This window comes from Lolium perenne, chromosome 4 (genome assembly GCF_019359855.2).
Source record: "Lolium perenne isolate Kyuss_39 chromosome 4, Kyuss_2.0, whole genome shotgun sequence".
In the NCBI taxonomy this organism is placed as follows: domain Eukaryota; kingdom Viridiplantae; phylum Streptophyta; class Magnoliopsida; order Poales; family Poaceae; genus Lolium; species Lolium perenne.
This window is the reverse complement of record NC_067247.2, coordinates 93829702-93901790: the sequence shown is the minus strand read 5'-3', so window position 1 is coordinate 93901790 and position 72089 is coordinate 93829702. Positions and strand designations below refer to the sequence as shown.

The window sequence follows — 72089 nt, the reverse complement described above, 5'->3', positions numbered from 1 at the left end:
TGTATTCCTCTTTTCTACTTAAACCTCAAAGTGTTGTTGCTATTGACCAATGCTAAGTTTGCCAAAACCAAATAGATTTATTCAATGCTCCCAAAGTGATACCAATACTAATAACAAGGTCAATCATATAGTAGAGATTGCAAACTAGAATAAAATGTGCAATATGTAAATGATAAGACTTCTCATTAATATTCCATAACGATAACTCACACCAAGGGATACATAGAGAACCAACTAAAGGAGAGATACTTCCAAACCGCAACCTATCTTATATGATAACTTCCCTACTCATGATATGACACTACTTGACAGTAAAAAGTAAAAGGTAGTGATAATGTGATACCGCGGCACTCCCCCAAGCTTGGAACAAACCAAGGGGATGCCAATACCGATAATGAATTACTCCTTCGGCGATGGAGGTGATGAATTCCCGTCATCAGACTTCCAAGGGAGAGGCTCTCCATCAACAAACGACATCTTGGTCTCGGGAATCCTGAAACTAGCAGCATGGCTTATGTGTTTAAACCTGATTTCATACTCACAGTTCTGATTCTGAACGTCATAGAGTTGAGCTTGGAGTTTGTTGGTGGTGTCGTGAAGTGAGAGGATGTCGCCCCATAGCTTTGCAGTTTCCTTCTCGTGTTCAGCAATGAGTTCAAACACAATCTTGTGGAAGATATCCACCTCACGCTCAGCCATCTTCTTGTACTTGAAGACCTCTTGTTCTAGCTTCTCCATCATGTCTTCCAAGCTTCCTTCTCCTTTAGGACCCTGGACATCCTTGATCTGCAGTTCTCCCTCAATGAGCAGCAACTCCTTGGGGTGCATCCTCAGCTCCTCCATGTACAAGTTGTCAACGTCCTTGCAAGAGCTATCCTTCGGAGTTTCCGACGAAGACATGACGGCTCTAGATCCGAAGCAAATCCTGGCAGAAACAGCCCGAAACAAAACACGTCGAGAAAATGATATACGGACCTCCAGGGGTCCGGGGGATTATATAGCAAAAAATTTCACGACAAAAGGAAAGTACCAGGTCGAACCAGAGTCGGAAAGGGGCGACGAGGCGGCCAGCTCATAGGGCGGCGCGGCCTGGGGGCACGCCCTCGTGCGTCTCCTCCACTCCGTTTCGATCTCGTAATTTTTCATATTTTCCAAAAACAGCAAAAACATTGTTCGGAAAGTAAATTGCGAACTTTTCATTACCAGTACTGTTACCTATTCAAAGTCGAGTTCTCAAGTGATTTGTCAATTTGTCCTTTGATGAAAGCCTCCGGTGTTTCCACTCGAATAACATCAACATCTACATTGTAAGAATCACCTGAGATATAATGCTTGAGTCTTTGTCCATTCACCACTTGTGTGGCATTGCCTTGGAGAGAGCTAATTTTGATTGCTCCTGAACGATACACCTCCTCAACAACATATGGTCCTTCCCATTTCGAGAGTAATTTCCCTGCAAAGAATCTGAGACGAGACCGATACAATAGGACTTTATCCCCAATATTAAATTCTCTTTTGATAATCCTTCTATCATGCCATTTCTTAACTTTCTCTTTAAAGAGTTTAGCATTTTCATAAGCTTCACTTCTCCATTCATCTAGAGAACTCAATTGCAGCAACCTCTTATTACCGGCAAGTTTTGGATCTTTATTTAATTCTCTAACTGCCCAATAAGCTTTGTGCTCTAGTTCTAAAGGTAAATGACAAGATTTCCCATAAACCATTTTATAAGGTGACATTTCCATGGGGTTTTTATAAGCAGTTCTATAAGCCCATAGTGCATCCTTTAATTTACTAGCCCAATTCTTTCTAGTTTTATTAACAGTCTTTTGCAAGATAGATTTAATTTCTCTATTTGATAGTTCTACTTGCCCACTAGTTTGAGGATGATAAGCGGAAGCAATTCTATGATTAATACCATATTTAGCAAGAGTTTTTCTAAAACCACCATGAATAAAATGAGAACCTCCATCAGTCATAATATATCTAGGAACTCCAAATCTAGGAAAAATAATATCTAAAAGCATTCTTAAAGAGGTCTCACCATCAGCACTTTTTGTAGGTATGGCTTCCACCCATTTAGTAACATAATCAACAGCAACAAGTATATGAGTGTTACCTTCTGAAGAGGGAAAAGGTCCCATGAAATCAAATCCCCAACAATCGAACGGTTCAATAACAAGAGTATAATTCATAGGCATCTCATTGCGTCTAGAGATATTACCAACCCTTTGGCATTCATCACAAGATAAAATAAACTTCCTTGCATCTTTGAAGAGAGTTGGCCAATAAAAACCTGATTGTAGAACCTTTTGCGCGGTTCTATCTCCGGCGTGATGTCCTCCATAAGAACTACCATGACATTTACTCAATATCTCTTGTTGTTCATATTCGGGAACACATCTTCGCAGAATACCATCCACTCCTTCTTTATATAAGTGTGGGTCATCCCAGAAATAATGCCTCAAGTCATAAAAGAATTTCCTCCTTTGCTGAAATTTGAAAAGGTTGGAGGCAAGTACTTGGAAACAATAAAGTTAGCATAATCAGCATACCAAGGACTGTCTCGCGAGCTCACCTTTATTACAGCCAATTGTTCATTTGGAAAACTATCATTAACAGGAACAGGATCATAAGCAATATTTTCCAATCTAGACAAATTATCAGCAATAGGATTATCAGCACCTTTCCTATCTACAATATGCAAATCAAATTCTTGCAACAGAAGTACCCATCTAATAAGCCTTGGCTTAGCATCTTTCTTTTGCATAAGGTATCTGATTGCAGCATGATCAGTATGTATAGTAACTTTTGAATCAACAATATAAGATCTAAACTTATCACAAGCAAAGACTACAGCTAACAATTCTTTTTCAGTAGTAGCATAATTTCTCTGAGCAGCATCAAGAGTTTTACTAGCATAATGAATAACATTCAATTTCTTATTTACTCGCTGTCCAAGAACAGCGCCTACGGCAAAATCACTAGCATCACACATAATTTCGAATGGTAAGTTCCAATCAGGAGGTTCAACTATAGGAGCAGTTGTTAAGGCTTTCTTTAGAGTTTCAAAAGCTTCCTTACAATCATCATCAAAAACAAAAGGTACATCTTTTTGAAGAAGATTAGTAAGTGGTTTTGAAATCTTGGAGAAGTCTTTAATAAACCTCCTATAAAACCCAGCATGACCAAGAACACTACGAATACCTTTAACATCCCTAGGATAGGGCATCTTCTTAATTGCTTCAACTTTAGCTCTATCAACTTCAATACCCCTCTCGGAAATTTTATGTCCCAATACAATTCCTTCATTAACCATAAAGTGGCATTTCTCCCAATTAAGAACAAGGTTAGTTTCTTCACATCTCTGCAAAACTTTATCAAGGTTCCGCAAGCAATTATCAAAAGAATTCCTATAGACAGAAAAATCATCCATGAATACCTCTACAATACTCTCGCAAAGGCCATGAAAAATAGCAGACATGCATCTTTGAAAAGTAGCAGGAGCATTACATAAACCAAAAGGCATACGTCTATAAGCATAAGTTCCATAGGGACAAGTGAAAGTGGTTTTCTCTTGATCCTTAGTTTTAACAGCAATTTGTGAAAACCCAGAATAACCATCAAGAAAACAAAAGTGAGTATTTTTAGATAACCTTTCTAACATTTGATCAATAAAAGGCAAAGGGTAATGATCTTTTTTAGTAACCTTATTAACTTTTCGATAATCAATGCACATTCTATATCCTACAACTACTCTTTGAGGTATGAGGTCATCATTATCATTAGGCACAACAGTCATTCCTCCTTTCTTAGGAACACAATGCACAGGACTAACCCATCTACTATCAGCAATAGGATATATAATACCAGCTTCAAGAAGTCTTAATACCTCATTTCTTACCACATCCTTCATCTTAGGAATTAAACGATGCTGAGGTTCAACAACAGGCTTCGCATCATCTTCCATATTAATGGCGTGTTGGCAAATAGAGGGAGAAATCCCCTTCAAGTCATCAAGAGTGTAGCCAATAGCACCTCGGTGTTTCTTCAATATTTCCAATAGCCTTTCTTCTTCAATCTCTGAAAGCTTAGAAGTAATAATAACATGATATATTTTCTTATCATCAATATGAGCATATTTAAGATTATCAGGAAAAGGTTTTAAATCAAAGACAGGGTCTTCCTTTGGTGGCGGTGTTGTACCCAGATCTTCCACCGGTAGATCATGCTTAAGAATAGGTTGGCGAAGAAAAATTTCATCAAGCTCATCTCTTTCTTGCCTAAAAACTTCACTCTCGCTATTCTCCAAATGTTGCTGCAAAGGATTATTAGGAACAAGAACAATAGATGCACACTGTTCCATTTTAAAATCATCATTAGGCGGATCAATTTTATAAGGAGTTTTGGTAAATTTAGAGAAGTTAAACTCATAAGATTCACCAGCAAATTTAGTCAAAATTTTCTCTTTCTTGCAATCTATAATAGCTCCACAAGTATTTAGAAAAGGTCTACCAAAAATGATAGGACAATATTCACTAGCAGCAGAACCAAGTACCAAAAAGTCAGCATGCTATTTAATCTTACCACATAGAACTTCCACATCTCGAACAATACCAATTGGATAGATAGTTTCTCTATTAGCCAGCTGAATAACCACATCAATATCTTCAAGTTCACAAGAACCAATTTCATGCATAATCTCCGTGTAAAGCTCATAAGGAATAGCACTAATACTTGCACCAATATCACATAAACCATAATAACAATGATCACCAATTCTAACAGATAGCATAGGAACACTAGCTTTCTTGGCCTTATTAGGATGTGAAACAATATTAGAAGCATCTTCACAGAAAATAATATGACCATCCTCCACATTTTCAGTCACAAGATCTTTAACTATTGCAACAGCAGGTTCAACTTCAATTTGTTCTTCAGGTTCTATAGGTTTCTTTTCACTTTTATGAACCGCACTATTTATAACAGAGTACTCCTTCATTTTAGCAGGGAAAGGAGTTTTTTCAATATAAGCTTCAGGAATAACATGATCAACAGTTTCAACTACAACGCATTTATTAATAGATGAATCAATTTTATCTTTATACGGTTCATGATACTTATCAAAATTCTTCTTAGGCAATTCATAATGAGAGGCAAAAGCTTTATAAAGATTTGCAGCAACTTGAGAATCAAGACCATAAGTAGCACTCATATTACGAAATTTATCAGTATCCATAAAAGCTTCAATGCATTTATAATCATAATTTATACCTGATTCTCTATCTTTGTCGTTCTCCCATCCTTCGGTATTTTCCTGGATCCGATTGAGAAGGTCCCTTTTAAACTCTTCTTTGTTGCGCGTGAATGATCCAGAACAAGAAGTATCCAGCAAGGTCTTGTCTTCAAAAGAAAGTCTTGCATAGAAATTATCAATAATAACATTACCAGGAAGCTCATGAATGGGGCATTTGAGCATTAAAGACTTCAATCTCCCCCAAGCTTGGGCAATACTCTCTCCATCATGAGGCCAGAAATTATATATGCGGTTCCGATCCTTGTGAATCTCACTTGGAGGATAGAACTTAGAATAAAACCGGGTCACAATATCATTCCATTCAAGAGAATCCCCATTATCCAGTAATTTATACCAATGCGCCGCTTTACCAGACAGCGATATAGAGAATAGTTTCTTCCTCACTTCATCCATAGCAATACCTGCACACTTGAATAAACCGCATAATTCATGTAAGAACAGTAAATGATCTCCAGGGTGGACAGTTCCATCCCCTGTATAACGGTTACCCACTACGCGTTCAATAATTTTCATAGGTATTTTGTATGGTATCTCTTCCTTACCTGGCGCCTCATCCACTACCTTTGTAGTAGTAGTGGATTTCCCAAATAAACATTCAAAAGGAGATCTCTCCATAATGAATTATGGCAGCAGGCAGAAATAAAATCAGCACAAACAGTAGAAGTTTCCCTTACCAATTCCACTTACCAATAGCGCTTCACTCCCCGGCAACGGCGCCAGAAAATAGTCTTGATGACCCACAAGTATAGGGGGTGTATAAGTATCTTCGATAAGTAAGAGTGTCGAACCCAACGAGGAGCAGAAGGTGTTGACAAGCAGTTTCGATGAAGGATTCACTGTAAATGCTCACAGACAAGTATTCAGGGGGTTTTGATGTAGCAGTTGAATAAAGTACGAGTAAGTAAAGTGCGAGAGTAACAATTGCAGCGAGTGGCCCAATCCTTTTGAGCACAAAGGACAAGCCGGTTTGTTTACTTATAATGACCAAATGTTCTCGAGGACACACAGGATTTTAGTCTAGTGCTTTCGCTACATACGGCTAATTAATCTTCATTGTTTTGATAAGTGTTGTGTGGGTGAACCTGTGCTAATGTACCGCCCTTCCTAGGACTAATACATACTTGTGATTATACCCCTTGCAAGCATCCGCAACTACAAGAAAGTAATTAAGATAAATCTAACCACAGCCTTAAACTCTGAGATCCTGCTATCCCTCCTGCATCGATATACCAACGGGGGCTTAGGTTCCTGTCACTCCGGCAACCCCGCAATTGGCAAACGAGTACAAGATGCATTCCCCTAGGCCCATAAAGGTGAAGTGTCGTGTAGTCGACGTTCACACGACACCACTAGAAGAATAACACCACAACTTAAATATCATAACATTGAATATTACTCAACCATACTTCACTACTAACATTTAGACTTCACCCATGTCCTCAAGAACTAAACGAACCACTCACGAGACATCATATGGAACATGATCAGAGGTGATATGATGATGAATAACAATCTAAACATAAACCTTGGTTCAACGGTTTCACTCAATAGCATCAATAACAAGTAGAAATCAATACCGGGAGAGTTTCCCCTATCAAACAATCAAGATCAAACCCAAATTGCTACAGCGGTGACGATGTGCAGCGGTGGAGACGGCGGTGATGATGATGAAGATGATGATGATGGTGATGGAGATGATGTCCAACTTGATGGCGGTGACGATGGCATCGATTTCCCCCTCCCAGAGGGAATTTCCCCGGCGGATCTCAGCCCGCCGGAGAGCTCTTTTCTCTCTGGTGTTCTCCGCCCCGCAGAGGCGGCTGTAACTCTTCGTGAGGTACCCTCTAGAGCTTAGGTCTTCGAGACGAAGGATTTCGCGAAGAAAAGGAGGCGAGAGGGGCTATGGGCCCCCCTCCTCATAGGGCAGCGTGGCCAGGCCTTGGGCCGCGCCGGCCTATGGGGAGGGCCCACCTCGGGTCCCCTCAGCTCCCCCTTCTGGCTCACTTCGTCATCTGGAAAAATAGGATTTTTGGTATAATTTCCGTCAACTGTTGATCTTCCGAAATATTGCATTCTGACGGTGCTTTTTCCAGCAGAATCCTGGCTCCGGTGCTCGATCCTCCAATAATCATGAAACATGCAAAATAGATGAAATAACATAAGTATTATGTCCAAATATGAAATATATCAATGAATAGTAGCAAATTATGATATAAAACAGTGATGCAAATTGGACGTATCAGGGTCATCAAGGCCGAAGGTACTATTTTGTTATTTTTTCTAGTCAATGAGCTTCTCCTCCTATCTTGTCATGATTTTGACTGCTATCGACTATTTTGTCAGAAAACCTTGTGGAAGCCAACAAACGTGCTAACGCAATTGCTCGTAAACTAGAGCAAAGTGAAAAAGCTCGCAAGAAGGCTGAAGCAGACGCTAAGAAGGCCAAGGCAGATGCTGCTACTGTCGAAGATCTTCGCAAGAGGCTTCACGAAGCAGAAACTGCCCTGAGTGACAATTTGGCCGAGAAAGCTGCTCGTGAAAAGGAGATTCTCAGTCGCTTGCAGTCACAAAGTCGACGTTTTGTTAGTAAGTACTCAAATCCTTATTTATTTTCTTCGCCTTGCTTCATAGTCTCAAGCATTCTTATTGATGAGCTTCCTTCTGCTTGATTTCAGGGAGAACCCATCAAGAATATGAAGTGGAGGATCCTGAAGGCGATGAGCTTATCGACGTGCTTTCTCTTCTTGAAATCCATGGGGATGAAGCACGCGAGGGCCTTGCTGACGCTGAAGCAGGTCTGTCGAAGCTTTTCCCCTATTTCCTCCCAAAGAAAGAGGAGCCCGACACTTTTATTGCTCTCGCCAAAAGCTTCAACGTGCCGGAAGATCTTGGGCTCAAACTTCGCCAAGAAGGCCTGAAGATTGGTGTTGAAGGCACCATCACTCTGATCGCTGATAGCCAACAAACTGTCGACTGAGCTAAAGTTGGTGACATAGGGGAGATGGAGACGAAGAAATGGCAATCTCTAATTAGAGCTGCCAAGCCTTCCTCAAAACCGATCCTTGCTTTCCTTGGTGTCAAGCCAACTCCTGCTCCAAGCGCATCCAAGCCGGAGGTCAAGTAGACCACCTTGTCTTTATTTTTCTTTGTCCTTTTGATGCTGTCACCAAAGTAGCTTTGGCGACACTTACCTCACTAGTTTGTTAAGGTGACCTCCATTGTAATATCTTGTAAATATTCTGAAAATCAATGGAATTCTATTTTGCTTGATGATTGATGTCGAACTTTTTGTTTCAGTTGACATTTGATAATCGTGCTTCAAGTCCTCGTCCTTCCGATGTTTTTCCTGCTTCCTCTCACTCGAAGAAAACGCCTATCGATAATGAATTTGGTGGAGATTCCTCGAGTAAAGGTTTAGCACAGGACTTAGAAGAACTTCGTCAGCAGCTTCAGTATGCAAAGAAGCAAACACTTGTGATGATGGAGCAATCTCGAAAGGCAGCCAAAAAAGAGAAGGTTGCACTACAGCAAGCTCAAGAAGCCGTAGCTGCCAAGGAAGCCGCCGTGTCTGAAGCTAAGAAAGCGACCACTCAAGAAAATTTCATGCTCGAGTTGATGAATGAAGCCAGTTTGGACATGTTAGGTATGCTTTTGCAAACTAAAACTTATGTTTTTCCGCTGTTTCCTTTTTTGAAATTCTTGTGCTGTCGCCAAATAGGTTCCTTTCTCGACGTTGCTGCTGAAGACCAAAGGGTAGACGCAAGGACAAATCTCCTGGTTAACCTCTCCCTTGACCATGGTTCTTTGTTCTGGGCTACTCCGGAACGTACCCAACAGATTGTCAGGTTTCAAGACCGTGCCTGTCAGGTTCGTGAATTCCTTGATGTCTGCACCAGAACCTTGTCCCTGGTTTACAAGACAATGTTTCCTCGAAACGAGACACCCGACACTCTTCTTGGTCTGATTGAAAAATTTCGGGATGCCCCTCGTATCCATAACTTTGTGCGAGCTCAATTGTCTGCTGGAGCAAGATTCGCCATGATTATGATACAGATCTGCTACCGAAAATTAGACCTGACGAAGATTGTCTCCAAGTGCCTGGCCAAGCAGTCGAAACGAAAAAGGAACATCGACAAAATCAATGATATTGTAACTCCTGTAGTCAAAGAAATGATGGACGAACTTCTTCGTATGGACTCTGAATTCTTTGTCAAAGGGAGCTATGCTGAACATACGACAACTGCAGCAAATAACAAGGGTTTATCCATAGATAGTATATTAGGTATTAACTGATTTGTAATATATTGCGAGGAATCATGTCTATATTTTTTGTCGAACTCTTCGTGATAATGATGTTTTCTATATTGTGAAGTGTAATCTATATTGCGAAGCCCCCCGAGCCTTTGGACGGAACTCAAACTATTTTTTGCATCTCGATGAATTTACTATTTTGCGAGAGTATATATATTTTGCTGTCGCGGGTTATGAGCCCCCGAGCCTGTCGACGAAAAAAGATGTATATCACCAATATCTTTTACTATATTGCAGCATCGCGAGCCCACCTCATTAAAAACCTTTCCAGCCCCACTCGGTGCCCTGAAAAGGAAAAGAGTGCGTCTGAAAACTCGCGGGCATTTCAGTACATTGTATTTTTACAACGGAGGACTATATTTCGACTCTAAGCGTAGAACCGCCTGAGTTGCGCCACGTTCCAGGGGTTTTTCTCGGGAACCCCCGTCTTTTTATCCTTGATCCTGTACGCTCCTCCTTCGATTACTTCTGTGACGATGTAAGGGCCAAGCCATGGTGACTCGAGTTTTTCAGTACTATGTTGATTGAGCCATAGAACTAAATCTCCGACCTGAAAAGACCTTGGCCGCAATCATTGACTGTGGTAGTTTTTCAAGTCTTGCTAGTACTTGGTGACCCGTGATAGTACTTCATCTCGAGCTTCGTCAAGTGCATCGACATCGTCTTCTAATGCTCTTCTGGAAGTTTCTTCATCATACTCTGTGACTCTTGGGGAGTCATGCTCTATTTCTATCGGTAATACTGCCTCAGCTCCATGTACCAGGAAAAACGGAGTTTCCTGTGTCGATGTATTTGGCGTTGTTCAAATACTCCACAATACACTTGGCAACTCTTCTGGCCAAGTATGTCGAGCTTTTTCCAGCGGTCCCAACAAACGCTTCTTGATGCCGTTGCAGATGATACCATTGGCTTTCTCGACTTGACCGTTGGTTTGCGGGTGCCCAACTGACGCGAACTGCAATTTGATGCCCACTTCTGCGCAGTATGCCTTGAATTCCTTGGATGTGAAGTTACTGCCATTGTCCGTGACGATGCTATGAGGTACTCCAAATCGAAAAACAATGCTTTTCACGAACTTTATTGCTGACGCTGCATCTGGTGAATTTATCGGCTTTGCTTCTATCCACTTGGTGAATTTGTCAACAGTGACGAGCATATACTCGTACCCTCCTGGCGAGGCTTTGTGTAATTTTCCCACCATATCGAGACCCCATTGATCAAAGGGCCAAGACAGTGGTATTGGCATCAACTCTGCTGCCGGAGAGTGAGGTTTTGCGGCAAATCTCTGGCACGCGTCACAAGTTCGTACTATCTCCTTTGCGTCCTCGATTGCTGTCAACCAGTAAAATCCAGCCCGAAAAACCTTGGCCGCGATAGCTCGACTGCTCGCGTGATTACCACATATTCCCTCGTGTACATCCTTCAAGATTTTCCTTCCTTCTTCGGGTGTGACGCACCTTTGTAACACACCCGAAATACTGCGCTTGTACAATTCCCCTTTGACCACTGTAAAGGCTTTAGATCGTCGAATAACTCGCCTTGCTTCAACTGGGTCGTCGGGTATCTCTTTCCTTAAGATATATGATATGTAAGCTTGCATCCATGGTACCTGTACCATCATCACTAGCCCCTGGTCCTCTTCTTCTTCTGGTGCTTCCTTGGGAGTCGCCGAGGTTTTCTCCTCCTTTTGCTTTTTCTGCGCCTTCTTTGGCTTTGTGGATCTCTTGGTTATCTCTTCCCAAAACACGCCTGGTGGAATTGCGAGGCACTGTGACCCGATGTTTGCAAGAACATCGGCTTCATCATTGCTCAGCCTGCTGATGTGATTTACTTCGCATCCATCAAATAACTTCTCGAGCTCATTGTACACTTCCTTGTACGCCATCATGCTATCATTGACTGCATCACATTGGTTCATCATTTGCTGAGCCACCAATTGTGAGTCGCCAAAGATCTTTAATCGAGTTGCACCACAAGCTTTCGCCATCTTCATTCCGTGTATAAGAGCTTCATATTTTGCCTCATTGTTAGATGCGTTTGGGAACGTTATCCGTAGGACATACTTCAGTTTGTCACCTTCGGGTGATATAAGTATCACGCCTGCGCCACTCCTTCAACCCTCTTGGATCCGTCAAAGTTCATAGTCCAAGTTCTCGATAAATCCGGGGGTCCTGTATTTTGCAGCTCCATCCACTCTGCGATGAAATCTGGCAGAATTTGCGACTTTATTGCTTTTCTTTTCTCATACGTGATGTCCCGAGGGGAAAGTTCTATTCCCCAAAGGGAGACACGACCTGTAGCTTCTGGATTGTTTAGTATATTTAATAGAGGTGCCTCATTGACCACTATTATCGAGTGTGCCGAGAAATAGTGGCGCAATTTTCTTGCGGTTGTGATCACTCCATATTCGAGCTTCTGGTACTGCGGGTACCGCTGTTTTGAAGGCGATAGAACTTCACTGATGAAATATACCGGCCTTTGCACTCCATGGAGTTTTCCTTCTTCCTCTCTTTCGACAACCAGCGCTGTGCTGACCACCTGAGGTGTGGCTGCAATGTATAAGAGGAGGGGTTCCTTCTCTTTTGGCGCCACCAAAATTGGTGGTGTCGAAATTGTACGTTTAAGATCCTCGAAGGCTCTATCTGCTTCTTCGTTCCACTAGAACTTCTCTCCTTGCTTGATTAAAGCGTAGAACGGTAACACCTTTTCTCCCAGCCGGGCGACGAATCTGCTTAAAGCTGCGACTCGCCCAGTTAACTGCTGTATTCCTTTCAACTTTGTTGGCTTCCTCATTGTTACGATAGCTTGGATTTTTTCGGGATTAGCTTCAATCCCTCTTGCTGAGACTAGGAACCCGAGAAGTTCTCCTGCAGGGACGCCAAAAGAACACTTCGTTGGGTTCAGCTTTAGGCATAACTTGTCGAGGTTGTCAAAAGTTTCCTTCAGGTCCTCGATTAGCGTTGCCCCTTTTTTTGATGTTATGACGACATCGTCAATGTACACTTGTACGTTTTTCCCAATATGTGTTGCTAAGCACTTCTGCATCATCCTCTGATATGTTGCTCCCGCATTTTTCAGACCAAAAGGCATTGTTCTGTAGCAAAACACGCCGTAAGTTGTGATGAACGTTGTTTTGACCTCATCCTCTTCTTTCAATCTGATCTGGTTATAACCAGAGTATGCATCCAGGAAGGAAAGACGTTCACATCCTGCCGTGGAGTCGATAATTTGATCGATCCTCGGGAGGGGAAAGTGATCCTTTGGACAATGTTTGTTGAGACACGTAAAGTCGACACACATGCGAAGGACTTTAGTGTTTTTCTTTGGAACCAACACTGGGTTTGCTACCCACGTGGCCTCTGTATGCAGCTCCTTAATGAAACCAGCTTCTCTCAGTTGATCAATCTCTGATAGCATAGCTTTGCGGTTTGGCTCCGAAAAACGTCGCAAAGGTTGTTTGATTGGTCTCGCTAATGGATCCAAGTTTAGGTGGTGCTCGGCAAGTTCCTTGGGTACTCATGGCATGTCAGCTGGACACCATGCGAAGATTTTCCAGTGCTCACGGAGGAACTTGACGAGCGTGCTTTCCTATGCGAGGTCCATGTCTGTCGCGATGGACGTCGCCTTCTTCGGATCTGTCGGGTGAATCTGCACCTCCTTGGAATTTTTCGCAGTATTAAAGGTCGATTCTTTGTTAGGCCTTCCTACATCTGGCAGCACATCATAATCAGTCGTGAGCCTTGACGCCATGTACTCTGCTTGCATCCCGAAAGTTTCTGACAGTCGATGAAAATCCTTGTCACATTTATCGGCTAACGCGAAGCTTCCTTTAACTGTGATTGGTCCCTTAGGTCCAGGCATCCTCCATAACAAGTATGTGTAATGTGGTACCGCCATAAACATGGCATATGCTGGTCGTCCCAACAAGGCGTGATACTGCGACGGGAAATCCACGACTTCAAACTCCAGCCTCTCTATCATGTAGTTTTCTCGAGTCCCAAACTGAACATCTAGATTGATCTTCCCCAACGGATAACTTGGCTTCTCTGGCGTGATGCCATGGAAACGTGTGTCAGTTGGCTTCAGATTTGCTAGAGATATGTTCATCTTCCTTAGTGTATCTGCATACATAAGGTTTAAACTGCTGCCTCCATCTATGAATACTCGAGATACGTCGAATCCCGCGATTACTGCTGGTAAGATAAGTGCTGACTGCCCTGGTCGAGGAACTTACTGCGGGTGATCCGCTATTGTGAAGCCAATTTCTTGCCCTGACCAATTGAGGTACTCAACCGTTGGTGGAGGCATCTTCTCTGCCATGAACACCTGTCGCGAGATTACTTTCTGAGCTCTATTGGATGGCCTGCCCGTCTGGATCATCGAGACCACTCCGTTGGAATTGGGATCAACGTAAGGTGGTGGTGCTGGTGATGCCGCTATTCTGAGCTGATGTCGATTTTCGTCCGTAATTACGGGAGGAGGTGGTAAGTGTATCTCACTCCTGGGCCCTTGCGGGTTTCTATTCGTCGCCTGGGCATTTGCGTGCCCTGCCCACCTTAGCATTGCCTGAAAATTTCGACAATCCTTTTGCAGGTGTCCTGACTGTCTCTTCCCATTGCTGTCGAGATAGAAGTGCATCTGCCACGGCCCGTTCATCATCTCCTCAGGGGACACGAAAGGTCTCTAGAACCTTGACCCATTATTTTGCCTGTTGTTTCTGGAGTCGTCTCTATTGTCGCCTCGCTGCTCGTTACTCCTTTGATAGTCATCTCTATTGTTTCCTCCAGCGCTTGCTCGAAAACCAGCTGAGATTTGGCCGGGAGCATCGTAGTTTGAGTATTGCCGAGAAAACCGACGTCTATATTGATAATTTCGACCACGGTCCTCCTCTGGTGACCTATGCCATTTGTTGTGAACAACATCTTTTCCATCTGCCCATCTGTTTGCTATCTTCATCAATGCGGATACTGTCTTTGGGTTGGTTCTCCCCAAGTCCTCGACAAAATCTCCTCGTCGGATTCCTGCGACAAACGCATCTATCGCTCTCTCGTCAGATATATTCTCTGCCGAATTTTTAATGATATTCCACCTCTGGATATACTTTCTCATTGATTCATCCGGTTTTTGTCGACACGCTCTCAGCTCTTCTAACGACGCAGGTTTTTTGCAGGTGGATCGAAAGTTCTTGACAAACACATCCTCGAAGCTATCCCAACTGTCGATAGAACCTGTAGGAAGCTTCTTTATCCAAGATCGCGCAGCTCCACTCAGGTGTACTTGGATGCTCTGCATGGCTGTTGCTCTGGTTCCTCCTATCAGCTTCACCGTCTCGAGGTAATCAACTAGCCAATCCTCTGGATCTTGCAGGCCGTCGAATTTTTTGAAGTTATCGGGTAATTTGAACCCCGAGGGAACTCGAGTTTTTCGGACCCTCCTTGTAAAGCACGGCAGTCCGCACATATCCTCGTCATCTATCTCTGGGGAGTGTCGATGTTCCCTTCTATGTTGTCGTGCTCTGTCCACCCTTGCTTGTGCTGCTGTGTCGCTTGCTCCACCTACTCTCTCGGGAACTGGTGCTGCTGCTGCAGGTCGCGGACTATTTTGCCTTGCTGATCCTTCGGGAGGCGTTGTTACAAACGCGGTTCCCATGGCCCCAACTCCTACCATAGCCATATTGTACAATGCTTCTCTTGAATCTACGGGAGGTGGCTTGGATGCGAGGATAAAGGCTTGCGTCGCCATATACCCAGCTTTCGGTGTCTTAGGGATAATGTTCCCTCTCGTGTCTATCGACATAAAGGACATGTCGAGGTTTTGAACCAAGTTCTCCCTATCAGCTTTAGGTATGTTTTGCAGCCTGGATCTTGCTCTGTTCCAAGCTTCTCTGTGGCTATCTCCCGAAGTTCTTGAATGTCGACTTAATTCTGCCCTTCGCCTGCTTGATGCGGAGGCTGCCTCCCTTCTCCTGTTCAGAGCAGCTGTCTGTTTTTCCAATTCCCTCGCAGCTCGAGCGAGCCTATTTTGATATGCTTGCAATTCTTCTGGCGAAGCGGTTGTAGACATTGGCTCTAAACCATCCATAGCTCTGGCGGCTCTATCCCATGCTGCTTGTGGAAGTTGGACTCTAACACGTGGTGTAGGCCCGACATATTTATTGCCTAAACCTCGCCTTAGGTCGGAGGGATCGACGTATGGATTTCCCAACTCGTCGAAAGCCTCTGATGTCTCCTCCTGATCGCGACTTGTTTCTCCGATGGCATAAATCTGATGATATTTTGAATTTTGAGCCTTGCTGGGTTTGGTGACACCATCATAAAGATTGGTGAAGACCTTGCCAACGGTAGTGGATCTGTCGATGAAGTTGAAGCTGTCGATACTGCTCGAGTCATCGCTTATATAGGAGTCCGCAGATGACTCGAAGGACATGTCGCTGAAGATCTTGGCGAGCTTTTCGCTTGCCCTAGTGCTGACGAAGCATGGCGATGAAGTCTCCTCTTCGCCTGACTTGATTTTAATGATGTTGAGTTCGAAAAATCGGAATCGACCGCCGATAATCCCGACGAGATCGGAATTTCGAGACGATACGCTCCCTCTTTCCCGACGTGAAAGTGGAATCTTCCGAACGTCATCTCCATAGGCTCCTCCAGATACGCATATGCATCCAAACGGGAGGGCGGATGAGGAACAAAATCAACAGGACCAGTTTCGATATGTTTACCTCGATACATCGTGTTGCTTGTTGCTGATGAAGTCGACGATCTTGAACGTGCCATCGAGATCAGCCCCTTGACGCCTCTAATTCCCACAGACGGCGCCAATTGACAAGGGATTAACTTGTCAATGCCTACGGGTTGTAGACTATGGTTTTAGCTAGAAGTAGAGGGCAAGTAGATCTCGAAGGTTTCAGCCGAAAAGTACTCGACGATATGAAAACTAAGGTTTGTGAGACAATGAATCGATGCTTTCTTTGTCCCTCGGCTCCCCCTTATATAGGAGGTGGAGCCGAGGGATTCATGATACACAAGTTACAGAGTCCGGGAAGGTTTCCAACTCATCCCGCAATATTACAAGTGTTCTCTCCTAATACAACTCTAGCTTTCCTTAACTAGAAACTTGGGCTTCCGATTCTTCTTATCTTTCGGGTCGTGGGCCTTCAGTAAACCCTGGGTACCATCTTCGGCAGGCCCATTGGGGATGCCTATGTCACCTGGGTCAATGGATTCATCACTTATCGTTATCAATGGATTTATCTTCTTCGGTTATGGATATATTTTCTCCCGATGCACTCCCAGGTCAATGGCTTCATCACCTATCGTTATCAATGGATATCATCTTATATAAATGACCCGATGCACTCCCAGGTCGATGGCCTTATCATCTATGGTTTTCAATGGATTTATCTTCTATGGTTATGTAAATATGGACCCGATACACTTTCAGTAGCGCTGGAATTACTCGGGGGCTACTGGAAGATCTTCGACTATTATGTTTACTCCCATCGGGAGCGCTGGTTTGCTGGAATTCAAGCAAACATGAAGACTCTTTATACTATCAATGATTTCATCAAGGCACATGCGAGTGCTGCAATTGGTGAAAATCTTTATCGGTTACTACAGCTCCCACATGGAGCTCTGATTATCAACGTATTATGACTTACCCGACAATATTTGGGGGTTACAAGGTTTATTTCGTCGATTACTACTTCTCCAATCGGGAGCTATGGTTCGGCATACCACAGCTTACCCAGCAATACTCGGGAGATGCAAGATCTATTACGTTTTTTCACCAAAATCCTTAGAGAACATGCGAGTGCTGCAATTGGTGGAAGCAATAAAACATATGGAAGGCTCACGCCGGTGCACTGGGTTACGAAGCCAAAAAGGCGCATGGTTCCTTTGTTTACTCGGGGGCTGTCGCTATTACATACAAACTTACGAACGGCCCTACAGATGTGTTTGCGATTACTACAGGGTCGTTGAACAAGCTAACTGACTTGATCCCTCAGTTGCCTTCGACGAACAAAAAGCTTCGGATGGGCTCACGGTCCACAACCTCCTCTTAGACAGACAAAAAGCTTCGGATGGGCTCACGGTCCACTGCCTCCTCTTCGACAGATAAAAGCTTCGGATGGGATCACGGTCCACCGTTTCCTCTTCGACAAAGAAAAAGCTTCAGCTGGGCTCACGGTCCATCAACTCCTCCGGGACATCATAAAATCATCGACTACTCTGCGGCATCATCAAAATCATTAACTCCTCCGGGACATCATAAAATCATCGACTAGTCTGCGGCATCATCAAAATCATCGACTCCTCTGTGACATCATCCAAATCATCAACTCCTCTGTGACATCATCAAAATCATTGACATCATCAAAAGCATCCAAATGTTCTCGGAACTCGAAGAAATCTACGGTATTCGACTCAGCATTTTTACATCCTATACATGACAATTTGATATTCATCTACAGGTCGAGGGCTAGTCTCATCGGGAGCGCTGGCCGTGCATCCGATAAAAAGATGATGGGATAACTTGAAGACGTCGACATCAACATCAAGAACTTCGAGTAGTAAAACTTGAGTCTACGCACGGTTGCAAGCACCCATCCATAGACTCGGGGGATACTCCCATCGGGAGCGCTGGCCGCGCACCCGATAAAGAATAACTTCGACTCTACATCAAGCACAAGATTCAATAGAAGATCAAGACATTCGGACAAAGACAACTTTAGTACCTGCCCGAAGCTTCACTTCGGCCATACACTCGGGGGCTACTGATGTGGGCATTACCCTTCGGGTACCCGACATTGCCATACCCGGTACAGATTATGAACATGGACCAGCACAAGGACTCGACAAGCTGGACCCACAAGGAATATCAACTTGAATTACAAGAAAGAAGACTCCAATATGAATCCTACTAGGACTCTTGTAAACCCAATCTTGGTTGATATATAAAGCCAGACAGGGGCACCCCCTAGGGACACATATTCAGAAATGGAAAACATAGAGGCGACACGCCTATACATGGCAACCCGCAGATTAGAACTAGACTAGATATAACAACTCCGCCTATGGCGGCCCCCTGTACACATATATTCATATAGTGGATTGCTAACAGGACGTAGCGATCCTCCACCACGGGGACGTGAACCTGGGTACGTCGTGCCTTCTCTCGCTCCCGGAACCATCATCGTCGCCTTTCTCTAAACCCAAGCCCCTCATGGTGGGAATTGCCGAGGATCCACCTCGACACCTAGCCACAGTGATATTTCGACTTGGACGCCCTTGTTCGTCTGACAACCTTCAAGTTCTACTTGCCCTCTATTTCCATGAAACCCTAAGGCTACAGTCAGTAGGCATTGGCAAGTTAATCCCTTGTCAATTGGCGCCGGCTATGGAATTTGAGGTCGCAAGGTTCTGATCTCGATGGCATCATCATCATTGTCGGTGGCAGCAAGCAATGCAGAGGAAGGAGGTAAACATATCCAATATGGCTTTGTCGATTTTGTTCCTCACCCCCCGCTTGTTTTCCTGCATACACCAAACTGGGAGAAGCAATGGACATGACGTTCGGGAGCTTCCGTTTCCTCGTTGGAAAAGAAGGGGCACACCACTTTTTGGCACCAATTTTTTCGGGACCGTTGGCGGCTGAACACGATTCGTCGAGATCGTCAACATCGTCCACTGAATCAGGCGAGGAGGAGACCCCGCCGCCACACATAATCAAGCCCGATGATAGCGGAAAGCTCGATGATCTATTCAGCGGGTTAACCTTTGGGTCGGTCGTTGATGCCAACCTACGTTGGGGCAACGTCTCCGACAGCTTCACCGACTTTGACTTCACCAACAGTGCTGGTTCGAGTGAAAGCGAGGAGGTCTTCACTGATCTATACGATGGTGTCACCTATCCTTTGCACAACATTAAGGTGGAAAGCCCAGCACCTCGAAGGAACTCGAGGATTCAGGATCCCGAGCTTGGGGATAACATAGAGTCGACATATCATCATAAATGCATGCTCACAGCGTCGGGTCGTGAAGTACAGGAAGATAAGCAATCTGAGGCTTTCTACCATTGGATAACCCCTTGGTCGATCCCGCAGATCTCAATAGAGGAACGGGAAACAGATATGCTAGAGCCCAGCCAAGAGAGCAGGTGCAACTTTCTCAAGTTGCATGGGACAGAGCTACAAGGGTCTTAAACGGGGAACCAATGACAACGCAAGCAACATGGGAAGAGCTAACAGCACATCATTATAAAATTAATCGCACAAGGCGTGAGTTAGAAAAGATGCAGGAGAAGTTAGATCAAAGAAAACACGCGGCGGATGCATCTAGTGAACGCAAAGCAAACCTTAGCGCAGAGTCGGGGAATTTGGAAAATAAAAACAGAGCACCCGGAGGAAGAGTCGGGTCTCGGATGGCAGGAATACCTTAGGCCACACGAGGAGAGCATCTGGTGCAAAATCTCAACATGTCCTTCATGTCCATAGATCCGAGAGGGAACATAACACCCAAGACGCCAGAGGCAGCTTATCTGGTGACACATGCATACCTAATGGCGACCAGGCCACCTCCTGGCGACCCCCGAGCGTCCTTGTATGAAACTGCTATGGCAGGTATCGGTGTCATGGGGACAGTAATAGCTGGCAGGGAGGCCGCCTCGGAACCCGCAAGATCTCCACGACATAACAGTCCAAGGCTAGTGGGGAACCGCAGATCAAGGTCACCACATCGGCAATGTAGTCCGTGGCCAGCAGCAACAACAACCCGAAACAATCATAGAGAAGACGAGGCAAGGAACAATATAGTACAAGCAAGAGTCGATAGAGCACGGGAAGAGAGAGGTCGAGAACATCGACAGCCAGTCAAACAAAGCGAGGAAGAGCATTGTGGACTCCCTTGCTTTACCCGTAGGGTTCAAAAGACTCGATTACCCTCTAGTTTCAAATTACCTGACACTTATTAAAAAAAATGATGGGTTCTAGGACCCAGAGGATTGGCTGGTTGATTACGTGGAAATAGTAAAACTAATGGGAGACACAAAAGCAACGGTGATGCAAAGCATTCAAGTGTAACTTAGCGGAGCTGCACGCTCATGGACGAGGAAATTACCGGAGGAGTCGATAGATAGTTGGGAAACTTTCGAGAGAGTCTTTGTGCAGAATTTCAAATCCACTTGCAAGAAGCCAGTATCGATCGAGCAGTTGAGAGCATGTGTGCAGAAATCAGGCGAGTCGATGAGAGCATACATCCAGCGGTGTAGTATCATAAAAAACACAGCTGAGCACGTATCGGATGAGAGAGCAATCGATGCGTTCTGGGGGCATCCGCGGGATGGACCTAATTGAAGAATTGGGATGAGCAAACCCAAAAATAGTCGCAGAGCTCATGGATATAGCAAACAAATGGGCTGACGGCGAGGACGCTATCTATAACAAACGAGCCCGGTCACCCGAAGAAGATCGTAACAAGAACAATAACCAGAGCAGGCGAAGGTTCCGTAGCCTTTGCGGAATACGACTGTCCCAACCAAGTTTCGACTGGCTTACGCAGTAACAATGGTGACAATCGCCACGACGATTACCGTCGAAGCAACGAAACGCGAACGACAGTAGGGATGCGCCTAGCTCCAGCAGGCAGAGTAATCAACCCAGATACAACATGTCGCTTGAGGAGATTATGAACGTCCTATGTCAGACGCACTTTTACATAGATTCTGAAGGAATGAGACAGTCGGGTCACCTCCAAAAAGATTGCCGAACATTCCAGGCTTTGCGGAGAATCACAGAGAACTCGCAAACTGAGGAAGTTCACCGAGGATACGCACAAGGGCCGAGAAGCGAGGTACATATACCACCACCACCGCCGCCAGCGAAGAACCGCAAAATCAGCTGCAGATCACCGACCCGCCCAATGCTAACGGCGGATATACACCCACCAAAGGAGCAGTGACGATGATCCAGAAGGGTAGACCGACGAATCAAACTCAAAAGTTGATCACCTGACAAGTGAACATGGCAGTATTATCGCCACCACCAACTATCGAGTACCTCAATTGGTCCGATCAGCCAATAGGATACACCAGGGCGGACCACCCATCCAACGTGCCGCGGCCAGGACATTCAGCACTAGTACTACCCGCAAATATCAAAGGTACGAGGTTCCTCGGGTGTTCGTAGATGGATGCAGCAGCATAAACCAAATCTATGCAGATACATTGAAAAAGATGCATATTTTGCTAGCCAACCTAACGCCAATAGACACACGCTTCCATTGAGTACAACCCGACAAGTCAAATTATCCCTTCGGTAAAATAGCCCTAGACATACAGTTTGGGACACTGGAGAATTACAGGAAAGAAAAACTCGAGTTTGAGGTCATGGTCTGGCCATCGCAGTACCATGCTATCCTAGGACGACCCGCATATGCCAGGTTCATGGCAGTACCACATTACACATACCTCTATGGAGAATTCCATGACCCAATGGCCCAATAACGGTCAATGGGAGTTTTGTTGTGTCAGATAAGTGCGACAGGGACTTCAACAGAATGTCTGAGTCATTCGTAATGCAAGCTGAATATGAGGAAACATAGTTCACCACTGATCATGATGTGCTACTGTACGGGGGAAGATCCCTGCAAGAGCAGGCTTTCGACACCTCCATTGACTCCAAAGAAGTTCAGATACACCCAATAGATCCCAAGAAAACAACATCAATCGCGGCCAATCTGGACCACGCATAGGAATGTGCGCCCGTCGAGTTCCTCCGTGAGTGCTGGGAAATCTTCGCATGGTTCCCAGCTGACATGCTAGGAGTACCAAGAGAACTCGCCGAGCATGCACTACATCTGGATCCAAGAGCAAGACCCATACGACAACCTTTACGCCTCTTTTCTGGGCCAAATTGTAAGGCCATGCTGTTAGAAATCCATCGCCTCAAAAACATATGATTCATTAAAGAGATAAAAACTAAAGCTACTTGGGTTGCCAACCCAGTCCTGGCCCCGAAGAAAAACACTGAGGTCCTTCGTATGTGTGTTGACTTTATGTGTCTCAATAAACACTGTCCAAAGGATCACTTCCCCCTCCCCCGGGTCGATCAAATTATCGACTCCACAATAGGTTGTGAGCGTCTTTCCTTCCTGGATGCATACTCTGGTTACAATCAGATTCTCTGAAAGAATAAGATGAAGTCAAAACAACTTTCATAACGCCTTGTGGTGTGTATTTCTACAAAATAATGCCGTTCGGGTTTAAAAACGCAGGAGCAACATATCAGCGAATGATGCAGAAGTGCCGCGCAACTCAAATCGGGAAGAATGTCCAAGTATACATCGATGACGTGGTTATCACAACAAAACACGGGTTGTCTTTAATCGATGATCTCCGTGAAACATTTGACAACTTTGATAAGTTTCGTGTCAAGTTGAACCCGACAAAATGTTCCTTCGGCGTTCCTGCGGGAGAACTCGTCGGATATTTAGTGTCGGCTAGAGGGATTGAAGCAAATCCAAAAAAGATACAGGCCATCTTAACCATGAAGAAACCAACCAAGCTTAAGGAAGTACAACAATTAACAAGATGAGTCGCAGCTCTGAGAATATTTGTCGCCAGGTTGGGAGAAAAAGCGTTGCCTTTTTATGCTCTGATAAAGCAAGGAGAAAAATTCGAGTGGAACGAGGAAGTTGATACAACATTCGAGCTCCTAAAGCGTACTTGATGTGGGCATTACCATTCGAGTAACTAGTATTGTGCTACCTCTGGCAGTCCAACCAGGGGCCCATGAAGAATATCCATCGACTAAGGTGGGCCGCTATGTCGGTTCCAAGGAAGGAGTCTTGACAAGCAAGGCAAGATGACGAAGAAACAAGGAAAGTTTAGACATAGGATTCTTTGTAACCTAGATATACCCGGACAGATCTCTCGAGACCTGGCTCACTATATAAGGGCCAGGAGAGGATCTGTGTAACATCCCAAATTTCAATAAAAAGAAAGTTAGAAGAATTTCAGAGAGCAAATTTTCAAACCAACAAAAACTTTTCAATTGCATATAGTGCCATGCATAGGACTTGTGAATTTGAGTGATATGCCATGATGATTGTTACTATGTTTATGTGCTAAACCCTAAAACCCTAATGTGATCAAGTGAAGATCACAAACCAAATAAATCAAAAAGAGAAAGAAATCAAAGAAGAGAAAAACCCTAAAACCCTCACATATGGTTTATGCCATTTTTATAAATTTTTACCCTAGACCATTTTGGTCTTCACCATTAGTTGAATAATGTTACCAAACACTTACTACCACTTTTGGAATCAAAGAAACACAAATCAAATGAAATTCAAACTCAAAATGGGATCACATATGATAATGGTCAAATCTGCCATTTATAGTCTGATCCCTACTTTGAGCCCTTGCAATTCAAATTTTTCAAACTAAACATTGCCAACTCTTCGCACCTCATCCAAGAGCACATCAAGGTGAACAACTTTTGTAAATACCACCTCATCGAGCACCGCCGTGACACCGCAACACCGCCAGACACGCTCACGACCAGCCCCTGGACCGCCGCCGCCGGAGACGACGAAGCAGATCCCGCGAACGCCGCCGCCAGACATGGAAGAAATGCGAGAGCTCTAGCCGCCGCTCGACCGAGCTGTCGCTACCATTAGCCTCGCCTGGATGTGTAGAACACTGCTGCACCGTTGCCTAGCCCCAACACTCGACGGAATCGCCGCGAGCGTGTCGACCTCGACTCTGCCCCGCAGCACACCTGCGTCTCTATAAATAGAGGCTTCCCCTGAGCAATCTGAGCACCACACCTTCCTCTCCTCCCATCCCTGACTCACCACCACCACTCCACCCATCGAATCGTCGCCGGAGCAAGCTCAATCGAGCGATCGGAGCCACGGAAGCCCTGGTGCAATCGCCGTCGACTGGAGCCTCCTCGAGCGACGCCACTGCTACCATCTTCTTCCCCTTCATTGACAACCTCGAACGGAACACCGCCGCCGCTCGCCGGACCTACGGTTAGCCCTTCGACCCCCTAGGCTCGCCGCCAGACGCTCGGCATCTCACCGGAGAAGACAATGGCTCTGAGCCGTTGATCTGCGTTCTAATCCTACGCCCCACAATAGCTCATACCGATTCGGCTTTTAAGAGTCGCTGACGAGTGGCCCCCACTTTGTCAGGCGGCCCAAGCGCACCAGCTGCGTTACTGGGCCGTTTTGCTCTTTTTCAAACTATTTCGGCCCACCTCGTTTTCCCTCCAGCCCGTTAATTCAAATAGAGTTTAAATCATTTCAATTCAAATTCAATACTGAATCCAAATTTGAAAATTCATAGAATCTGTTTGGCTTGGCCAAATTTAACAAATTTCATATTGTTGGAAAGCTAGTGAAAAGTTCTAAAACATGCCACTGGTCCCACATCAAGATCTGTTGTAGAATTAATTTGATAAAAAGATGAAGGCAGGGACTTTTTCACATTAAAATAATTATTAAAAATCTATCAAAATAGATATTTAGTTAATTCCAACTCCAATAGCTCACATTTAAAATACACCAATTGTTTCTGCAAGAAAATGGTGTGGTCACTTTGCATGTTCATGCCCTAGTTTAATTAATGGACAATATGGCTAGTTATTTAAGTGATATTGTCCAAAACTATTATCCAAATCATAGGAAGTATTTTACTTCATTTAAATCTTGTCCCAAGTAAATTCATGTGATGTTTGCACCCCTGGTCAAACACTCTTATATGAAATACTTGGAGATTTAAATCATTTCTAGAATTATTAAATGGTATGAGGTGGTCTACCTCATTTAAATCATTTTCTCAAATGATGATAATGAATGTTTGACTTAGGTCAATATAAATTCATGTATGATTGTTTGAGAAATTAAATCTTAAGAAGATTTCAAGGAGAGGAAATTATTCCTCAAGAACCCTATGGAAACTATCATTTACATATGTAATGAGAGGAAATTATTTTCCTCAAACAACACAACCAATGCACCCTAATCATATTAATTGTGTGCTTAGAATAGATTGTTTGAATATATGTGATGTTTGGAATAGCCATTAAATTAGTTGAGTGATTATACTCGTATTTAAATTTAAACGCTAGCACCAGAGAATACCCGGAGGAAGAAGGTTGCTACCAAGAAGAGGAGGAGGAGAACTTTGAGAACTACCAAGGCAAGCTAATATTCTTGCAAAGTGCAATGTCCTTTGGGGCAAGGCACCATTAGTTTTATCTTTTCTTACCTTAAGCCTACCCCAAGTTTGTACCTTACAAGTTTTTACTTGTTTTCTTAAAGAGTTTCTTTTATAGTTAACTTTGGTCAAAGTGAAAGAAGGTTACTAGAGTAGTAAAATTAGTCTCAATCTAGCAAAGCAAGATAGCACCCCTCATGATTAGAGCTAGTGCTAATGATTAAAACTTGACTACTCTAGATGGGAACATGTGACTTTGAAATGAATTTGAAACCTTGGAATGATGAATCATTTCATTGAATGATTTTGAAGGTGAATATGACCAAGAGAAGATGATGATTTTTGATCAAACTGATATTGGTTTGAATGCGATACCTTTCCAATATTGAGTACCCCCACAATACCTGATTATGGGTAGGGCTTAACTGGAAATTTATGCATCTTAGTATGGGTTCCCTCTGAACACACATCATAGGGGTTATGCCGAGGCTGCCTCCGTTGTTGAGAAATGATGTGAATTGAGGTGAATTGTACGGCCAAGTCCTGTGCAGTTCCCAGGTTGACAGTTGGTCTTCACTGGGAGGCCAAGCTCATGGGGAGAGGTGCTCATACTAGGATTTGTAAGTGAAAGGTTGGTTGATGATCCGCGTACTGTGTTACGATGATTCGGGGTAATCCCGACGGATGAAATCAAATGTTGTGACACAAGTATGCAACCTCTGCAGAGTGTCAATCTATTCGAATAGCCGCGTCCACTGTTACGGACGGTTGGAAAGGCCATACAGTTTCCGATGTCAAATTCTTGAAAATGATGGTGAAATGACTTGTGAAGTGGTGAATTGAATTGAAATCACTACTTGAATGGTGGGAATGACACTAATGTTCCCACTTGATTTAGTTAGCACATGAATAAGGTTTTACTCAAATACTTGTGAACTAAAATTGGCTTTATGCAAATAAACTAGAGCTTAGCAAACCTTACTAGAAATGTCTAGCACTTACACTAGTATTAGTTTGCGAGTACTTGAAGTACTCACGGCTTTGTTCCTGGCTATTCAAATGGCCAGAGTATGAAGATGAACAAGGAGATGACCAGCAGGACGCCTACGACAACTAGGAGTCTTCCAACGTCAAGCGTTGGCCTGTGGACTAGAGAGTCCTTGTATCTTACGCTTCCGCTATGAACTTGTGTTTGTTCGTTGATCAATAGATCAACTATTCGTGTAATATGGATCATGTGATTCCAATTGTAAGACTATATGGTTTGTAATGAATGATGACTGTGATACTTAACTATTATGCCTCGCAACAACAATATTCCTGGGATTGCGATGTATGACATAATAGGCATCCGGACTTAAAAATCCGGGTGTTGACAAGTTGGTATCAGAGCCGTTGTTTGACCTTAGAAGACCTTAGTTAGAATGGGCGTTCTGAAAAACTTAACTTTGAAATCAAATAAAGAGAATATTTGTGAAAATTTACTTACACTCTTGTCTTTGAGACTTTTTCAAAATTTGATGAATCATGTTATATCTTATTTGAATCTACTTAAAATTTTGCCACACTTGTTCACTCTCTAACTTACTCATCCAATTCTCTTTCAGATGGAGCCGAATGAATCCATCAACACCAAGTTTTACCAGCTTGGGAATGGAGGGAGCTTGATCTTCGAGCACGACCTCAACGCCGTCTCTGACTTCCTTGGGCGCCCACACCCCGAGTTCCATGGGATTCAGTTGGACGACACGCCCGGAGGAGAGTTGCAGTGGGTGATCACTGCCGACTTGAGGGGCAAGATGGAGCCTCCCACCTCGGAGAGGATCCTCTTCTCCTTCCGCGAGAGCAACTGGCTCGACGGACTCGCACATGGCCTTCAGGAGGCACTTGCGCGCCTCTGTGGGCAGAACGTGGTGCGCATCCTCGCTTCACGCTTCGCGCATCTCGTGAGGCGTGATGCCATGGGAGTGCCCATGGAGCTGCAGCCGCACCCGAAGTTGAGGCACCATGCTGAGCACCTGGACTTCATGCTCTATCAGACTCAGAAGGACCTCGATGCCACTCGCGCTTACGCGAACCAGACCCATGCTCACATCATCGAGCAGGGTGAGGCGATCAAGCTACTCAACAACGACCGCAAGAGCCTTCGCCAGCAGCGTGCCAAGAAGGACGCTACGATTGTGCACCTTCGCGCCAAGATCGCTTCTCTTGAGGCCACTGTCAAGGCCCAGGAGGATCAGCTTAGAGAGATGGAGGACGACGACGGAGGTATCGACCTTCAGGGAGGAGGAGCCTTCCTGAGCGACGACGACGACTTTGAGGAGGACGAGTTCACCGAGGAGGAGGACTACGAGTTCCTGGAGGCAGGACCTGATGACTATGTCCCGATTGACGTCGAGGATAAGGAGTAGTTGCACTAGTTTCACTTATGTTGGTGTGAGTTGTATCCCGTCCTTTCTATCGTAGCATGAGAATGGTTCTTAGAACCATGGTAGTAGGAGTGTGTTAGTTTGTACTATGTGATGTTGAATGAATGAATGAATGTTATGTTTGTCATGAAAAGATTACAAGTTGCAAATGTTTTCAAACTTACTCAAAATAAACCATAGAAATTTCCCTCTTATCTCATGATATTCTCTATCTTCAGATGGCCCCTCCCAATCGCACCAACAACGATGCGATGATGCAACTGCTGCAAACCCTGCTTGCCGACAGGGAGACAGAAAGAGCTGAACGCCAAGCCAACATCGCAACCTTGCAGAACCTTGCCAATCAAGGCCATGGAAATCATACGGATCCAAGCTCAAGAACTTTCAGAACACAAATCCTCCGGTGTTTAGCAAGACTGAAGAACCCCTCGACGCCGACAACTGGCTCTAGACTATGGAGAATAACTTGGAAGTAGCCGGAGTGGAAGCTAATGAGATGGTTTTGTTTGCAACCCACTATCTCGCCGGACCAGCCCGAGCCTGGTGGACTAGCACCCGTGCCATGAACGGAGGTCAGTTCATGACTTGGGAAGAGTTCAAGCTCAAGTTCAGCAAGTACCATGTACCCCCGGGTCTTATCAAGAAGATGAGGGATGAGTTCCGTGAACTAAAGCAGGGTCGCATGACGTTGGTAGAATACCGCGACAGGTTCCTTACAATGTCAAGGTACGCCCCCGATGAGACCGACACCACCGAGAAGAGGCAGGAGAGATTCCTGAACGGACTGCATGATGAGATGCAGACTGTCCTCGTCAACATCCCCTTCGCCGACCTTGAAGCCCTTGTTGACTCCGCCATCCAGATGGAGGGCAAGCTGAACCAAGCCAATGAGAACCGCAAGCGTCGCATGATGCACCAGAGTGGGTCAAGCAATGCCCAGAAGTATCGCCCCAGCTCAAGCGGAGGTTTCACTCCGAGAAACAACAACAAGCCCCCGATGCAGAACTCGCGCCCCGGTTATCAGAACCGGAGTGGAGGAAACTCCAAGCCAGGAGGCTACAACAACACCAACTACAACTACAACAACAACAACAATGTCAACCGCGCTCCGCCTAGAGCCCCCAACAACAACAACAACAACACCAACACCGCCCCCAGAACCGGAAGCAACGCCATCCCCGTTGCGACCAAGGACAAGGCCACCATCACTTGTTATGAGTGTGGTGTAGTGGGGCACTACTCCAACGAGTGTCCCAAGATGCTCGCCAAGCTCGCAGGCAACACCGCTGCACCTGCTCAGCAGCAACACCGTGTCTCCACCGGCAAGAAGTTCGCCCCCAACAACCCCAATAACCGCAACGGCCGTCTCTACCACATGAACGCCGAAGAATCCCATGAAGCACCAGATGTTGTACTGGGTATGTTTTCTGTCAACCACATCCCTGCCAGAGTGTTGTTTGATTCCGGGCATCTCATTCTTTTGTCACTGAAGACTTTGCATCAACAAGTAAAATTCAACTCATCAGTTTGAAGCATGTTATGATAGTTCAAATTCCCGGATCAACCACCAAAGCCAGAAAATTTTGCAAAAATGTACCCATCAAAATCCATGACGTAGATTTCTATGCCAATCTAATCATTCTGGGAACCAAAGGTTTGGAAGTCGTACTAGGAATGGACTGGATGTTGATAAGTAAGAATCTCGATCCCAAGTTCCTTCAATTGAGAAGTTTTAATGCCCTTTTTTTAATACACCTTGAATATTATTTCATGTCTTCATTAGATAATTAAAGAATGCCTCTCCTATTATGGATCACCTCTTCTTCAATATGCCAATCATCATAATTTTGCTTGATGGTGTTCAATAATTCCTTACCTTCTTCCACAGTACCGTGCCTAAAAATATTACCTCCAACACTGATCGTTTAGTTATCCCATTATAAAATATGTCAAGTAATTGGTTCTCTTTTACAGTTTACACCATGCGCTGGACAATTCCTCTCAAGGGCACAATATCTTCCCCAAGATGATGAATACCTTCTTCTTTACCTTGAGAAAAATTACTAATTCAAGCAACCATAGCATGTATTTTACTAGCAGGAAAATTTTATTATAAAACAAGTAAATTGATGCTTCTTTGCTAGTAATAGACTTGGGTGCTAAAGAATTATACAAAGCTTTTTCTTTTCCTCCTAAAGAGAAAGGAAACAATTTCAAGAAGTAATAGCACTGTTGGATTTCAGTATTACCAAATACATTAGTTAGCTCAGCATGGTTTATTAAGTGTTCATATAGAAGTTCATCCTCTCTGCCATAAAACTTAGTTGCTTCATCTTTCTCTAATTTCTCAGGGTCAACATCAAATTCATAATCTTTATCTTTGATGTATATTACAGGTGCTTCCCTTTCTCTAGCAACAGGAAATAAATCTCCTAAGCAAGAACTTAGACTAGACTCAAATTTATCCAAATCATCTAAATCAATATTCATAAAAGCTTCAGTAAAGGCAACATCTTCATCAGAGTGTGTTATTTTAGGACTAAGTGCACTATCATTTTCATTATAAAGTTCATCTTCTTCATATTCAGATTCCATGTATTCTTTAGACAAAGACTTAGATAAATTAGGCGCCCCCTCTTTATCCTTGTCAACATCTAACAAATCATTTTCAATTGTAGTAGACATTCTAGATAGTTGTGTACTTGTTTGATCAATAGCTTTATTTTTGATAGCAGGAGTAGTAGCAATTGAGACGTTTTACCCCAATTTATAGTTCGACTCAAAGGGAACATAGGTATATCAATAAGACTTTAGAAATTGGGACATCACTCTCAACCACACATGTATGTCAATAAATTCACAAAGCAAGTGGTGATTTTATATCAGTCGATTCAAATAGTAAAAAAGCAAATAGTAAGTAGTAGCACCAGATTTCCAGTTTTCACCGGAAGTAGTATTATGTAACTTTCAGTGGCTAAAAGCGTAGGCATGAGGTTGTAGTGGGGTGTTGTATGAATGATATTGATCATATAATGTATTCCAACTAACATAGCATCCATCTCTAATTTAGTTGTGTGTAGGTGTGTGCTCCATATATAGCTATGCATACTAACAAAGAGAATTTGCATAACATCTTTTATCATGCTTGCCCATTTTACCGGGGCCTACTTATAACTACAAGAAATTAAGGTCTATCCTTTTGAATAGCCCGGAACAAAGCATTCATGAACACACATTATCCTCAAACTATCACATATTCCCCCTTGGTTTTCCCTATCTATCACCTTAGGGATTCACAGCGTCAACATATTAATAAGCAATACACCTTGCAAATAGATACCAACCTCATATATATGATAACACAATATAGGTTCAATACTGAAATCATATCGCTCGGGCCCTAGTAACAAGCATCGAACATAGCAAAGGTGTACCAACACTCATACATGAATATCTTCAAGACAAAAACCTCAAATCTCGATACATATGGATGATTACATGATCAATCTCATCCAAACCCCATCCACCTCTTAACCCTACAGAGAACTACTCACTCATGGTGATCGAGAGTGGGCCCATGGTTGTTGATGATGACATTGGTGGCTATGATGATGAAGGAGCCCTCGAAATCCCTCTCTATGGGTGGAGAGCAAGATCAATCTAACCCCCGAAATGAAGATCGTGGTCTTGGCGGCACTCTATTTTGCGAAATGTCTCCTACTTCTAGTGGTATATTTTTAGGGATATAATCCACCATGCGAAGGGGGGAGGCGAGACGACGATCGAGGGCCAAACGGGCCCTGGTAGCGCGCCCTATGCAGGTGGGCGTGCCACCCGGCCTAGTTTGGGCCTCGTGACTCCCCTATTGTTGTTCAAAGCTCCAGGTCCCCTCTTTTGGTGAAAACCTTCTATTGTATTTTTCCCCAATTTTATTTCCTGCGAAAACTGACAAAAACAAGACTTTTGCTAAAAACAATGTCAGATTCAACAGTTTTATCCAAGTATGGTGAGATTCCAGAGCAAATATATGAGCAAAGTGCTTAGAAAATAAGATACATTTGAGATGTATCATATGCATATATGTTAGAGAAGAGCAATGGGCCGCTAACGGAAACCATGCCTAATCATGGTGAAAGTTTCGGAAAGAGCATCCTCAATAGGAAGAGAGAAAAAAAAAGTGAAAAAGAGAGAGAAAGAAAGGTAGTAGAAAAAGAAATAAAAAGAAAGAAAAAGTGAGGGAGATATTTCAGAGAGGATGCTCATAAGTCTATTGTCCATGTTGTCCCGGTATGGATGACCTACATAAGTAGAAATTTTTAATCTCCTTTGATCCTTTGTATAGGAGGCATGGAGGTACCCCATTGTGACACTTGGTTAAAACAATATGCGGAAGGACTACGATAATCTAAAGTTGAGTAACATGAGGCATAACTTGTTAGTATCCAAGGGGTGTGAGTCACACTTACCTATAAGAGGTCAAACACATGAATCGTGAGTATATCTACAACAAAGACATGCATCGAACCCCATCCTTATGAATATTGTTGACATAAATTGCATATCTCAAAATTTTACTTTATGCTCTCTTTTACCTTTTTTATTTTGTTGGAGGAATAGCACATATATTCTTTACTTACTTTCTTATATTCAAGACTAAAATGAGTCACAAGAGTCTTCCAATAAATTATGTAGGGTTATCCAAGAATGCTTTATGGTTCATAATACTTAGCATTCATTTGCTAACAATGTCATTTATTATTGAGCATGCTTTGTAGAATGTAAGAGATATCACTTTATAGTTCATATTGTTTATTGTTATTATTTAATGACTGAATATTATGAGACTTTGCATGAGTTTTATCACCTTCATGCTCGAGGACGAGCATAGGTTAAGCTTGGGATGTTGATGCATGTAAAATTCATACATGACCTTTATAGTTTATTGTGTTAAAATCGTTATTATTATGCAAGTTTATTATATTTATTGGTACTAACCTATTAATAGTTGCAAAAGTGCACAAGTTCTTGTTTTAAACTTTGTTGTGTAGGAAATAGTGTTGGGGGATGGCCCAGGGTATGTTAAAGGACTGGAAACAGTTGGCTCTGGGCCAGCTGCGGCATGGTAGGACCGGCTGAGGAGCGGTCGTCTGCCTTGGGGCCGGTTGGAACCACGTCTGAGCCGGCTTGGCCATGGCCGGCTGCACCATGGTCTTGGCCAGCTTCGACATCATCTATCCAGCTTGAGATGGGCTTGGCCGGCTTCGGCATTGCTAGGCCGGCTGTGCCTATCGATGACCAACTTCATCATACCCCCGGATGGCTCTAGAGGCTAGCGGATCCTTGCAGGAGAAGCCATCAGGACGCTCGTCCGGGTGAAAAAGTCCACGACGATGTCCATCCCGCATGTCCAGGGATACTGCTGATCTACAACGATCAGCATAACCAAGCGTGATGATGACCCGGTTCTCCAGGGCGGCGCGAGCTACGAGAGAGCTAGGAGATACTCTACTGGTTGTCCCTCGAGTTGTCTTGTCACTGTCGGCTACGATCTGAGGACGTGACAGGGGCTGCCGCCCCGGCCCCCCATCGCCTCGGGAGGGAGCGACAAAGCCGGAGAAGCCGGAGCCAACAGCGTAGCTTCTATGGGTCTCCTTGCAAATTTACCAGGCACTATATAAGCCTCGGTAGCACCCCCTTCGGGGGATCGATCATTCTCGCCTTCCATACTTAGAAAAATAGTTGGGAGTAGGGGAGAGCTTCGTCTACCTCCATCCTGGCCCAAGCTGGCCACGGCTCATGGAGCGCCATTGTGATGTCTCCCCACCTCATACATATCAGGCAGGAGTAGGGGTGTTAACTCCACATGAGCGCCCCGAACCTGGGTACATCACCCCATCGCTCGTGCTCATACCTGCCTCCGAAATACGGCGTAGTCCATTAGGCCTCAACCACTCGACTTAAGCCACCCTATGACTTCTACCGTGACGATACCACGACAGTTGGCGCCCACCGTGGGTCCTTCAGCATCAGCGTCCGGAACTTCCGGACGAGCCTTCTTCTTCCTAATCAAGGTTTTACGATCATGAACATTTATGTCATTTGACAATGGGATCATATCATTGGGTGAATGATATGATGGACATACATAATATATGAATATTGTAACTGGGTGAGCATAAAGGTGTTCTAAGGTATTCTGAAGGGGTAGGATGAGGCGTATGGGTCAAGAGCGGTATTTATTCATCCACGTGACGAATATATACTCTAGACCCACTCGATGAGATTACATCCATCAAGATGTGCAGCTTATGACTAGGTCATGATGATGGACTATCACAGGAACGACTTGAATGGTCTCGTCGCTAACGAGATCAAACTAGGTATGATGATACCGGTGATCATATCTCGGACAAGTGATGGCATCGAAGTAACAAAGAGAATAGGACTCAACGTAATGGTTCAAACGATGATATTCTTCGTGGAATTCGCAGGGATCATTATGGACATCCCGGTCCCTCTATTGATCATTGACCGGGGAGGTCGCTCGGTCATGTCTCAGTATTTCTGAACCGTAGGGTAACATGCTTAAGGATTAGCAATTCTTGGAGATCGTTTTGGAAATTGGAAACACCGGAGAAAAAGAGAGAGAGAACCAGAAAGGGTTCTGAGAGAATCCGAAGGGTGTTCGGAGTGGTCCGGGAGGTGTCTCGGATCATTGCCAATTAATGATATGTATTATATATTAATTAAGTGTATTGATATTTAATTAAATAAGTCTTCCCACCTTAATTGGGCCCCACACGTATGGGGAGCCCATTAATGGGGGATGGGCGGCCACCCCATTGGCGAAGAAGGGGTCGGCTAGGCCAAGGTGTGGGTGCACGGGCTACGGTTCCTAGCCGCACCACCCCCCCCTCCTTTTCCCCACCTTGCCTAGCCTAGCTAAGCCTCCTCCCCTCCCGTTCCACCTATATATAGTGGAGGCACGTGGAGAAAATGAGACACACAAAAAACTCTCAAGGCCCCCTTTCTCAGGGTTCCTATATCTCTCGATTTCTTTCCCGCGAGCGGTTCCTCCAAGGGCTACGCACGGAGGGAGTTAACTCCACTCAGTACGCTAGCGCACAGCTGGGATTCCGATCTAGGAAGATCTACTTCCGCAATCTCAGCTGGATCAAGAGGTCCAGGAGTCGTCGCCAACACCGTACATGCGGCACTCGACGTATTACGAGGAGGATTGAACACGACCCTGAAGGTCAGCGACGAGTACGACTACATCATTCACCTTCTAGCGGAACGTTAACCGCTTTTGTACTATGAGGGTAGGTCACCCAAACACTTTCTATTACAACATTAGTTTTAGATAGATATGGGCGATCAGAGTGCGCTAGTTAAAAAAAAAATTTTTTGCTACCAACCCCTACAACAATGGCAGTGTCGTTTGGCGCCGTTACCTTGTCGAATGCATCATCTTTGTTTGTATTGTTATTTCACTTGGGAGCGGCTGATCCTACAGGTTGTCGGCGGGTGCATGGTGTAGAGGCTACTGGCTCGGTTTCCATAAAGGATGCGGTCATCGGGTTCCTCTCAAGCCAAGACAAAGATCTGCTTGACGCATGTCTTCATTGATTTGGACGAATTGTCGCATTCTGGAAGGCTCCATCGATGAACTCCACTGGGAGACTCGTGCCTGGAGATTGCCGGATCGGATGGGATCCGGTCGCGCGTAACCGTGTTTTTTCTGACCGTTTGGTGTCAGAGGGAGAGATGTGAGGCTATGTAGTATGTTGCCCATTACGGGACATGTCTTTAGTTCCATGGTGATGTTAGTAGTGGAGAATGACATGCAAGCCGAGATCTATGGACTATTAATGGTGGTTCGAGTCCTGGTGGAGATGAAGGATTGGCCTGGTGATTTGTGACTTGGATCTGTGGCATTGGCAAGCGGAGTGGCAACACATGAGAAATTCGGAGTATAATCTTTAGGATGAAAACCCGTGGTCTGACCTTAATTGATTGTGCCTAGCAATTGACTTGTTGAAGGCATTATTTTTGAGAGAGCGGTCCTTCTCTAGGGTGAAAACATATGATTTATGATCACGGCGAAGTGCACTGTTACTTTCTTGAATGTGTCACATTTGGAGAAGATGGATTTTTTAGTGTTGTCTTGGTTGTGTTTAATCTGCTATTACAAGGAATAGATCCGGGACTTTTTTTTGTAATTTTTCTTTCTTTTTTGGTTTTTTTGGTTATGTGCATACATGTTGCCATTAGGGTACTTCCTTGCAAGGTCGGGTGTAATTGTTATCTTCCTGATATTAGTATATTACCTTTATCAAATTTTTTTTGCTTTTTATTAAAATTTATTGTTGGGGCCTCTCTACAGTTTTTGTTAAAAGTTATAATTCCTACTTCCCACAAAACATGTCCAAGGTTCATCAAAATTTGGATGTACATATGATGTGTGAGATGGAGGGAGTATGTTTTCTTGGTATATTCTGAGTTAGTATTTTAGATATATTGAAACTTTCTTTTGAGTCGGTGCCAGGTGTCCCCGGTCGTGATACAGTAACCAACCAACTTAAGATTATTTTTGAGAAAACTGGGGTAGTAATACATGCGTGCATTCCTCCCTCTGGCTGCTGCATCAAACATTGTGATGGTGGCAGATGGAATACTAGAGCAACTTACACCAAGACTAGTAGTGAGATGGTGTATTGCTACGGAAGAACGCATTGACCGATGGTTTTCTGTATCACAATAAGAGTCTTGAGGAAACCTTCATCACACTCCACTCCTCGTGACAAATACTACCGATATCTTTCTCCACACAGCGACCAACGTGCGCCGGCTTTTGTCTAGTTTTTTCTGTGCTCTCTGCTGTCTTCCACCTGTGCCTGTTCATCACAAATCACGTACCCATTAGCTGCCAAAAAAATTTCTGCGTTCTGTAATATATATTGGACGGGGGGGGGGGGGGGGGGGGGGATTGAATTATCTGCCCTTCAATGTACTGAACTCTTGCCGCGGCCAGGTCATGCCAAGAACAATACCTGATACAAATTACAATGAAGCAGTCACATAACAGTCTGAATAACGCATTGATCTCTGAATAACCGATCCAATGGAGGAAGCACGAGAGAGTTGGGCAAAGCATCAAGCGGGATCTTTGATCTGGTATGGTCATACACATCACACAGGAAATCGGACCAATTTCGTGTATCTGAGACATGCAGCGGGCATGGAGGTGGCTGTCCATGCGCGAAGCCGTCACGGCTTGGGTCGACTCAGGGCAGAGGTTTGGAACTGCCGTACTACTATGTCTCCAAGTAGACGGCGGCTGGCGGCTGAATGGCAGGGACGGAGGCGACGGCGTCAGCTAAAATGTCCTGGCATACGACTCGTCGTCAGGGCCGGCCCTTGGGAGGGGCAGGGTGTGCGGCCGCCCAGGGCCCCATCTCAGGTATTATATGCATATACGTGTATGTGCAATGCTTGTTAGGCCAGCTGAAAGAAAAAAAGCCTATGGGCTGTCGTCGTCGAGGCAGCAGACAGGGGACAGGAACGTCCAGTCCATAGCAGCAGAAACGGCGGCGGCGGGCATGCTGGAGGTCGCCGGTGACAGCGGCAAAGAACATGGGGCGATGGATCAAGAACAGGCAGTGCACGGAAAAGCAGTTAGCAGCGTGCTAGTACGTTAGCTGTTGATCCGCCTCTATACCAGCCGTCAGAGTATCGTCTCACCGCATGATCTTCCGACCATCGATCGCCCAAAAAAAGAAACAAGACACCGACCGATTGAGATTCTATGTGCTACTACAAGCAAAAGCAGCAGCAGGCAGCAGAATCGGTTAGCATCGCATCGGTCAGGAGTCAGTCAGGGCGGCATCAGCAGTCGGCCTCTGCGGCCTTGCATTGGTGGTCACTGGTCAGTCAGTTAGGAGTGGTAAGTTAGCGCTCCAACAACGACGGAGCAGCGCCGGCGGTAGGTGGCAGCGGCGGCAGAGTGAGCCTGTACAGCCCACGCACCGTGTCCCTGTCGACCCTCCCGAAACCGTCGTCGCCAAACCGCTCACCTTCGCTGTTCTGGATGTGGACGTGGCGGACCGGGCCCTTCGCCGGCGGCGGCTGCTGCTGCCCACCGTGCCCGATCACCATGGCGGCGTGCGAGACCGGCAGGCCGGAGATGGGGTGGATGTACGGGAAGCGACTGTCGTACACGTACACGTCGCCAGGCCTCAGCCGGAAGTAGTTGCGGGTTAGCCGGAAGTTGCAGGCCATGATGCTCCCCGCCTCCACCAGCTCCTCTGCCTCCTCTGCTGTCAGAGTTTCGTCCACCCGCTCGTACGACTCCAGCTTGAACAGGCACTCCCGCTCCTGCTCCTGCAAAGAGGTCAAAACACCACGTACGCTCACGCTGCTTAATGTGCACTACCATGAAATTTCTTGATTGCAACACAAAACAACTAACTTTTTTTTTTTTGCGGGGACAACAGCTATGTTGTTAACAACATATTCAGATATTCAGGCTAGGCTCTACCATCCGACCACAGGAGCACTCTAGCAACCCCTGACCATGTTCAGCCTCTCAGTTTCACCGTGACAAGATTCTACTTACTTTATATTGCTATCCTATGAACCCATTAACAAGAATGATGACCCATCACGACCAATGCTATCTGGTTCTACTTCTTTGCATTTTAAACCCATATTTCTTCACCAGGTTTCTACTGACTGTTCTACATAGGGTTTTGCAAGTGTAACTTGGCGAACGACGACATGGGCCTATTTTTGCTGGGAACATACTATCCATCTTACATACTCTAAATTTACCAACATGAAACTTGCATAAGGAGTGCAGTAAATTTTGCTAGTCGTGCAGTGATAATATTGGCACAATGTCAAACTGTCTGCGGCGATGCCACACCAAAATACATAGACGCAGATCTCACCTCTGTCTCGGATTTGACTCTGCCAATGATGCCCTTGGTTTTTGCAATTTCAAATGCAGTCTCTTGTCGGTATTTGCCTCTTTTCTTGCCTATCTCTTCAGATGCAATTTTTTGGCTGCAGCCTTCTCATATTTACTATTCAGGTCGTTAAAACACAGCTCCCATGGGAAATCCTGTGGCGGATCCAAGCACGAACACTGAAATTTGTGTAACGATTCGGTTGTTGTTAAGGTAGTCTGCAGCGTACATGTATCTGCATATAAAATTATGAGGAACGAGAGAACTATTCAGATCATAGGTGTAAACATATGGAACAACGAGAGAAGTATTAACTAATATTTCAAGATCTTCACCAAAAAAAACACAACCAAATACTTCGTAATATGGTAACATACCACGAGCGTTCTTTTGATCTCGAAGGGAACCCAAAATGTCTTTGCCATTGTTGGGTCTTCCGTTCCATGTCCATTCTTTCCCTGGCTGCAATAGTTAGACATTCCTTATTTATTTACCGAAATATAATGAAAACATGAAAAGAAGAATAAGAACTATTCAGGATCTACTTTATATATGTTTTCGTAGAAAAGGTTTTCCAAGCTACATTTCGAAATTATCCTTCCTAATGGAACTGAATTCTTTCACAATGAAACTACTGCTGAAACTTGAATTATACCATTTTCCTTGTTTCCTCTGAAAATGCAGAAAAAAATATGAATGCATTTTCTTTCCTCCTATATGTGAGCATTAGAATTTAGTGACTGAAATGTGACTTTACAGTCAAAGTAACGAAGAAATATCCATGTGCTTATACTTGAATGTACCTTCTGCATAATGTTTCCTGTAAATGAAGAATTAGTAGTAGTGGCTCTTTTCTGATCATTCAGTTCTAACATCTTCATGGCTCTAGAAATCCTGTTGCTGGTCAATTTTGCACAAGTACCCCGTTCATTTGCATTTTTATAAATAATTTCCCATGTGCCTCCACTATCAAGCAGATTAGCACCTTCACAAATAATCCAAAGGCAGTGCCTACAGAAAAAGCATATCATTTTGTGAATACATATATGTTTTGTTACTTACAAGAGGAAAACAAACGAGCATAACGTGCCTTGATTTTGTAAGGGCTGTGTTTATTCTGTTGCCCTCAGGAAGCTCTGATTTAGTATCGAAAACTGATGACAAGATTACTATGTCATACCAACTTTCATTTGCATTATCTAGTGTATTAACTTCTAGATCAATTCTATCATGACTTGCATATGTAGTGCCCAATCGGTTCTTAATTGTATCAATTCGGCTGCTACATAGACATAGTACAGCAACACTGAGCTTCCCAATTTCACTTTTCAGACCTGAAAAAAAAGGTGAACAAAACCATACATATGTTCAAATATGGCTGCTGAGCAAACATAACCATTGATGTATATTAGTGCAAGCTAAACATTAACTTAGAATCAAGATAACACATCTTTCTCATTTTTCCATTTTCCCCGATAAGAATGTAACATATATATGGTTTTCCAAAAGGCATTAATAGAGAAAACAAGAAACGAAAAGAAAAGAGCGTATACCTTTGCAGAGGCTCTGGAGCAAGGAGATTATAACAGAAGACTCGACAAAACTTTTTCCCTTCACTTTCAGCTCATCCACATCCATGATGTCAAAGAAACAATAAGGAGGGAGCTTTTCATCCACCAACTGCTTATTATAGTCATGAGAATGAACATTACCGGCATCCTCCACTTTACCCTCATAGAAATGGCTACGCACGAATAGGCTAATAGAAGGGTGCATCACATATTGCTCGGTAAGCATCATCTTGTCACAAGATAAATTTAGCAGGCGTTTAAAAAGGCTGGAATCATAGCCCGCTTTTTTACAAACCTAGCAATTTACAAAATGAACTATCATAAAACTAGCATAAAAACTAGAAACAAACATATAAAATCAGAATAACAGCGGTTTATGTTAGCATAAGATGAAATAAACATAGTAATCATAAACCAGGCTACTGTGTCAAATATATACCTCACTTTTCACCGTAGCCTGTAAATCTAAATGATCCCCCAACAAAAAGACATGCTTGGTTGTCATAGATAGTGGAATAAGTAGGTCAGCTTCCTTTATCTGTGAGGCATCATCAACTAACAAAGTATCAAATAGAGTTAACTTCAGGTGTATGAGGCGACTGGAACAGGAAGGAGTGCAGATGATGATACGGGAGTGTCCAAGATAGAAATCTTCCAGTTTGTTTCTGTCTTCTAACATAGGAAACTCAAATGAGTTGATGAGTATGTCCATTAATTTAAGACAACTCATTCGTTTTGCATTCATTAATTCTGCAATGTCCCTATTTGCAACCTCTGCCAAATGTAAAGAGGAAGAAAACTCAAACGCCCAGTGCACATCAGAGCTGGTTAGACTGTCATTCAATATAAGATTCTTGAGCTGTGATAGCTCAGTCATCAAATTTTTTATGTTTGCAACATCATTGTCCAATAGGCACTTCCCTGAAAGACTCCTAATCAAATCTTTTGAACATTTTCTGACATCTAATATGAGCGCAGAAATCTTTTGCCTAAAAGATTCCAAGCAGAAGACCATTAGGTTTTTTGCCTTACATATGCGTCCCTCATGATAACAGCTATCCTGGCAGTAGGGTTTCATTTCTAGCACAAAAGATAACTCCTTAATCCAGCTCCTCCACGTATATGTGCAGCAATAGAGCTCCTGAACTCGGGTTTCTAAGCTCAAATTAGCAAAACTGTTGCTTTTTTCCACGCCATTCATATCATTGAGCACAAGCATATCGCTGAGGTTGAATGAAGGGAAAAGAGTTTCGAACTTATGAAGAAACCTAATAATATGCTTCTCACTTGGAACACAGACAAGAACTCTAAATTTCCATTCAACCAAAGAATGGAGCATCGTAGCAGCTATCTCTGTCTTGCCAGAACCAGGAGGGCCCCATAAAACTTCAGGGGCATTGATGTGCGGACACCTGAGTTTTGAAAGAATGCACTTCAGAGCATTTATTTGCTCATCACTGAATTTATTTGGAGGAGAAAATTCAGCAATTGGCAATTCACCACAACTGCAGATTTTCGTTTTGGCCTGCAACAAAATATTCATTTAAGAAGGTTAGATCCAAAGGAAAATGATTTCGTACACCACCAAATGATTGGTCTAGCATGTTACCTTTTCATCGATCCAAAGGATTGACTCGACGGCAGAAGAACCTCGACGCTCAACAGATGTCATCGCTTTCGAGAGAGTAATGCCACCCATTATGTTAGTTAAGAAACTAACATACTTTGTTGCTCGGAGATTAAAATCTTTGTGATATTTGGAGACTAAAACTCGAAAACCTCTTTGGAAACAAGAATAGCGGCCAACTTCAATGGCAACCGCAAAACAAACTGATGTGTGATCGAATTCCCCGTGGGGCTGAGTTGTCAGAAGGAATAAATCCCCATCTTCTGCTATATGGAAGCAATCAGTAGGTATGTTGAGATCAATGTCAATGAAGAACACACATGGATCAGAAGTTGGTGATACCGAAAGAGCATGATAAGTTGGTCCTTTTGCAAGATCAAATAATCCAAGCTGTATGTTTGCCCGGGTCTCTTCAAGCAATAGACTATTGTGAATTTCTAGGTATTGTTGAACTGACGTAAAGGTAAGAGGTATTTGATGAACCTGTTTGGAATGAAATTTTGTTAAAATTTATTCAGAATAAGATACGACACAAACCATGCATGAAGAAAAAATAAATGAATTGGATATCGATGGAACTGTGCAAATATTAAAGGCATGTCTTGATGTCAAGGTATATGCAGTTATGCACAACAGCAAGTTATTGGTTACTTCTACTTTGAAACATTTTCTCATATTGTAATAATGGATTATGGACGGCTGGTTAGTATTTCAATTGGATATATAATTTGCAGTTTTCTGAAGGAAGATTTCCTTGAGGATATATATGTACAAAATCTCAAGTTTTTATGATTAAAGGAAAGAAAACAGCATAAACTAAATTAAAGGAGCTTCATGCCTCTTTGTCTCAACCAATAAGCAAATGTTGACATGCATATCTTGAGCTAGAACCAACAAATGAGAGATAGGAATTAATCGGAACTAACATTATCCTTGAATAGATCAGAATTCACAACATCCTCCATTCTCCAATTCATGATAGCATCCACTAGAAAGCATTCATCTTTCCTCATCACAACTTCACCAGTGTTTCCTCCGGCACTACCTCTTCCTCCATCAGCAGCCACCTGACTTTCCTTCTCCTCCGCAAATGTCAGTCCATCAATTGCTCCAGAATCACATACACATGGGCGGTCATTCACATCATGCTATGAACAGTAGGCAGCAAAACATTCAGAACTACAGCCAACAAATTCAGCGGGGAGAAAAGCAGGTTCAGTGCACCAAATTCTTACTTGCAAAAGTGAAAATTTGCTAGGAGCATCTTCATCTCCAAAGCATCTTCCTTTTGGAGCAACCAGAGCTTGGTCGTTGTTACTTTCAGCAGCACCATCCCGTCCATTACTGTCAGCAGGAACCTGATCTTCCTTCTCCGCCATCACCACTGTTCTTGCCTGTCCATCATCTGCTCCAGCGCGATGTTTCACATCAGGCTATGAACAACAGACAGAAAACAAATTCAGAACAACAGCAATGACCAATAAATTCAGCAGACACATAAGCACGAGCACCCACCACATAGTCATCCGCCCCGACAGACTGACCCGAGCTTCCTCCCTCGCCACACCCTCTGCCCCCATCTGCCGTCGACGGATTACCAGGTTGGGTAACCCGCCCCCGCCTCGGCCGCCGCCGACCAGGCATTCCACCGTCTCGGCCGCTGCCGGCCCTCTTTCGTGTCTTCCTACAAGATGAACTGCGCTTTCTCAAGCATTCTCATTTCCGCTGGTGTTAGCTTCCATTAGAGTCGGCGAGTCGGGCTCGGCCTTTGGGCCTTCAGACCATTCCCAAATGGGTTCCGGGGTTACTGATTTTTGCCCCATATAAAGGGAGCGGGCTTAAATAGGAAAATAAGGGCCGGTCTGCTCCCAGTTGTCGCCCCAATATAAATAACTCTACAAATTAAATAAAAATTATTATTACATATGTAAATCATAAAACTAGTCATACTCCCACCCTAGCCTTACAGTACATGTCTTCGTAGTCACTAGACTCGTCGTCGTCTTCGCACGCTAGGCGCGGCTGGAACCTATGTGGCGGTAGTGGTTGCATCCGCAGCGGTTGTGGTTGTGCACGCTGATGGGACCGGTGGCCGCAGCGGCTGCAGTCTTGGCCGTCGTCGCCACGACGCACACTGTAGGCATGCTCCTCCTTTTGCCACTAGGACTGGCTGTAGTCCACCGGCGCCCGTAGCTAGGGTTCCAAGGAGGCGCAGATGGTTGCATGCTGGCCCGGCTACTCCTCCGGGTCGCCTAGACGCCTAAAGTTGTTGGCGGCCATGGTGTATTCCGGTGGCACCTTCCACTCCGGCCTCGGTTGCAAAAAGATGATCGTATGGGGGAGAGGGTTCCCTGGTGACGATGTTCTGCGCCCGCTATCGCCCTTCTTCGGTGGCTGGAAGTGAGGGTATTGCAAGAGAGTGTAGTCGCCCACCAAGATGTGGCTCATCACACTCTCGAGGGTCCAGCCACCCACCATAGCCGTCGGACGGCCTCGTTGTTGTCCACCGGAGGCGGCCCATCCCCCTCGTACCTGGCGAGCTCCATCTCCCTGCAATTAAAGAAGAAGGCGTTCCAAGTAGCGGCGTTATCGGGATCCCAACGGGGATCCATGCGTTGCTGGGGGTGATCTCGACGTAGTGGTGGTGGGTGATGGCCGCACGGCGAGCTCCACCTTGGGGGGAGGGGGTGAGACCGGCATGCCTCCGGCGCTCAGCCTCCAACCGGGGGACACTAGTAACCCGGCGGCCGGTAGGAGTAGTTGGAGGCGCTCAATGCCTCCGCCTCCGTGTAGGTTAGGGCGAGATCGTCGGGCAACATGGGAGAGGAGTTTGCAGATGTGGAGTAGAGATGTGCAGTGGCAATGGCGGTCGGATGCCACATATAGTGGTGGAAATAGCGGGAAGCTGGAGGCGGGGAGCGGTGGAAAGGGCGGGAACGTGGTGGCACACATTTTCGCTGCTGCGTGACCGTCATCTGACCGTCTCGGCAGACAAGGTAGACCACATCTCACTGCCAGGTTGGCCCGTGTTAATTTTCCATTCATCCGATGTCTCCGTTATCCCCCATAGGTAGGGTTCGGCCTAGGAGCGCCGAAAACTCCCTAGCTCCACATTGGCGCAAAAAATAAATTAAAGGGTGCCGTTGAACGTGATTTTTAATGCCGGCACCCCTTTTACTGTTACAGAGGGCTTTTAAGGAAGGTGAAGAGATGCTCTTGGGCACACCGTCAGTTTGGACATGCTGCCGAGGGGCTTAGGGCATCTCCAAGGTTGTGACCCAAATGGACGCGTTGGACCGTCCGTTTTGGGCTGTTTGGGTGGCCGCACGAACACGCAGATAGCGCCCTGCGTTCGCGTGTCCGTTTGGGTCACACGATGCATCCAATGCAGCGGCCACCCATTTGGCCAACGCGGCCAATATATGGTCTATTTCTTTGGGAAATAGGCCATTTGGCCACATAGATTTATAAATAATATATAAAAATCTAGAAAATATTAAATAAAATGTAGCATGACCAGGAAACAAAATGTGTCATAGTTTAAACAAATATAAAAATTACAAATTGAGATTGTCAACTCAATTTGTGCGCTCTCGGATCTCCTTCTGCCTCTTCTCGAACCAAGGTCTCTTCACCTCGTTTATGGCGGTCAAGTCGGCGGTCATGATCATGTGGTCCTCGGCTTGTCGTTTCAGCTCAACTTTCCTCTCCTTCAGCTCCACCGCTTTGGCCCTTGCCGCTGCAATGAGCTCCAATTCTTTCTCTTTAAGCTCCACTTCCCTAGCCATCGTCTTGGCCTTGACCTCTTCAATCTCAAGCTTCCTCTTTTGGACCTCGAAGTAACTCTTCATGTCCTCTTCCTTCTCCCGGCGCTTCCTCTCATTCTTCTTGTCTGTGGACACCTCTTTGTTAGCATATATCTCCTTCAAGGTGCCGACCAAATGCATGGCCGAAGCATCACGCTTCATGTCGGCCTTGGTTGCCTTGTGGCCTCGTGGATCTCTTGCACGAGAAGCGGAGCTACCGCAAGGCTGGCCACCATCAAGGTCAATGACTGTGGCATCTTTGGCAGTCTTGCTGCCAAACAAGCTTGCCATGTACCCCTCATACCTCTCGCTGAACTTGGGGGTGCCTTGGAATTCCCTCCAACAATGAGAGAAGCGAAAGGTCCTTCCTTCATTCGCCGTTTTGAAGTAATCCAAAGCTTGCCACACCTAGAGCAAAGGGAGACAACAATGAAAAATGTATATGCAACCAACGTAATTACAAGTTGAGGCTAAGAACTATACGAAGTCCTTCATGCCGATGCCACTAACGGGAACCCGCCTCATGTGATCATACACCGTCTGGAACTTGTTGCATTCTATCTGAATTGTTCCCCACCTCTTTTGGAGGGAGCACTCATTGCGGTCGCTGTCAAATCGCTCATCCTTGTACCGACGATGTTCATGGAAGTAGTCATGGACCTAGCGCCATAATGTGGTCCCCTTCTGCTTGGTACCTATCAATGGATCTTGCCCAATGGTCAACCATCCCTCGACGATCATTCTGTCCTCTAGCTCCGTGTAGTTGCTGGTTCTTTTGCTGACCCGGCGACCTCGACCTTGTGCAGCCGTGGCTTGTGTGAGCTCGTCAATGAACAACGGCTCCTCGTCGATGTTCATGGTGCCAGCATGGCCAGTGTTGTCCTCCTCTATGTCAATGGGAGGTGGCGTGGGAGCATGCTCAGTTGACGGATATTCCATGGTGGTCGGCATTGTCGGCAGGTAAGATGGAGGGGCGTGCATCATGGTCGCTACCTGCATAGAAGGCGGCGCACACTCATCCGAAAAATCGTCAAAAAGGGTGCAGGCACCGGTAATCGCTGCTGCGGGCAGCTTCTTAGGGGCCTTGGAGTGTGCCGCCATCGCACGGTTGAGGTCAATGGACGAAGGCGACGGCCCCATCATGGATTCACCCACCTCTGGTGACCCATCCTGTGGCGGGTATAAGTACCACCCCGACGACACCATCATTTCGTGTGTGATGGGCGTGTACCCAAAAGGGGCAGTCGGTGGGGCTGTATACCGGGGAGGAAGGGGCGGGTCACGGAGGAGCCCGACCTTCCCGTCGAGGCTGAGCCCGGCGATATGGAGCACGAAGAAGAGGGCGTCAGATCCTCGCAGATGGCGTGGTAGAGCGTCGCGAGCTGCATCGAACGCGACCAAGGGCGAGCCCTAGGACTGCCAGAATCGGCCGGAGCGTGGCGGCGACGCCATCGCCACGAGGTCACCAAGGGTTAGGGTTAGGGTTTGTGCAAAAGAGAGAGGAGAGAGTGGGGTGGGCCGACTCGGTCGGATCCCACCGAGGTGGTCTGGTTCAGCCCAAGTGGGCTGACCAGTGGGTCATGGGTATTTTGGTCTTTTCACATTCATTTTTAAATCAAATTGATTTAAATTCAAACTCTTTCACTTTAAAAAATGCAAGTAAATCTTAAATACCTCCAAAAATTCAAGAAAAATTGGAATAACATATTTAAAATAATTCTCAACCAAAATAAAATAAGGAAAGCAATAATCAACACAAGTTCAAATTTTGGAATTTGAAATTTGATATAAAATCAAGGAAAATTTTGGAATTTCGAATTTGATATAAAATCATGGAAAATTCCAAACAAATTTAAATATTTGTTTATCAAAGATCTTCAAAATAAAATTCCATTATTCCAACTCTTTTTCTTTTAAAAAGACAAATATTTTCCAAAAAGAAAATATTCTAATATTCCAAGCTTTTCTTTTGAAATTAATAATCCAAAAGGGAAAAACTCTATTATTTCAAATTCTTTATTTGAAATAAATAATTTTCCAAAGGAAAATTCTATCACTCTTAAATCTTTTCCTTTTTAAGGAAACCATCTTAAGAAAATATTGAAAGATTATAAATTACTGCTTAAAGCATAAATGTTTAAATCAAAATTTAAATCCACAAACCTTAATAATACTCCGGTAAAGGGATTCAACATAAAAATAAAATCACTCATGCATGTACCATTTGGATTTTATAACATTGTCCATGCCGGACAATGATGCTTCTTTTTAGAACCTGAGGTTCAAGTTCCATCCAAAACTTCAAAATGCACTATCTCGTAGTCACCATGCAAGTTCACTCTTGCTCATGTCATATTGATTATTTTATATCAATTTACTCGCAAAGCAGTAAACTTATCACTCCTGCATTGAAAATCAAATGTTACTTTTCCAATTATGAATATGACTATGTGGTAGGAAACGGAACCATGGTATGTGTTGATTGTGGAGGTTCTATTGCAAGGGTTCTACTCATCTAGGACTAATCACCAATGTCGTCTAGTGATTCTAGCACCGTACATATCGCGTTAACCATGAGATCTATAATGGCTCTGGGGAAGTCAGCTATATCTTTTCCCTTCTGCATATCAACTGATTTGATAGAGCCTGGCTGCACGTTGCGAGAACACGGCAGTAGGTTGGGAAATCCTTTAAAATCCCCATCCGTGTGGATGAGAGCGCTCTACCGTCTATGATGGATTGTCCATAGCATATCGTGGGTAAAGTCATATGAACGGGAGATGTCTACCGGGAATATGTGAGTGGGACAAAAGGGTGGGTGCGGAGTCGAGGAAAAGGCAGTGATTGGCTTAGTTCTTATACTAGGCCTCACACCAAGGAAGTGTGGACGGGAAGGTACGCCCGGTTGGCAACAAGGATAAGTTCTCTTATGGGAAAAGTAACGCACCTTTGCAGAGTGTATAAAATTGTGGGTGTCACTCTCTGTTCCGGGAAGGGAACTATGAACACGGCAGGAAAGGAACTCCATGAAGTTCTGGTCAACCTATGAATACTGGCGGGCATAGTGTTCGGAATAAAATAAATCTTTTGAAGAAATGTTTGCGAAACATGCATTGACCTGAGATTTTCTGATAAATGGTTGTATCTAGTGCATCAAACACCTCTTCTCTTTTGAACTTGTTGAGTACCTCTGTACTCAGTTTCTTTTGATACCCTTGCTAGACTGTGACTATGAAGAGGAGGCCTATACCGGAGCACCCGAAGGAGGCTACGAGGTGTTCTATGAAGAGCTAGACCTTTCAGGAGGAGTTGAAGGCGTGGACTATGGGATAGTCTACGGAGTTGACAACACGGAGGCGGAGGAGTATAGTCTTACCCTAGACATCTCAAAGCCGAGCATCGTAGTATCTCTTACTTAAATAAGTTGCTGAGCTCGTCATGTATTTTAGGTTTGAGTTGTAATGATACTTAAGTAATATCGTAGGGTGTTCTCATCGGACCCGTGAAAATACCAACTTGTTAAGAACCATGTTTGTAATATAATCTTGAGTGTTATGACCTGCAGTGTTTCTGTTGTACCACTCTGAGGGATGTGATATTTGTTGATACGGATGAACCTCGCTGCCCACGGGGGTAGCTGCACACCCCTCCACGAGCTGACACATGTATAATTGGTCAAACCGCATTAGCGCTTCCCATCTATTACTGTACCCATTCTTAACAGTAACTGTAAGAAGTTAGTGCTCCCACTCCATCCACAAGGCAAATCACCGGTCTTCCCCACGCGTGGACAGCGTTGCGTCGGTCGCCTCTTGCTTCTGCCGCCGTAGAGGGCTCGCCGCGGGCCGCACCTCCACACCCTCATCCAGCGGAGGTAGATGAACCCCGGCAGAGTTTGTTACAGACGCTTTAGGCGAGGAGACGCAGGCACTTCGATGCAAGATCCAAGAGAAATTGGAGAGAAAAATCGCAGGTAGGATGTAGTTTATCGCCTACCTCGTCCCCTCTTGAGTTGTAAAAACAGTTGATGACCCACAAGTATAGGGGATCGCAACAGTCTTCGAGGGAAGTAAAACCCAATTTATTGATTCGACACAAGGGGAGACAAAGAACACTTGGAAGCCTTAACAACGGAGTTGTCAATTCAGTTGCACCTGGAAACAGACTTGCTCGCAAGGGTTTATCAGTAGTAACAGGTTTATAACGATAGCAGTAGTGAAATAACGACGACGAGTAATAGAGACAGCAGTAGTGATTTTAGTAAACAGCAGGATTAAAATACTGTAGGCACGGGGACGGATGACGGGCGTTGCATGGATGAGAGAAACTCATGTAACAATCATAGCAGGGCATTTGCAGATAATAATAAAACGGTGTCCAAGTACAAAGCAATCAATAGGCATGTGTTCCATATATAGTCGTGCGTGCTCGCAATGAGAAACTTGCACAACATCTTTTGTCCTACCAGCCGGTGGCAGCCGGGCCTCAAGGGAAACTACTGGATATTAAGGTACTCCTTTTAATAGAGTACCGGAGCAAAGCATTAACACACCGTGAAAACATGTGATCCTCACATCACTACCATCCCCTCCGGTTGTCCCGATTTCTGTCACTTCGGGGCCATTGGTTCCGGACAGTGACATGTGCATACAACTTGTAGATACAATCTAAGCAATAAGTATAGAGCTCAAATCTAAGATCATGCCACTCGGGCCCTAGTGACAAGCATTAAGCATAACAAGATTGCAGCAACAATAACTTCACAAACTTTATAGATAGACTAATCATAATGTATCATCCATCGGATCCCAACAAACACAACACCGATTACATCAGATGAATCTCAATCATGTAAGGCAGCTCATGAGACCATTGTATTGAAGTACATGGGGGAGAGTATACCGACATAGCTATCTTGCTAGAACCCGTAGTCCATGGGGGAACTACTCACGGAGCATGATGGAGGCGATGGCGTTGATGGAGATGGCTTCCGGGGGCACTTCCCCGTTCCGGCAGGGTGCCGGAACAGAGTTCTGTCCCCCGAATTGGAGTTTCGCGATGGCGGCGGCGCCCCTGGAGTCTTTCTGGAGTTTCGTCAATTGGTACGGTGTTTTTAGGTCGAAAGGGATTTTATAGGCGAAGAGGCGGCGCAGGGGGCACCTGGGGCGCCACACCATAGGGTGGCGCGGGCCCGAGCCGGGCCGCGCCGCCTTATGGTCTGGTGGCCCTCTCGGCCCCTCTCCGACTCCTCTTCGGTGTTCTGGATGCTTCCGGGAAAAATAGGAGGTTTGGCGTTGATTTCGTCCAATTCCGAGAATATTGCCCGAACAGCCTTTACGGAACCAAAAACAGCAGAAACGAGAACGGCACCGTGGCATCTCGTTAATAGGTTAGTTCCGGAAAATGCATGAAATCATCATAAAGTGCAAGCAAAACATGTAAGTATTGTCATAAAACAAGCATGGAACGACAGAAATTATGGATACGTCGGGGACGTATCAGCATCCCCAAGCTTAGTTCCTGCTCGTCCCGAGCAGGTAAACGATAAAAAGAATAATTTCTGTAGTGACATGCTACTTACATAACCTTGATCATACTATTACAAAGCATATGAAATGAATGAAGTGACTCAAGGCAATGATCTATAGTTGCTAACAAGTAGATAACATATAGCAAAACTTTTCATGGAGAGTACTTTCAAGACAAGCATCAAAAGATTGCACAAGAGTTAACTCATAAAGCAATAGATTCAAAGTAAAGGCATCGAAGCAACACAAAGGAAGATATAAGTTTCAGCGGTTGCTTTCAACTTTCAACATGCACATCTCATGGATAATTGTCAACACAAAGTAATATGATGAATGCAAATATGCAAGTATGTAAGAATCAATGCAGTTAACACAAGTGTTTGCTTCTAAGGTGGGAGGAAATGGGTAAACTGACTCAACATAAAGTAAAAGAATGGTCCTTCAAAGAGGAAAGCATCGATTGCTATATTTGTGCTAGAGCTTTGGTTTTGAAAACATATAGAGAGCATAAAAGTAGAGTTTTGAGAGGTGTTTGTTGTTGTCAACGAATGGTAGTGGGTACACTAACTACCTCGCCAACCGGACTTTCAAGAGCGGCTCCCATGAATTATTGCATATTTATTTTTGGGTGGCACTCCTTCCAACCTTTCTTTCACAAACCATGGCTAACCGAATCCTCGGGTGCCTGCCAACAATCTCATACCATGAAGGAGTGCCTTTTTATTTTAGTTTTATTATGATGACACTCCTCCCAACCTTTGCTTACACAAGCCATGGCTAACCGAATCCTTCGGGTGCCTGCCAACAATCTCATACCATGAAGGAGTGCCTTTTTATTTTAGTTTTATTATGATGACACTCCTCCCAACCTTTGCTTACACAAGCCATGGCTAACCGAATCCTTCGGGTGCCGTCCAACAATCACATACCATGGAGGAGTGTCTATTTAGTTTGATTAATTTGGGACTGGGAATCCCATTGCCAGCTCTTTTTGCAAAATTATTGGATAAGCGGATGTGCCACTAGTCCATATGAGAGTCCGTCAAAAGTAAATGACAAGGTTGAAAGCTAAACACCACATACTTCCTCATGAGCTATAAAACATTGACACAAATCAGAGGTGATAAATTTTGAATTGTTTAAAGGTAGCACTCAAGCAATTTACTTTGGAATGGCAGGAAATACCACATAGTAGGTAGGTATGGTGGACACAATTGGCATAGTGGTTGGCTCAAGGATTTTGGATGCATGAGAAGTATTCCCTCTCGATACAAGGCTTAGGCTAGCAAGGTTGTTTGAAGCAAACACAAGTATGAACCGGTACAGCAAAACTTACATAAGAACATATCGCAAGCATTATAATACTCTACACTGTCTTCCTTGTTGCTCAAACACTTTTACCAGAAAATATCTAGACCTTAAGAGAGATCAATTATGCAAACCAATTTTAACAAGCTTTACGGTAGTTCTCCACTAATAGGTTTAAACTACATGCTAAAACTTATGATCTACTTGAGAGCTCAAAACAATTGCCAAGTATCAAATTATCCAAGACATATGAGGCATTTTCTTTTTCCAACCAAACAATAAGTATTGTAGCTTCCAACTTTTATCATTGAACATTAAAAGTAAAACGAAGAACAAGTGTTCATATGAAAAAGCGGAGCGTGTCTCTCTCCCAAACAAGGATAGCTAGGATCCGATCTTATTCAAAACAAAACAAAACGAAAATAAACACACAGACGCTCCAAGTAAAGCACATATGATGTGACTGAATAAAAATATAGTTTCAGGGGAGGAACCTGATAAGTTGATGAAGAAGGGGATGCCTTGGGCATCCTCAAGCTTAGACGCTTGAGTCTTCTTGAAATATGCAGGGATGAACCACGGGGGCATCCCCAAGCTTAGACTTTTCACTCTTCTTGATCATATATCATCCTCCTCTCTTGACCCTTGAAAACTTCCTTCACAACAAACTTCTCATAAACTTCATTAGAGGGGTTAGTACTCAAAAAATTTGAATCCACCTTGGTCCTGTAGTGGCACATTGCAAGAACTCAATAAAACATTAGCTACAGCTCTCTACGTCTAGAAAGGCTCGCTTAAAGTCCACAAGAGACAATGCAAAAAACAGAGACAGAATCTGCCAAAACAGAACAGCCAGTAAAGACGAATTTTAATAAAATACTTCCGTTGCTCAAATCAGAAAACTCAAAACTAATGAAAGTTGCGTACATATCTGAGGAACACGCACGTAAATTGGCATAATTTTCTGAGTTTCCTACAGAGAATTGGACCAAGATTCGTGACAGATAGAAATCTGTTTCTGCGCAGAAATCCAAATATAGTATCAACCTTCGATTAGAGGCTTCACTTGGCACAACAAAACACAAAACTAAGATAAGGAGAGGTTGCTACAGTAGTAAACAACTTCCAAGACACAAATATAAAACAAAGTACTGTAGCAAAATAACACATGGGTTATCTCCCAAGAAGTTCTTTCTTTATAGCCATTAAGATGGGCTCAGCAGTTTTAATGATGCACTCGCAAGAAATAGTATTTGAAGCAAAAGAGAGCATCAAGAGGCAAATCCAAAACACATTTAAGCCTAACATGCTTCCTATGCATAGGAATCTTGTAAATAAACAAGTTCATGAAAAGCAAAGTAACAAGCATAGGAAGATAGAACAAGTGTAACTTCAACAATTTCAGCATATAGAGAGGTGTATTAGTACCATGAAAATTTCTACTACCATATTTTCCTCTCTCATAATAATTTTCAGTAGCTTCATGAACAAACTCAACAATATAACTATCACATGCATCATACTTTTCATGATCCACAAACATATAATTTTTATCAAGTTCAAGAATAGTGGATTTAAAGCTTTCAAACTTACTTTTATTAATAATATAACAAGGTAGTTGATCATTCTCAAGAGATATGGGACTCATAGAATAAGTCAAGAACTCTCCAATCCCATTTTCATTAGTAGCACAATTAATATTATCAAGTAACATAGGACCATCATCTAGAGATTTATCATAAACATTTGCCAAGCAAAATTCTTTAGTACCATGCATTTCGACATCAGGCACAAACAAAGCATTATCATAAGATTTATCAAAGTAGCATGGATTATCATAAATAACAGTAGCATAATTATTCTCACAAGTATTACTCATAGGTACTATTTTAAGAGAATCCACAGGAACATAACATTCAACCTCTTCCGGTAAGCATGGAGGACAATCAAATAGTGTAAGGGATAAAGAGTTACTCTCATTAGAAGGTTGGCATGGGTAGCTAATCCATTCTTCCTCCTTTTGTTCGTCGCTCTCCTCTTCTTTTTCATCCAATGAGCTTTCAGTTTCATCAATTTCCTCCTCTTTTTCATCCAATGAGCTTTCAGGTTCATCAATTTCTTCTTCCACCGGTTCCTGCAAATTGTGAGTGCATTCTTGTGCATTAATGTGTCTCTCTTTATAATCAATGATATAAGGATTATTACCGAAGCATTCTATGCAACAATTAAGGATAGAAGAGACATAATCTTTAAGGTCCTTACAAACAACACAAGTTTCATAATTCTCAACCATGAAGGATTCGATCTCAGAGGCTCCCATAAACACGACAAATTGTTCTACCTCTTCGAACCCATAATGAATATAGCAATTCCGATTATAGTTTTTAATTAAAAATTCCTCACTAAAGCCACATTGAAATTTAAGATGTTTAGTATCATGTTGAGAGCAACAGTTTATATCATGGCGTTTAAGCAAGATTTTAGCAATTGTATTCACTTTTTCTATCATAGCACTCATTACTTCACCAGCTCTTGATTTCCTATAATTATTATAACATTCTATAAGCTCCAAGTAAGTTGTTGGTTCTCCCATAACAGCAGTTTTTAATTTTTAGATTTTTCAAATTTTTATGGATTTTCAGGTATATGAGGAAAATAAAACAAAAATGGAATAAACTAGACAAAAGTAAACTAAGCAAAATAATACTAGACAGAAATAAACTAAGCACAAATAAACTAAACAAAAGTAAACTAAGCAAAACAAAGTAAAACAAATTAAAAACAGAGAGAGAGGTAGAGTGTACTCCCCAGGTGAACTTATGAGTAGAGCTATGCCTCCCCGGCAACGGCGCCAGAAAATAGTCTTGATGACCCACAAGTATAGGGGATCGCAACAGTCTTCGAGGGAAGTAAAACCCAATTTATTGATTCGACACAAGGGGAGACAAAGAACACTTGGAAGCCTTAACAACGGAGTTGTCAATTCAGTTGCACCTGGAAACAGACTTGCTCGCAAGGGTTTATCGGTAATAACGAGGTTTATAGCAGTAGCGATGAGTGAAATAACAACGAGTAATAGAGACAGCAGTAGTGATTTTAGTAAACAGCAGGATTAAAATACTGTAGGCACGGGGACGGATGACGGGCGTTGCATGGATGAGAGAAACTCATGTAACAATCATAGCAGGGCATTTGCAGATAATAATAAAACGGTGTCCAAGTACAAAGCAATCAATAGGCATGTGTTCCATATATAGTCGTGCGTGCTCGCAATGAGAAACTTGCACAACATCTTTTGTCCTACCAGCCGGTGGCAGCCGGGCCTCAAGGGAAACTACTGGATATTAAGGTACTCCTTTTAATAGAGTACCGGAGCAAAGCATTAACACACCGTGAAAACATGTGATCCTCACATCACTACCATCCCCTCCGGTTGTCCCGATTTCTGTCACTTCGGGGCCATTGGTTCCGGACAGTGACATGTGCATACAACTTGTAGATACAATCTAAGCAATAAGTATAGAGCTCAAATCTAAGATCATGCCACTCGGGCCCTAGTGACAAGCATTAAGCATAACAAGATTGCAGCAACAATAACTTCACAAACTTTATAGATAGACTAATCATAATGTATCATCCATCGGATCCCAACAAACACAACACCGATTACATCAGATGAATCTCAATCATGTAAGGCAGCTCATGAGACCATTGTATTGAAGTACATGGGGGAGAGTATACCGACATAGCTACTGCTAGAACCCGTAGTCCATGGGGGAACTACTCACGGAGCATGATGGAGGCGATGGCGTTGATGGAGATGGCTTCCGGGGGCACTTCCCCGTTCCGGCAGGGTGCCGGAACAGAGTTCTGTCCCCCGAATTGGAGTTTCGCGATGGCGGCGGCGCCCCTGGAGTCTTTCTGGAGTTTCGTCAATTGGTACGGTGTTTTTAGGTCAAAAGGGATTTTATAGGCGAAGAGGCGGCGCAGGGGGGCACCTGGGGGCGCCACACCATAGGGTGGCGCGGGCCCAGGCCAGGCCGCGCCGCCTTATGGTCTGGTGGCCCTCTGGCCCCTCTCCGACTCCTCTTCGGTGTTCTGGATGCTTCCGGGAAAAATAGGAGGTTTGGCGTTGATTTCGTCCAATTCCGAGAATATTGCCCGAACAGCCTTTTACGGAACCAAAAACAGCAGAAAACAGAACTGCACTGTGGCATCTCGTTAATAGGTTAGTTCCGGAAAATGCATGAAATCATCATAAAGTGCAAGCAAAACATGTAAGTATTGTCATAAAACAAGCATGGAACGACAGAAATTATGGATACGTCGGGGACGTATCAGCATCCCCAAGCTTAGTTCCTGCTCGTCCCGAGCAGGTAAACGATAAAAAGAATAATTTCTGTAGTGACATGCTACTTACATAACCTTGATCATACTATTACAAAGCATATGAAATGAATGAAGTGACTCAAGGCAATGATCTATAGTTGCTAACAAGTAGATAACATATAGCAAAACTTTTCATGGAGAGTACTTTCAAGACAAGCATCAAAAGATTGCACAAGAGTTAACTCATAAAGCAATAGATTCAAAGTAAAGGCATCGAAGCAACACAAAGGAAGATATAAGTTTCAGCGGTTGCTTTCAACTTTCAACATGCACATCTCATGGATAATTGTCAACACAAAGTAATATGATGAATGCAAATATGCAAGTATGTAAGAATCAATGCACAGTTAACACAAGTGTTTGCTTCTAAGGTGGGAGGAAATGGGTAAACTGACTCAACATAAAGTAAAAGAATGGTCCTTCAAAGAGGAAAGCATCGATTGCTATATTTGTGCTAGAGCTTTGGTTTTGAAAACATATAGAGAGCATAAAAGTAGAGTTTTGAGAGGTGTTTGTTGTTGTCAACGAATGGTAGTGGGTACACTAACTACCTCGCCAACCGGACTTTCAAGAGCGGCTCCCATGAATTATTGCATATTTATTTTTGGGTGGCACTCCTTCCAACCTTTCTTTCACAAACCATGGCTAGCCGAATCCTCGGGTGCCTGCCAACAATCTCATACCATGAAGGAGTGCCTTTTTATTTTAGTTTTATTATGATGACACTCCTCCCAACCTTTGCTTACACAAGCCATGGCTAACCGAATCCTTCGGGTGCCTGCCAACAATCTCATACCATGAAGGAGTGCCTTTTTATTTTAGTTTTATTATGATGACACTCCTCCCAACCTTTGCTTACACAAGCCATGGCTAACCGAATCCTTCGGGTGCCGTCCAACAATCACATACCATGGAGGAGTGTCTATTTAGTTTGATTAATTTGGGACTGGGAATCCCATTGCCAGCTCTTTTTGCAAAATTATTGGATAAGCGGATGTGCCACTAGTCCATATGAGAGTCCGTCAAAAGTAAATGACAAGGTTGAAAGCTAAACACCACATACTTCCTCATGAGCTATAAAACATTGACACAAATCAGAGGTGATAAATTTTGAATTGTTTAAAGGTAGCACTCAAGCAATTTACTTTGGAATGGCAGGAAATACCACATAGTAGGTAGGTATGGTGGACACAATTGGCATAGTGGTTGGCTCAAGGATTTTGGATGCATGAGAAGTATTCCCTCTCGATACAAGGCTTAGGCTAGCAAGGTTGTTTGAAGCAAACACAAGTATGAACCGGTACAGCAAAACTTACATAAGAACATATCGCAAGCATTATAATACTCTACACTGTCTTCCTTGTTGCTCAAACACTTTTACCAGAAAATATCTAGACCTTAAGAGAGATCAATTATGCAAACCAATTTTAACAAGCTTTACGGTAGTTCTCCACTAATAGGTTTAAACTACATGCAAAAACTTATGATCTACTTGAGAGCTCAAAACAATTGCCAAGTATCAAATTATCCAAGACATATGAGGCATTTTCTTTTTCCAACCAAACAATAAGTATTGTAGCTTCCAACTTTTATCATTGAACATTAAAAGTAAAACGAAGAACAAGTGTTCATATGAAAAAGCGGAGCGTGTCTCTCTCCCAAACAAGGATAGCTAGGATCCGATCTTATTCAAAACAAAACAAAACGAAAATAAACACACAGACGCTCCAAGTAAAGCACATATGATGTGACTGAATAAAAATATAGTTTCAGGGGAGGAACCTGATAAGTTGATGAAGAAGGGGATGCCTTGGGCATCCCCAAGCTTAGACGCTTGAGTCTTCTTGAAATATGCAGGGATGAACCACGGGGGCATCCCCAAGCTTAGACTTTTCACTCTTCTTGATCATATATCATCCTCCTCTCTTGACCCTTGAAAACTTCCTTCACAACAAACTTCTCATAAACTTCATTAGAGGGGTTAGTACTCAAAAAATTTGAATCCACCTTGGTCCTGTAGTGGCACATTGCAAGAACTCAATAAAACATTAGCTACAACTCTCTACGTCTAAAAAGGCTCGCTTAAAGTCCACAAGAGACAATGCAAAAAACAGAGACAGAATCTGCCAAAACAGAACAGCCAGTAAAGACGAATTTTAATAAAATACTTCTGTTGCTCAAATCAGAAAACTCAAAACTAATGAAAGTTGCGTACATATCTGAGGAACACGCACGTAAATTGGCATAATTTTCTGAGTTTCCTACAGAGAATTGGACCAAGATTCGTGACAGATAGAAATCTGTTTCTGCGCAGAAATCCAAATATAGTATCAACCTTCGATTAGAGGCTTCACTTGGCACAACAAAACACAAAACTAAGATAAGGAGAGGTTGCTACAGTAGTAAACAACTTCCAAGACACAAATATAAAACAAAGTACTGTAGCAAAATAACACATGGGTTATCTCCCAAGAAGTTCTTTCTTTATAGCCATTAAGATGGGCTCAGCAGTTTTAATGATGCACTCGCAAGAAATAGTATTTGAAGCAAAAGAGAGCATCAAGAGGCAAATCCAAAACACATTTAAGCCTAACATGCTTCCTATGCATAGGAATCTTGTAAATAAACAAGTTCATGAAAAGCAAAGTAACAAGCATAGGAAGATAGAACAAGTGTAACTTCAACAATTTCAGCATATAGAGAGGTGTATTAGTACCATGAAAATTTCTACTACCATATTTTCCTCTCTCATAATAATTTTCAGTAGCTTCATGAACAAACTCAACAATATAACTATCACATGCATCATACTTTTCATGATCCACAAACATATAATTTTTATCAAGTTCAAGAATAGTGGATTTAAAGCTTTCAAACTTACTTTTATTAATAATATAACAAGGTAGTTGATCATTCTCAAGAGATATGGGACTCATAGAATAAGTCAAGAACTCTCCAATCCCATTTTCATTAGTAGCACAATTAATATTATCAAGTAACATAGGACCATCATCTAAAGATTTATCATAAACATTTGCCAAGCAAAATTCTTTAGTACCATGCATTTTGACATCAGGCACAAACAAAGCATTATCATAAGATTTATCAAAGTAGCATGGATTATCATAAATAACAGTAGCATAATTATTCTCACAAGTATTACTCATAGGTACTATTTCAAGAGAATCCACAGGAACATAACATTCAACCTCTTCCGGTAAGCATGGAGGACAATCAAATAGTGTAAGGGATAAAGAGTTACTCTCATTAGAAGGTTGGCATGGGTAGCTAATCCATTCTTCCTCCTTTTGTTCGTCGCTCTCCTCTTCTTTTTCATCCAATGAGCTTTCAGGTTCATCAATTTCTTCTTCCACCGGTTCCTGCAAATTGTGAGTGCATTCTTGTGCATTAATGTGTCTCTCTTTATAATCAATGATATAAGGATTATTACCGAAGCATTCTATGCAACAATTAAGGATAGAAGAGACATAATCTTTAAGGTCCTTACAAACAACACAAGTTTCATAATTCTCAACCATGAAGGATTCGATCTCAGAGGCTCCCATAAACACGACAAATTGTTCTACCTCTTCGAACCCATAATGAATATAGCAATTCCGATTATAGTTTTTAATTAAAAATTCCTCACTAAAGCCACATTGAAATTTAAGATGTTTAGTATCATGTTGAGAGCAACAGTTTATATCATGGCGTTTAAGCAAGATTTTAGCAATTGTATTCACTTTTTCTATCATAGCACTCATTACTTCACCAGCTCTTGATTTCCTATAATTATTATAACATTCTATAAGCTCCAAGTAAGTTGTTGGTTCTCCCATAACAGCAGTTTTTAATTTTTAGATTTTTCAAATTTTTATGGATTTTCAGGTATATGAGGAAAATAAAACAAAAATGGAATAAACTAGACAAAAGTAAACTAAGCAAAATAATACTAGACAGAAATAAACTAAGCACAAATAAACTAAACAAAAGTAAACTAAGCAAAACAAAGTAAAACAAATTAAAAACAGAGAGAGAGGTAGAGTGTACTCCCTAGGTGAACTTATGAGTAGAGCTATGCCTCCCCGGCAACGGCGCCAGAAAATAGTCTTGATGACCCACAAGTATAGGGGATCGCAACAGTCTTCGAGGGAAATAAAACCCAATTTATTGATTCGACACAAGGGGAGACAAAGAACACTTGGAAGCCTTAACAACGGAGTTGTCAATTCAGTTGCACCTGGAAACAGACTTGCTCGCAAGGGTTTATCAGTAGTAACAGGTTTATAGCAGTAGCAGTAGTGAAATAACAGCAGCAGAGTAATAGAGACAGCAGTAGTGATTTTAGTAAACAGCAGGATTAAAATACTGTAGGCACGGGGACGGATGACGGGCGTTGCATGGATGAGAGAAACTCATGTAACAATCATAGCAGGGCATTTGCAGATAATAATAAAATGGTGTCCAAGTACAAAGCAATCAATAGGCATGTGTTCCATATATAGTCGTGCGTGCTCGCAATGAGAAACTTGCACAACATCTTTTGTCCTACCAGCCGGTGGCAGCCGGGCCTCAAGGGAAACTACTGGATATTAAGGTACTCCTTTTAATAGAGTACCGGAGCAAAGCATTAACACACCGTGAAAACATGTGATCCTCACATCACTACCATCCCCTCCGGTTGTCCCGATTTCTGTCACTTCGGGGCCATTGGTTCCGGACAGTGACATGTGCATACAACTTGTAGATACAATCTAAGCAATAAGTATAGAGCTCAAATCTAAGATCATGCCACTCGGGCCCTAGTGACAAGCATTAAGCATAACAAGATTGCAGCAACAATAACTTCACAAACTTTATAGATAGACTAATCATAATGTATCATCCATCGGATCCCAACAAACACAACACCGATTACATCAGATGAATCTCAATCATGTAAGGCAGCTCATGAGACCATTGTATTGAAGTACATGGGGGAGAGTATACCGACATAGCTACTGCTAGAACCCGTAGTCCATGGGGGAACTACTCACGGAGCATGATGGAGGCGATGGCGTTGATGGAGATGGCTTCCGGGGGCACTTCTCCGTTCCGGCAGGGTGCCGGAACAGAGTTCTGTCCCCCGAATTGGAGTTTCGCGATGGCGGCGGCGCCCCTGGAGTCTTTCTGGAGTTTCGTCAATTGGTACGGTGTTTTTAGGTCGAAAGGGATTTTATAGGCGAAGAGGCGGCGCAGGGGGGCACCTGGGGGTGCCACACCATAGGGTGGCGCGGGCCCAGGCCAGGCCGCGCCGCCTTATGGTCTGGTGGCCCTCTGGCCCCTCTCCGACTCCTCTTCGGTGTTCTGGATGCTTCCGGGAAAAATAGGAGGTTTGGCGTTGATTTCGTCCAATTCCGAGAATATTGCCCGAACAGCCTTTCTGGAACCAAAAACAGCAGAAAACAGGAACTGGCACTGTGGCATCTCGTTAATAGGTTAGTTCCGGAAAATGCATGAAATCATCATAAAGTGCAAGCAAAACATGTAAGTATTGTCATAAAACAAGCATGGAACGACAGAAATTATGGATACGTCGGGGACGTATCAACAGTCTAGCAAGCTGAAGACCAAATCGACTCCCACGAATTTGAGCGCGCTTATCTGTTTTGGTGTATTGGGGATGTGCCGCGGGCCGGCAGCCAAATTGGGCGACCGCGGAAGACGCGAGGAGAGACTCAGCCTCCGGAGGCGTCATCGAGCTTTACAGGACACTTGAGCGGTGCAGGGCCTTGGTGCCTTGGCAGCCAGCTACGACGGAGGTTGAGCAAGGGTGGAACACGGAGGTCTGTTGATGAGAGGCGGAGGTAGAAGACGACATCAAGTAGAAATAGCGTTTTTTTTTTCTTTTCGGATGAGTGGTGTTCTGTTTACCCTCCCCAAAATCGACCTCCTTTACCGATGGCGCGGGGTGGGGAACGAGATTCACGGCGGCGGCTGCTAGCATTGGATCCGTGATGAAACATTAGAGAGGTAGGAATCGATGGTAGATGAGCGGTGGAAGCCGACCTGGCGTGGAACTCGTTTGTCCGGCGGCTGGGCCACCTTTCAAGGATGGTGGTGGACTGGTGGAGGCTGGATTGGTGAGGAGCAGTCATGGGTTCGACAACGCTGGTGACTGCTTTTTTTATGAGAGGTAGTGATGGCTGATTAGCTATTGAGGTTACTGTACACGATGCGGGATATGGTCAAAGGGCAACCTCGATAAGTTGGAATCTCAGTGCAGATCTAACGGCAGTGCACACATGCGTAGCTACCCATGTGGGTAGCAAATTCACTCTCTTTGTTGATAAGCCCCTTCATGAATGTCATATCAACGACTTGTATACTACAAAATGCAGTGGTATGCTGGGTCACTGCAACACCGCTCCAACGGAGATGTAGCACCCAAGGTTGTGAACTTCGGAGTATATCATCGTCTACTCGTTCGCCGGTTACTTTTCAACCCAAGCTCCTTTACCTATGTTCTTTACATTGTGTTAGCCTTCATGATTGATGTTATATATCTAGTTAGCTATCACCTTGTTGCTCATCATGCTTAGAATAGGTTGTTGGTGCACATAGGCAAACCCTAGTTGATAGGCTTTGAGCTAAACAAGTAAACCTTAAGTAGTTTTATTCTGCCTTGTTTAGCGCTCAAGTAGAAGTTTTTACAACCCGCCTATCCACCGCCCCCTCTAGGCGACATCCTTGTACATTCAATTGGTATAAGAGCTAGGGCTCTTTATCTTATTAGGCTTCACCGCCTTGAGAGTAAAGATGTTGGCTAGAGGATTAGTGCACAATGACACTTTTACATTTGATGGCACTAACTATGATGCTTGGAAATTATACATGCTTGATTATTTTCGGGGCATGCACACACATATGGAGAAAATTCTTGATATTGGTTTTTCTCCTCCTAAGGATCCACAAAATCCATCTTATGAGGAGAAGAAAAACTCTTATCTAGATGCTCAAGCTACTAAAGTGCTTTGCTATGTTGTGAGTCATGTAGTTATCTCCTCCATCGCGCCTTTCCAGAGTGCTCATGAGTTTTGGACAAAGCTTCAAGATACATATGGTGCGCCAAGACCATTGAGGGTGATTGCACTTCTTCCACTTCACCAATGTGTGGTAAGACACAAGGTAATGGTATGGTGAGTGGTGATGAACATTGCATTGTTGATAGTGAGCCTTCTCTTGATGATTCTTCATCCCTATCCTATTGCAATGTTTCATATTTGGACTTGAACACTTATAGTACTATAAATGCTTTACATGCTAGTGTTGGTAGTCCTTGCATATCCTCATTCCAAGATGATATGCTTTCCTTGTCTTGTTGCCATGATCAAAATACTTTGTTTTCCTCTTATATTTGTGTGACTAACAATGTAGAGGAAACCAAAGATACTATGGGCCAAGACAAGATCTTGGATGGAGCTTCAAGTACTTCATCCTCTTCATCATCTCACGGTTCTTACACATGCCTTATGGATAGGGCATCAAAGGTATCTTCTCCTCTGGAACCCTTTCTATCTAGTGATGATGAGGATGATGATATGGAAGAACTTAATGTTTCTTCCTTAAACATGATGGGTGAGTTGGTCTTCCATGCTCTTCATAAGAAGAAATTTGCTTGCTCTAACTTTATGAAAATATTGGCTTTTGCCATTGAGAGCACAAAAATAATTGAGGAAATGGAAGAGCGTGAGCGTGAGTATGCAAACGAGATTGCAACTCTTAGTGAAGCTCTTGAAGAACAACAAACCACCAATGAATCTCTTTAGGAGACCTTTACTCTAGAGCTATCTAAAGTAAAGGAATCTCGTGATAGAGCTTTAGAGGTGGCACATGATTTTCGAATTAAAAATGTTGAGCTAGTAATTGCTCATGCTAAACTCCTCGAGGATTTTGAGCTTCTCAAAAATGGCTCTAGGGCCATTGAGAGTGATCTCATCAAACTCACTGAGTCACATGAGAAATTTAAGGCTCTCAACCTAATAGAGCTTGCTAAGCTGCCTTCTCCTTGTGCTATTGTTGATGATGCTTGTGCTACTAACTCTACCTCTTGTGAAGCATCCATCTTGAAGGAGAATGTTGAGCTAAGATCTCAACTTGCTTTCCGAACAAGCAATTATGAGAAATTGGAAGAAAGTCATGGAAATCTTTCTAGCTCCCATGATGATCTTCTAGTCTCTCATGATTTGCTAAAGTTAGCTCATGAGGATATCATGTCAAAGGTAGCATCTTGTGAGCCTCATGTGAGTACTAGCACTACCTCTCAAAATGATATTTTGCCATGTGCTAGTGCTTGTAGTTCACCCACTCATTGCTATTGATATATCTTGTGGTGAACTACCTTCTATGCCTTGTTGCTCTAAAAATCCATGTGCTAGCTAGTGCTTGTAATTCACCCACTCATGCTATTGCTATATCTTGTGGTGAATTACCTACCTTGCCTTGTTGCTCTAACAATGAAGCTTCCACTTCCTCTAGTACTTGTGTTGTTACTAACCATGTAGAGGAAATATAAGAGCTCGAGGCCCAAGCCACTTTTTTTGAGAAGGACTTGGTAAAGGGTCATGAAGGGAAGAGAAACCTTGACGCCATGTTGAGTGAGAAATAATCCCCCAATGACAAGAGTGGACATGGATTCAACTCCAACAACAAGAAGAAGTCCACCATGCACAAGCGGAAGAAGGGCCAAGGGCATGTGAAGGATCCCACCAAGGTTGTGTGCTTGAAGTGCAATATTGAAGGGCATCATGTTATATCTTGACCCTTGAAGAAGAAGCCACTTGGAGAGAAGAAACAAGGGAAGCGGCCTCAAGATGGAGCTCATGGTCTACCTCGACTTGAAGAAAGGGCGCTACCCGAGAAGGATCAAGCCAAGGCTCCCGTTGTGGAGGAATCAAGTGAGAAGAAGGAGAAGAAAAGGACATGCTACATATGTCGTGAGAAGGGCCACATATCCTCCTTTTTCACTATTGGTAACTCATCCAACCCTATCTTGATCGATGGTGCTTATTCTCTTCGTAAGGATAAGGTTGGCAATGTGTTTGCTAAATATGTTGGCACTCAAAGTGGCTTCATAAAAAGAACCATTTGGGTTGCCAAGCCTATTGTGACTAACTTCTTAGGACCCAACTTGGGTGGGGACAAACAAGCCAAAATTTGATCAATAGGTATGATTGGAGGGCATTGGAGACTTGACTAGTTCATGAAGATTTAGGGGATCTTCTTCATTCTTATTTCCTCAAGTCAAGTCATTGGTTATTATTCCTTCCATCCTTTATCCATGCTCCTCCTTGCGGTAACGATTCCTCCTTTACATTGTAAGTTACTCGCCCCCTTTTACATGTGTCGGTTTTGTACCTTGCATGTGGTTGTGTATGTTGTGCCTCCTACTTGCCTATCTTGCTATCATGCTTATATATGTTGGGTGGTACATCATGTACAATTGTTCTTGTGTTGAGCCTATTGCATCTTGTTGATATCTTAGTTGTTGGCTCTTGTGAGGAATTAATGGACTATCCCATTTTCGGGGAGTAATATGCTTTGTGCATTTCACAATCCTAAAAATGTGCGACATGATGAATTAAGATTCTATAATATCCATTAATTATCTATTGTGGTTCTTATTTTCCTCTTGCATGAAAAGTGTCTTTATCACATTATGGGGGAGTATTATGCTTTGTGCACCCTACAAGCCTAGAAAATGTGAACACTTGAGGTTGTGTCACATATATAGAATTGATATTATAAATTATCGTGTTCCTATGTGACATGCTGCTCAAACAAATCCCATTTTGTCTAAAATGCTTATTTCTATTCTCTTGGATTTTGTTTGTGAGAGTTTTTCTTGGCATGGTTTTCCACATTGTGTTGCTAGCTCTGTGTACTCTTTGGAAAATCATGTGCTTCAAGTTATGCTATTCATTACCTTGCATGATGGTGTAACTAATTGAAACTCCCAAGAATCCTCATTTGCATTATGGTCAATTCTTATCCTTTACCATATGCTTTCTTAGTTGTGAAGATCATCTTGAATATATTCTCAAACCACCATAGAGAATTATTTCCTAAATACCTATTGTCCTTGGACAATTGGTAACATATGATGTGGTATATCTTTGGATTATCTTTACACTTGGCTTGTGTGCTAATTTGCTACTTCTTGCCATATGTATTTGTTGTTGTGAAGATTATCTTGGACATACTCACAAACTACCATTTGGAAGTATTTCCTAAATACCTCTTGTCCTTGGACAATTGGTAATAAATTGTGTGGTATTGTTTCGGATCATCCTCACACTTGGCTCATGTGCTTATTTGGTATTTTTCTTGCCAAAATTTTTCTTTGTGGGTTAGACTCCCATGTGTCTTCCTTGCTTCTTATAGACCTCTTTATTTCACTTGAACCTTTAGTGCTTTGATAAATATCGATAGAGTGATGATCCCACTTTTTGTGCATTTTGTATTCAAATGCAAAATCCTAAATAATGCACTAATTTTGGTGGAGCTCTCCTATGTTTGTTATAACACTCTCCTGTTTCAAGAATTTGACTTTGGAAGACAACCCTTTTATTTTTGGTAATTTTTGTGCCACCATGAAAATTGTTGAGGGTTTGGTTTATTTGGAATCTTGCTTTCTTTGGGAGTTGGTTATCTCATTACTTGATATTTGATTTTACCTTCCTAAAATGAGATAAGTACTTTAGCATGTGTGTTTTGTATATCATCTTGCTCGTTGTGTTGTGTTTAGTTCATTCTTTGAACTATGGGTCAATCTTGTGTTGATATTATTCTTGGATATGATTTGGACAACCTTTTGACATGTCACACCTTTGTGTGTGTCGTCATGTTGTATTTTGTGTTTTGTTTAATTCATATTCTCATTTGGTTCTTGAAAGTCTTGCATGCATATTTAATTTATGTACATCTTATGGCATGCTTGCTTTCGTTGATCCAATGCATAGGGAAAACTCCACCATAATCCTAAATCGGCTAAGACGTGCTTGAAATTCAAATTCATATCTATATGCACATATTTATGTGGAGTTTGTCCTATATGTTGTAGTTTCACTAACTACTAGGACCCAATTAGTTTGGGGACCATTGTGTGCTTGAGCTTTGTCTTAGGTACATTGGTGATGCTTTGGATGCTCGTCTCACTCATGAAGAAGAAGTGGAGGACAAGTGACTATTGGAGGCGAGCTATGATGTTATGACAAAATCATATCTACTACATCACACCATTGCATCCGGGTAACAAGTATCTATCTACCTCATGCATGCTTATCTTGTATCCAACCATGTGGTTATCTTTGGCATGAGTTGTTGCTTGAAATTGTTGTAGTCTTGCAAAGTTTTTAAATGAAAACACTTTATTACAAATATGAGTATGTTGGGATGAGACCATATTTTGGGGAATATAAAAATCATGTTTATGATTCACATAATCCCAAATATGTCAATCTCACAATTGAATTGCACATCATCTCCTCAATATGCCCACATGTGCGATAAAGATAAATTTGCAAAATTTTGATTCTTCCATTTGGTATTTAATTTTGTGATACTTGTTTGCCTCTCTCAAAGCATCTCAACTATTTCCTTCTCTTGGTGGTCCTTGTGATGTCTTTGATGTGTTTATGGTTGAAGTTGTTCAATGTGCAATGAGATAAATTTGAACCTTTGGCGGTGCTATAAAGCAAATATCTCATTGGTATATTGTATTGCTTCATCATTGGATATCTTGCTCTATTTATTTTGTACCTATCTTGTGTGTGCATGTTTCTTTGTGGATAAATATCTTCGTGATGTTGTCCACTTAGAGAAACTTATATACATGAGAGATGGTACATATCTTTTTGATATACCTTTTTGTTGGAGTCCATTCTTCCACTCTCTTTATTTTCTTAATGGATCCACCAAGAATTTGTTTATGAGAGTTTTCTTTATTATCGTGTATCTATTTCGTGTGTACATGTTTCTTGACGGATAAACATCTTTCCCATGTTGCCCACTTAGAGAAACTTATATACATGAGAGACAATGCATATTCTTTGATATCTCTCATGTGGGAGTCCATCCTTTTATTCTTGTTTGTCTCTTTGGTGGCTCTACAAAGAATTTTACTATGAGTGCTCACTTTATCCTATTTGCATCTTCACACACTCATATGTGGTTTTGGCACAAGCTTTTATTTTATTTGCTCCCTATTAAGCTTGTGTTTCTTTATGGTACTCATATGATATCTTATTTGAATTTTGTGTGAGGTATGGTTATGCTTAGCAACTTCATTCATTGAATACTATGATGATGCTCAATGCTCATCCTTGTATTAGTCTAATAATATGCTTTGTCATGCCTCCCACACATCCAGTTGGTTGAGCCTTATCTTATGTTGCCTCTTACTTGACGCTCAACCATTTTTTATGCCAAGTGATTCTTAATCTCTTCTATGATCTCTTGCAAATGTTTATGTTTTAAATGGCATTGAGGGAGTGAGGATTCCATTTTATGCACATTGTATTCAAATATAATATTTTAACATGCGCATGTACCTTGGGGAGCTTCCTCGTTCTATTTAAAATACTAATGTGTGGCTATCATAAATCCTTATTTCACTTGGTATCTTTTGCTTTGAGTGATCTTGTGGTAGTGATGATTCCATGATTGTGCACCTTACTCTTCAATGCAAATTGTTTATCTTTTGCACAAACCTTGGGGGGCTTCCACATATTGCTTAGAGCATCGTTCTTGATCTTATCATAATCTTTCATTTGGTTCAATGGTTCATTGGATTGCTTGCTTCATTTGTCAAAGCTTTCTCACCTTCTTATCCTCTTTCAATCTTTGATCCTCAATATAGTTGGATTCCCTATCGGTATTGAATATGTGTATTTGATTTCACTCACACTACGAGAAATGCACACCTTATGGAGGAACTCTCACTATATTGGCCTTCCAAACCTTTCTTTCATTTTGGCAATCGATGCCAATGGGGGAGAAGTTTGGAGGGTTTTGAGAGCATTACTTTTGTCTGGTTCTTAAGCTTTTGCCTCTCATGTTTGCATTAGTTGCTTTGCATGGTTGAATATTTAGAGGATACTCCGCTAGGCTTTAATTGCTGATATATGCAATGAAATTCAAGTTCATTCACACATGCATATATTATGGGGTAGTTTGTTCTAAATATTCAACTTGGGTTGTTCGCTAAATTGCTTATCTAAACCCTCTTAAAGAGATTGTCATCAATTACCAAAATGGGGGAGATTGAAAGGACATGGAGGCCCCATGTGTGGTTTTGGTAATTGATGACAATCCCTATGGACTAATGGTTGTATTGAGAATCTATCTTAGGTCATGTCCATAGCCATATGTTGGTCTCAAGGTTGTAATGAAGAAGATCGAGTTTGATGTAGAGGAAGGATGAAGACGGTGTTGAAGACGGTGTAGAAGGTGAAGGGGGACGAAGACGGTGTAGAAGAGATGAAGACGGTGACATGCGTAGAAGATGGATGAAGATGATGGCGTGCATGTTGGAAGAAGATGGTGGCATGTACAATGAAGAAGACGGTGAAGACGGAGCTTGCCGGCTCAAGTGGAACGCACAAGGTCAAGGTTTGTGCTCGGTAGGATAGTTGGCCGCATCATGAGAGAGAGCTCAAACCTTGCATGCTTTGCATCGTGTTTCTTGGTTGTTCTTGGTTCTTATCCATGAGATGTTTTAGAGCTTGTGTTCATTCTCATGACAATCTCTAGAACATTGGAAACGGATTCCGGATGCATCGCATGTTGCATGTTCGAGTTGGATGATTTTCCCGGTTTACCATATTGAGAGGTTACACCTCTATATTTATAAGAAAATAATCATCCACTCATTTGCATTATTTCACCATGTGTGGAGGTAGCTCTTGTCATCCTCTTTCTGGCAAAAATTGGTTTCACCTCAATCGGAGTTTCCTAGCTCGAATTATTGTCGTTTCCGTTTCGCGGTTTAGAGGGAAAAAGAAAAGGGTTTTTTGTTCTCGTGCCCCTGGTTCGTTAGTTGTACTCAGGTTTCCCCAGCCTCTTAACTTTTCCTCAGTTTTCCCCTCCCTCTAGTTTGAAACCCCTCGCAGATGCTCGGATGGGAGGGTTGTTGTCTGGTCAGAGGCCTTCCGTTATCGGAGACGGCTAGGGAGCCGCGGTGGTTTTGACTTGACCGTTGCTTTCGAATTGTATTGACTGTTGACTGGAATAGCTGACCCAAAGATTTCCCCTCCGCCCGAGACTGTAGGAGCTCACACACCGCCCCTCTGCCACCACGTCGTCCTGCCCACCTACCTTATGGCGTCGTCCGCCGCCGAGCCGCCCCTGCCCCCACCACCAGCCTCGGGAGGCGGAGAGGGCTCCGCCTCCACCAGATCTGGATCTACCGCTGTCCTCTTTGTATTTCCGTCTGGTGTGCCGCCTCTTCCCATCAGCCGCGGAGAAGATTGGGAATCGGAGGGATCTAACGCATGGATTCCATCTGGGTAAGCATCGTCTGCCTATGTGAATTAATAGTAGGCAGTTTTTGAGCGCCAATCGTTGTTGCTCAA

The 72089-nt window shown here is 43.3% G+C and overlaps 1 protein-coding gene across 6 annotated transcripts; it reads right to left on the bottom strand.

Annotated features, from left to right (window-relative positions):
• Positions 1 to 36842: 36842 nt before the first annotated feature.
• On the bottom strand, positions 36843 to 44203 carry LOC127293346 (uncharacterized). 6 transcript variants are annotated; one of them, XM_071818696.1, is made up of 14 exons: positions 43962 to 44193; positions 43682 to 43879; positions 43373 to 43594; positions 42429 to 42929; positions 42107 to 42344; positions 41259 to 41374; positions 40802 to 41114; positions 40339 to 40582; positions 40052 to 40259; positions 39626 to 39710; positions 39231 to 39483; positions 38355 to 38661; positions 37281 to 37331; positions 36843 to 37175 (listed from the first exon to the last, which is right to left on the bottom strand). In XM_071818696.1, the coding sequence occupies exons 1-11, from the start codon at positions 44088 to 44090 to the stop codon at positions 39320 to 39322; spliced, it is 2418 nt and encodes an 805-aa protein (XP_071674797.1). In that variant the 5' UTR covers positions 44091 to 44193; the 3' UTR covers positions 36843 to 37175; positions 37281 to 37331; positions 38355 to 38661; positions 39231 to 39319. The 6 variants fall into 6 exon arrangements, with proteins under 6 accessions (XP_071674797.1, XP_071674795.1, XP_071674796.1 ...); XM_071818694.1 differs by having other exon boundaries at positions 41259 to 42344; positions 43962 to 44197; XM_071818695.1 differs by having other exon boundaries at positions 38504 to 38661; positions 41259 to 42344; positions 43962 to 44197.
• Between the last annotated feature and the right edge of the window lie 27886 nt (positions 44204 to 72089).

Bases quoted from the DNA above. Each gene is read 5' to 3' on its own strand.
- LOC127293346 (XM_071818694.1), bottom strand. From the start codon at position 44,090: ATGCCTGGTCGGCGGCGGCCGAGGCGGGGGCGGGTTACCCAACCTGGT. The intron at 41,115-41,258 runs GTATATATTTGA...GTAAATTGCTAG, and splicing joins AGGCTACGGTGAAAAGTGAG to GTTTGTAAAAAAGCGGGCTA. The intron at 40,583-40,801 runs GTATACGCTCTT...CTTTTTTTTCAG, and splicing joins GCTCCAGAGCCTCTGCAAAG to GTCTGAAAAGTGAAATTGGG.